The 54338-nt window shown below is 38.7% G+C and overlaps 2 protein-coding genes across 2 annotated transcripts; both read left to right on the forward strand.

Moving 5' to 3' along the window:
• The first annotated feature begins 19125 nt into the window (after window positions 1-19125).
• Window positions 19126-20079, forward strand: LOC116911704 (olfactory receptor 6P1). The gene has a single exon (XM_032915668.1). The coding sequence runs from the start codon at window positions 19126-19128 to the stop codon at window positions 20077-20079; it is 954 nt and encodes a 317-aa protein (XP_032771559.1).
• Window positions 20080-38964: 18885 nt separating this feature from the next.
• LOC116911715 (olfactory receptor 6Y1) lies at window positions 38965-39942 on the forward strand. Its single transcript, XM_032915686.1, has one exon. It carries the CDS (start codon window positions 38965-38967, stop codon window positions 39940-39942), a length of 978 nt encoding a protein of 325 aa, XP_032771577.1.
• Window positions 39943-54338: the final 14396 nt, after the last annotated feature.

Raw genomic sequence — 54338 nt, forward strand, 5'->3', positions numbered from 1 at the left:
AGAATTATAGGAAAACACAACCAAAATGGTGAAAGTATTAACAAATCCATCCAGGATCTAAAAATGCAAACAGAAACAATAAAGAAATCACGAAGGGAGACAACCCTGAAGATAGAAAACCTAGGAAAGTGAACAGGAGTTATAGACACAAACATCACCAACATAATACAAAAGATAGAAGAGAGAATATCAGGGGCAGAAGATTCTATAGAAAACATTGACACAAGAGGCAAAGAAAGTGCAAAATGCAAAAATATCCTAACCTAAAACATCCAGGAAATCCAAGACACAATAAGAAGATCAAACTGAAGGATAATAGGATAGAAAGATAAAAGACACTTAACTTAAAGGAGCAGTAAATATCTTCAACAAAAATATAGAAGAAAAACTCCCTAACATAAAGAAAGAGATGCCCATAAGCATACAAGAAGCCTAAAGAACTTCAAATAGATTGAACAAGAAAGTAAATTTCTCTCATCATATAATTGTCAAAACACCAAATGCACAAAACAAAGAAAAATATTAAAAGCAGTAAGAGAAAAAGGTCAAGTAATGTATAAAGACATACCTATCAGAATTACACCAGATTCTCAACAGAGACTAGGAAAATTAGAAGATCCTGGGTAGATATCATACAGACCCTAAGAGAACAAAAATGTCAGCCCAGTTTACTATATCCAGCAAAACTCTCAACTACCGTAGATGGAGAAACCAAGATATTCCCTAACAAAACCAAATCTATACAATATCTTTCTACAAAGACAGCCCTACAAAGGATGATAGATAGAATTCTAACTCCAACACAAGGAGGGAACTACACCCTAGAAAAAGCAAGAAAGTAATCTTCTTGCAAGAAACCAAAAGAAGATAGTCTCACACACACCTAATTCCCTCTCTAACAATAAATAACAGGAAACAATCACTATTCCTTAATATCTCTTAACATCAATGGACACAATTCCCCCCAAAAAATACATAGACTAATAGAGTGGATACATAAACAGGACCCAACATTTTGCTGTATACAGGAAATGCACCTCAGTGAAAAAGACAGAAACTTCCTCAGACTAAAAGGCTGGGAAAAATTCCAAGCAAATGGTCCCAAGAAACAAGCTTTAGTTGTCATTCTAATGTCAAATACAATTGACTTTGAAACAAAAGTTGTCAAAAAAGATAAGGCAGGACACTTCATACTCATCAAGGAAAAAAAAATCAACAAAAATGAACTCTAAATTCTGATTATCTATGCTCAAATGCACCTACATTCATAAAAGAAACTTTACTAAAGCTCAAAACTTACATTGTACCTCACACAATAATAATGGGAGACTTCAAAACCTCACTCTCATCGATGGACAGATCATGGAAACAGAAACTAAACAGAGACATAGAGAAACTAACAGAAGTTATGAACAAAATGGATTTAATAGATATCTACAGAACATTTGATCCTAAAACAAAAGAATATACTTTCTTCTCAGCACTTCATGGTACCTTTTCCAAAATGGACCATATAATCAGGCACAAAACAGGCCTCAACAGATAGAAGATTGAAATAATCCCATACATTTTATCAGATCACCATTGACTAAGGCTGATCTTCAATAACAACAAAAACAACAGGAAGCCTACAATAACAAATAAATAACACTGAGAACCAATATAATTATTAACAATCTGCAGCCACCAAGTTGGACAGGTTCTGAGCTACCGTAACCTGACAAAGCTGCCTGTTTCCCAGGCTTGTGGTTCTTTACCTGTATTTGAGTTTTTCTCTGGCTCATTCTATGCCACGTGTGTCCTCATGGTGACTCCCCTGATGATCTGGTCGTGGCTGAAACTCCTGATCCCTTCCTCTTTCTTCTCTCTTTTGGCTCAGAATCCCCTGACTGGGATAGGAAGTCCCATCCAATTCTTTTCTGCCCAGCTATAGACTGAATTAACTTTTAATTAACCAAACAGAAGTGATGGAAATGAATTCTAACACATCACAGGGATAGGGGATGCTCCAAATTTCATGACAATGACAATGCCTGGACTTCAACCAGTTCTCTGGGCACAGTAATTAGCATCTGAATTTGTAGTGGACAAAATATACTGATGAGAATGTACAGCAAGGCGAACACTCCTTCATTGCCGCTGGGAGTGCAAACTTATACAGCCAGTTTGAAAATCAATATGGCAATTTCTCAGAAAATTGGGACTCTAACTCAAGACCCAGCTATACCACTCCTGAGCATATACCCAAAAGATGCTACATCCTACCACAAAAACACTTGCTCAATCATAGCAGCTTTATTCCTAATATCCAGAAACTGAAAACCACCTAAATGTCTCTCAACTGAAAAATGAATAAAAAGATGAGGCACATTTTCACTATGGAGTATTACTCAGCTATTAAAGTCAATAACATCATGAAATTTGCTGACAAATGGATGGAAGTAGATAAAAATTATCCTGAGTGAGACAAACCAGACCCAGAAAGACAAACACAGTATGTGCTTACTTATAAGTGAGTATTGGCGGTAAAGTATAAGATAACCATGCTACAATCCACAGACTTTGAGATGCTAAGTAACAAGCATGGCTCAAGGGAACCATATAAATCTCACTGAAAAGAGGAAACAGAATAGGCATCATAGATGGATGGGGAGAGGTCTGGATGGGATGGAGATAGAAGGATCAAGTGTAGGAGAACTGAGGGAGAGAGTACTGGAGAGACAACTGGAATGGGGTGGGTCTTCTCTGGGACAAGCTGAAAACCTAAGGCAATGGAAACTTCCAGGAATCTATGAGGATGACCCTAGTTAAGACTCCTAGCAATAGGGAATACAAAGCCTGAACCAGCCATCTCCAGTAGCCAAGCAAGTCTTCACATGGAGGGATGGGTATACCATCCCAGCCACAAAATCTTCAACCTACAATTTTTCCTGCCTATGAAGATGTGCTGGGATAAAGGTGACACAGAAATTATGAATGGCTAACCAATGACTGAGCAAGCTGAGGATCATGTGAGGAGGAGGAGCCCATCCATAACCCCACAGGGCCAGGAACCAGAAGCTGGATAGCCCAGAGACCCATGTTAGAACCAAACATGAAAGGCAAAAGAAAAAATTCAATGAAGGATTCCTAGTGATATTCTGTCATATAAATTGATGTCTAGTCCAAATGTCATCAGAGAAGCTTCCCAGTGTTGCTGTTAAAGGTCATCAACTGTTGCTGTAAAATTTAAAAAAAAAAAAAAAAAAAAAGATCTTGTCTTATCCCATACTAGGTCTGGCACCGCAGTGCCCCAAGAAATCTGGTAGATACCTTCACCTCAGTCAGCAAAGCCTCTCACCCACGTTGCTCTATCCCATATCACACTGCTGATAGCTTCTCTCTGGGCCTGGCAACAACCTCTGTACCCATCTAGTTCCCAAGGCAGGCTGCCACCATGCCAGAAATATACATTCCCAATTCCATGGCGGCCTAGTGTCTCCAATTGCCACATATTCTCTTAAACTTAAATTGCCACATGAAAGAACACACAACACAATAATCTCTGATTCCACTGATAATGTATAATTTGCTCATCTAGGCATACAAAGCCCTACACATCCATCCCTTAATACTCATAACAACCTGTAAATCTGCAGAATGGAATCTTAACATCCACCTCCCTGTTCTCTCAGCTGCTTCTCTTTTTCGCTCACTCCAGTCTCCTCCTCCCTCTAAAACTTTTCTCCTGCCCATCCTGCCTTCTTGTCCATTGACAGGCCTTGTTCTATCTTGTACCTGCCTTCACCTGCGTGATGACAGCATCCTACAATCCAGCAACTGAGGAAAATAGATGCAGAGACCTACAGCCAAACATTAAACAGAGCTAGAGAAATCCTGCAGAAGAGGGGGGGAAAGGACTGTAGAAGCCAAAGGAGTCAAGGACATCACAAGAAAACCCACATAATCAACTTACCTCACCCCTTAGGGTCTCCCAGAGACTGATCTGTCAATCAAGGATCCTGCATGCGTTTGAATAGGCCCTCTACAATGTGCTATAGCTATGTATCATTGCTTTCTTGTGAGACTCCTAACAGTGGGAGCAGGAGCTATTTCTGACTCTGATGCCTGTTTTGGGAAACTTTTCACCATACTGAGATGTTTTGTCTAGTCTTAACTGAAGAAGTGGTACCTAGTCTTACTGCAACTTGATATGCCATGACTGGCTGGAGCCTAGCACTTTTCTAAAGAGAAACTGAGGAGGGGTGGAGAGATGGAGAGAAGAGGTGGGGAGGAGGATTGAGAAGAGAGGAAGGAGGGAAAACTGTGGTCAAGATACAAAATAAATATTTTTTAAAAGGAAAAATAGTCCCACATAACAGTTCCTTGAAGTTACCACTAGCTTTCGTAACTCTTGCATGGACTCATGTTTAGAACACATTTGCTGTACTAAGCCTGTTAAAATATTAAGCTTTAATGAAGCTATTTTAAGTTGCTTCTATTACTGAAATTGTGTTGAAATAAATAAATGGTATTTACTCACTCATGATGTGGGTAGATGATATTATATTTAAATCTAGAATTGAAACTGGAGGATTAAAATAAAATGTAGAAAAGCAAAAGCCATGTATTTACTCGCATGTGTAGGAAGTGAAAAAGACTATTTTAACATGGGTTAGTAATTAGTAGAGCCTGCAAAATTTTAGTAAATGAAATGTGTTGACACATTACTTATAATACTGAAGTAAGAGTCAAGATGTGCCTACTGGTGCTCATCATGTTACATGATGGCTAAGGGGCAACCAACCACTCTCTAATTGGGTTCAAGAACTGTTTCAAAGGACGTGTCTTAGTCAGGGTTTGTATTCCTGCACAAAACATCATGACCAAGAAGCAAGCTGGGGAGGAAAAGGATTATTCAGCTTATACTTCCACATTGCTGTTCATCACTAAGTCAGGACAGGAACTTACATGAGGCAGGAACTTGGAGGCAGGAGCTGATGCAGAAACCAAGGAGGGGTGCTCCTTACTGGATTGCTTCCCCTGGCTTTCTCGGCTTGATTTCTTATAGAACCCAGGTCTATCAGTTCAGGGATGGCACCACCCACAAGGGCTGGGCCCTTCCCCCTTGATCACTAATTGAGAAAATGCCTTACAGCTGGATCTCATGGAGGCATTTCCTCAAGGGAGACTCCTTTCTCTGTGATAACTCCAGCTTGTGTCAAGTTGACACACAAAACCAGCCAGTACAGGAGATATTTCACTTCTATTATTCTTAATCTGGTTGAAACATTTTTTAAACAAGGAGGTCCTATGCTTTCGAGGGTGAATGTATGTACTTTTTTTTGGATAAATGCTTATGCTCTGAAACTGTCTTCTAAATATTTATGTTTATACCCATAAATTGAGATGGTCTCAAACTTAATCAAAGAATTTGCTTTTCACGGGGAATAGTGGTTAGTGTAGAGGTCAATAATTGATCAAACTACTGAAACTTGGACTCCAACCAGAGAAGCAGGTAGGCTAACTGCAGGTCTTTACCTCTCCCTCAGCTCCTCCAGAACCAATTCTCCAGTCTTATCTCCGACTCTGTAGCCGACCATCTGTTGCAGCCTCTCTTCCCCTCCTCAACTCCCTTCTCCAATGCATCATACAGATGTCCTCCAAACTTCATTTGCCCAACTCATTGCTTTATTCTAACCATTGACTCTAACTGGCATTCTCTAGCCAGCAAAGCAGTTAAAGTAATTGCAGGCATCCTTACTTTCCTCCACTTTCAATTTCTTGGTCTCTTCACCAGCTCTAAGTAGACCATTTGCCTTGGCATCTCCTTATTCTCTGCCCCCATTTCCAGAGAACTAAGCATATCCTGGTGTAACACCTTGTTTCCTTCCATCCTGCTGACTCCCTCAGCCCACCCTCAGACCATCCCCTAGTTGTCGCCTTCTAATGTCTGGATCCCATAATATCAGGATCCCAGAAGAATTTTATAATAGGCAATGAAGCTGTCATCATACTCTCCTATAAAACAAAGATTGCAACAGAAGCCAAGGAACAAAATACCTACCCAACAAAGACAAGACCAGATATTAGCACCCATAATTCCAATCTTCCAAAACCTACATGCCGGACTCCAATGTAAAACCACAGGAAGAATAAGATATATCTACTAGAGTCTAGCAACACTCCCACAACAAGCACTGAGCATTTCAATATAGATGAAGCACAAGACAAAGATCTTAAAACAGCCTTTATGAGTATGATAGAGGTCCTTAAAGGGAAATAAATTCCTTTAAGTAGCGAGAGCAAAGGGGTCCCATGTGAATTTTCAAGCAATGCAGGCTGTTGTCAATACTATAGATTGCTCTTGGCAGACTGCTGGCAAGACCCCATTGCTGAAGGCAATACCTACAGAACTCAATGAACATGAGAAGGTCAAGCAAGTACGTACATAGATGCTTTACTCATATGTGCTGGATTCTTTGCTAAAGTAGCCTGCTTGCTGCCAAAGGAGAAACAGAAACACCAACTGAGTCACAAACCCTTTGACCTACAATAGAGTAGTGCCTGCAATATATGCTAGTGTGATGACAGGTCTATATTTGTGGGAGTAACCAACCAATATCTGGTTTGTTTGAAAGCCCACTCCAAAAGATGAAACCCATACTTAATGCTGCTTGAATGACCAGGAATTTGAAACTACATAACCCAAGGACCTAGGGAAAATCCAAATACTATGCTTCTTTTTATTTTAAAAAAAGTAGCAATAAAATGCCTCCTAATGACATTCTAGTATACTCATAGATCTGTGCCCTGCTCAGGCATCATCAGAGAAGTTTCCATCTGAAGCAGAAAGTGACAAATACAGAGACCCACATTATTCAGACAATTATGCAGAAACTGAGATATCTTGACGTATCTTGAAAGTAATGTTTCCATTGAATCTCTCTCCTCACCCAGCTCTAGCACTCCCTGGGCATACACTCAAAAGATGCTCCGACATATAACAAGGATACATACTCCACTATGTTCACAGCAGCCTTATTTATAATAGTCAGAAGCTAGAAGCAACCCAGATGTTCTTCAATGGATCAGTGGATGGAGAAAATGTGGAACACATTTACACAATGGAGCATTGCTCAGCCCTTAAAAACAATGACTTCATAAAATTCTTAGGCAAATGGATGGAACTAGAAAATATCAACCTGAGTGAGATAATCCTGAGTGAGAAAAGAACACACATAGTATGCACTCACTGAAAAGTGGATATTAGTCCAAAAGCTTAGAATACCTAAGGAAAAAATTCATAGATCATATGAAGCCCAAGAAGAAGGAAGACGAAAATGTGGATGCTTCACTCCTTCTGAGAAAGGAGAACAAAGTACTCACAGGAGAAAATACAGAGAAAAATGGTGGTACTGAAGAAAAGGTCATCCAGACACTGCCGCACCTGGGGATCCATCTCATAGGAAGCCACCAAACGCAGTCACTATTGCTAATGCCAAAAAGTGCTAGCTAAGAGGAGCCAGATATGGGTGTCTCCTGAGAGGCTCTGTCAGAGCCTTAGTGATACAGATGACAATGGTTGCAACTAACCATTGAACTGAACAAAAAGAGAAAAGACTTAAGGAGCTGAAGGGGTTTGCAATACCATAGGAAGAACAAAAATATCAACTAAACAGACCCCATTAGACTCCCAGAGACTAAACCAGAAACCAATGAGTACACATGGAAAGGACCCATGGCTCCAGTCACATATAGAACAGAGAATGGCATTGTCTGACATCAATAGGAGGAAAAGCCCTTGTTCCTGTGAAGGTTCATTTCCCCAGGGTGTTGAGGTTGGAGTGGGTGGGTAGGAGTAGAGCATCCTCAAAGAAAAAGGGGAATGTGGGTAGGGAAAAGGGGGGGAGGGGAAAGGGGGGAAGGGGATAACATTTGAAATGTAAATACATAAAATAGCCAAGGAAAATAAAATTTTAAAAAGTCTCCCCTCAGGACTCAGAGAACCTTGATGAAGAGGAAGCAGAAAGAATGTAAAAGCCAGAGAGAGTGGAGGACACCATGTAAACAAAAGCCCTCTAAATCAACATGATCAAAATTCATATGCACTAACAGAGATTGTGGAAGAACTCACAGTTATTTATGTACATGGATCTGGAACAGGTCCTTGGCACGTATATGAAAAGTGTCACTTAGTTTCTTTATGTGATTCCTGAATGTAAATGAGTAGGTCTCTGTTTTATTTGGAGGAGGGTTTTTTTTTTAATATTTTTTGTTCCTTCTCTTGGGTTCTTTTGTTTGTTAAATTTTGTGTTAATTTTATCTTATTATATTTTTATGTATTATCACTTAGAAATCTTTTTATTTTATAACTAGAAACAGAAAGAACATTGATCTGAATGGTAATAAAAGTGGGAGAACTAGAAGGAGTCGAGGGAGGGGAAAACAATCAGAATATTTTATATGAGAAAAACATTTATTTTAATAAAGAAAAAGAAACTACTGAAACTATATATTACACTATTTGCTCAAATTTAGGTGGTCATCTCTATCAACTTACCTCATCCAAAGCTCAGAATACATTACAGAAGAGGAAATTGAACTCATACATGAGCTAGGATTAGGAGAAATGTGTTGAAATGCTGTCTTCTAGACATGCCATGAATCTATCACACATGAACTTATGACAGCTTCATTGGCCTACACAAGATCAGAATATCTGCATAAGACCAAGCCAATCAACACAGCAACAAAGATAGGGCAGGGGCTTCCAGTTTCTCACCTCTAACTAAGAAGTCATTGCCAGTTGATGGCTGCTGAGAAAAGAGTCAGATACATTTGAGAGTGTCATCACTATAGCATGCTCAAGTCCCAGTAGATTGCCCTACACTTATGCACATGTAGACATAATTAATTGGACTTAGTGGGTTATTAATTTGAAAAGAAAGAAGGCATGATGTTCATAGAGGAAACATGTTGGGAGATCCCAGGGGGCTCTAGAGGTAATGATGTGATCGACATACATTGTATACATGTATGAGATTATCAATAATAAATAAAATATTATTCAAAACCTTACATAAGGGGTTGGGGATTTAGCTCAGTGGTAGAGCGCTTGCCTAGCAAGCACAAGGCCCTGGGATCGGTCCCCAGCTCTGGAAAAAATAAAAAGAAAAAAAGAAAAAGAGAAAAAAAAACCTTACATAAAAGGTATTATGGATAAAGACAACCATGAATATTCAAAACACAAATATATGTGTCCATTTTTGTCACTTCTTCTATTAGCTTGATTTTAAAGAGAGGCTATTTAAAAATGTAAGTTCAAAATAAGCAGAAATGTAAATGTCACTATTATAGTCTCCTTCTGTGTGTACATGACTTAGTCCTACAGGTTTAAGTTTGGATAGTGTATCCCCCTTTTTCAGTATGTCAAAGTTGAGATGGAAAAGGAAGTTCTCTACGAGGTGGAACCTGATGAAATGGTTTAGTCACGGAGATTTTACTCCACAAGTAGATGAATGTTTCATCATCAGAGTCATGCCCTATTGGACTGTGTTAGTTCCATGAGCTGCTTGCTATATGAATAGCAGCTTTGGCCACTCTAGTTTTCTACTTCCTGTCTCCCTATGTGGCATCTCACTCTCCTGTCTTTTTTCAAATGTGTCTTCTATAGTGCTTTCCACCCTGTAGTAATTCCCTCACTAGAGGCAAAATAGATGGAATGTTTTAATGCTGTTGTAGCCTCCAAACTGTGATGCAAACACCCTCTCTGCTTTATATAGTGCACATCACCTTCTTGAAGACCAGATAGAATGACTACAGAGAGCAACCGATGACTGCAGACACATAAATAGTCCATCTTGATTAAACTATCACTTACTGTCTTGTCAATACAGATTGTAGACAGGTTGTGTTACAAAGATTATTTTTCTGTCCTGCCCTGGTACCAGGAACATGTGAAAAATGCAAACACACACACAGACAAAATGCCCATAGCTATCAAACCAAATTTTAAAAAATAAATTAAAAAAGTAATTTAAATATAAAAGAAATTATGTGGAAAACAGTAAAATAATACATATAGCAATAAATACCTTAAAATCTAAATAAAAGATAATCTAAACTAATGGTTGCATATTGTTTACACTGTGTAAAGAATTATAAATAAACTTAGATGATTTTCATCATACAAGAAGGTGAGGAGAGGTCTATGGCCAACCACTATACCAAGCACTCTATGTCTGGGATGTAAATGTGTATAGATAGGTTTCCATGGAGATCCTAGACCAAATCCCACAGTGCAGATCATGGGACAGATCACAAATGTCCAATAAAAGGGATTTGTATATGACTTACACCAACAGGAAGAAGCTTAAAGTAGGTCTACCTGTTCAATTACTGAAAACATTTCCTCCCATTTGTACACATCCTCACTTCTTGAAACATCTAGTTCTTTAACCTCCAGAACACTACACTAGACTCTTGTCTCTTTCCGAGTCCTGTGATTTCCTCTTCTGGATAAATTCTGAACTCTTATATTTCTGTCAGTCAAAGTCCCTCTTTCAAATATTTCTTGTTCATCCTTTACTGGTTCACTTTTTCCTTTTCATCCCCTCCACCCTTCTCTGCCATGGCCCCTCTTCCTCTAGGTAAGCATAACAAATACGATCCTTTACAGTTATTAAATCTTAGGCCCAAGTTAACATTTCTAAGCAATGGCAGCATGAGTCTACCTCTTATTTACACTCCATGTGTTAGACAAGACCTACTGATTTTTCTCTTGTGCTTTATCTATGTCTCTCTGAGAGTTGTTGTCATCTTTCCATATTAGGCTAAGCAGAGGTTCTGAACCTCTGACTCAAGACCCCTTTGGAATCTGAACAACCCTTTTTATAGGGGTTGTATATCAGATATCCTGCATATCAGATGTTTACATTACTATTCAGAATGGTAGCTAAATTATAGTTATGAAGTAGTATTTGATGATTGGGTAGTCGTCAATGAGGAGCTGAAATGTTAACTATTAAAGAAAATCATAGCATTAGGAAGGTTGAGAAAGACTGGACTAAAGCCTCAGACATAACTCTAAAGTTTCAGTTCCATACAGTCTCACCTAATCTGTCAATAAGAACTGTAGCTGTGTATCACTTAACAAGGGTTGCATATTTTTGATAAACACTCCATTAGGTGACTTTAAGTAATTGTACAAGCCTAGGTGGCATAAATAAATCAAGAGATGTAGAAAACAGAAGCTATCTGAGGCTGCTATAGGTACAACATGTATGCTATTTGTATAAAACTTTCATTATGCACATGTACCAGAAAATTCTAAAATAATAATGGCTGGGGGGATCTTAGTGGTATAATATAAGCTGAGTGTGTCTCGGGCTCTGAGTTCAATCTCTAGCACTGAAAATAAAAATGACAAAAAGTGTAATAGGAAAACCACACAAACTCTACTGGCATAGTGTTTATTATCAATATTGGCTTCAAAATATATATAAAAGAAATACACTCTGGGGTTATGATGAAGTAAATAAGCCAGCTAGTCATTTGCTGTCATTATGAAGTATGCAATACACACAATTTATGTACTAACCTTTCATGAAACTAGCAATGTATTATGATCATTTACACCAGCATCATAATAGGCTCCTGAATAGCACTGCTTTACTTTACTTAATGATAAGAATTTTTCAGCTTCCTTATCATCAACAAAACCACTAGTGGGTGTGGGTAAATTCCATTGCATGCAGTGATGTCCTTATACCACTTGACTGTGTTAGCATATCGACTGTTTTGAAGTCACAGGAAGCGTTCGTTTGTTACTTCAGAGAAGATCAAGAATGTGTTTATTACAACTCACTCTTCCCTTAACATGGCGTGATAGATAAATGATTCGTACTCTTAGCCTGGATCTCAAGAGGTAAGCTACTTCATCTGTGATAGTTTTAGTATGCCACAAAGCCAAAAAGCCATGTACCCATAGCACCAGTCAAGAAATACTGAGTTATGGGAGAAGGAATCCATCACATTCATAAATTTCCTCAGGTCAGAGCTCGGAATCAACAGTCTGCAGATACCTCTGCCATTCTCACCCACTTATTCTGAGGTCTACACTATCTGTCTTCCTAGGCCAGTTTTATCTAGAAACAGGTCTTGGGGGAATAGAAATGTAAGCAGGAAAGGACATTTCCCTTATTCAGCTGGTGACTATGTTAGGAAAACAAAGCACACATCTCCAACCCATAGGTGGACAGATGGTAAGATCCAAAGACGAACAAGTTTGACAAATGATCATGTCCTCAAAACCCAAATAGAGTCTGTGAGAATCCATCCATCCACAACTCTCTTACTTCATCATCTCCTTTTAAAGAGAAATTTAGACTTGAGGTTCCCTAAACATTTGCTTCTCCAGTCCGTCTGACATCAGAATTTGAGAAGCGACATGAAGATCCAATACCTGGCTGCAGGCCTAAGTTCTGTTAGGACTCACACTATCACGTGTGCACTAGGAAAAAAATTTCCCTGAGGTATGTGACTTGGACAGACTTCTTGGAGAAACATAGGTCACCATGACAATATGTCTTCAGGGGCCATATCCCGGAGGAGGGACAGCCCTATTGATAAGAACTGGCTACTGACACTCCGGTTGGCTTGGGAGCCCAATCTGCTCAACCTCTTTCCTGTCATGTCCTGTCCTGTCCTGCCACAAATGACCCTAATTCCATGATGAAGTGTCATGTCTACTGAAGGGGACTAGTAATAGACTTTGCCTGCTCAGAAGGAGCAAGGAACCAGACATAACAAATATCAGAAGACACAAAGAAAATAAATGAGGAAGACAGAAACCTAAAGGACAGGAGAGAGGAGAGGTGAGTATCTCAAGAAAATACATCATTATGCAGGCCCTTCATCATTCCTTACACTTTTCATGAGGTCAAAAAGCCATTGATTTTCCCTGACAATCCAGGCTGCTTAAATTCTGATGAATCTTAGTCATTCAACCTCTCATAGTGAGTGCCCTACTGAGATACCTTAGACCTATATGTTTACAATTATGAAAATGGCAAAGAATAAATGTTTTTAAAGTGTTCACTAGTGTAAGTATATTCCTGGGTATAGACATGTTTACATTTTTATAATGGAATGCAATGATGATATTTCATGAAATATGAGATGATATTTTAACACATGTATACAATGTGTAAAAATTGATTAAGAAGGATAATTATCATTTACTTATCATGTCATTGTGTTTGGAGACTTGGAACTCTTTTCTATAGTTTTTCATTAAATTGGTAATAGGTTCTTGTCAACAATAGTCAGCCCACTGTTCTGTAGAACATTAGATCCTATTGATTCTATCAAATCATGTTAGGTATTCACTATCAAAACTTCCTTCTGCTCTCTTTCTCACTGTACTTTTTCATTCTCTTCTACTTTGAGGTCAGCATTTTTAGCTTCCATATATATAGGAACACATGCAGCATTTGTCTTCCTGTGCCAGCTAATTTTTCCATTTTGCTGAAATGATAGCTTTCCTCTTTTATGTAGTTGGATAATTTCCTACTTTGTTTATATATAATCGTGTGTGTGTGTGCATGTGTGCGTGCGTGTGTGTGTGTGCACGCGTGCATGCATGCGCATGATGTCTGTGCATGTTCTGTTTCAATAATATTATCCATTCTAACTGTGGTCACATGACACCTTACTGTGGTTGTATGTGCATTTCATAAAGGACATATTTAAGTAAGAAAGTATCAAAACTCCGAAGGTCTCTAAGAATATTGGACAGGATAGAAAATTGAAGGGGAAATTTTAAAAGATAAAAACAGTGATGAAAGGCAAGAACTGATATTTTATGCTTAAAGGAAAGTATCCCCAGGCCTAAAGCTATACCTAATTATGTCTGTATATGAACAGAATACTTTTAATTACACGTTGATAAAGTCTACCATTCATCAGTTGTCAAAACTTAACTTTTATTTTTTGTTTCATTTTCCTGGAGAATAATAGATACAAGATAGAAGTGAGGTTTGCTCCCCTATATACACGACAGGGTCATCCAAGTTACTATCAGACTCACAATGTCCCAGGTGTATGATTTTTAAAATTAAATACCATCCTTCTATGTTAGTCATAAGTAGAGATAAAGGTCCTTCGGCTCATTGCATTGTTGAATTGCTAGCACATAAAAAGTTCTCAGAGCCTAACTCAGGCTCGTACATTCCATTGGTACTTCTCCTTTATGTTAATGACTTCAATGTTCCTCAGTTACAGATCCACTATATCATTTGCTAGAGCATCGCTATTCACTTTGTATTTATCAACAGAAGAATTGAAGGAAAACTGAAAAACCAATAATTTTAGATTTCTCTGGAAACAGTGTTTCTGTGTGGAGGGCTCTGTTTTCTGTGTGTCTGGATGAAGACTTACTCCCTGTGCAGAGGCATCAGAGGCAGAGAAATAGGCTGTTAAAATTTCAATCTTGTAGCATGCAGGAAGTTGGGGGGCTGGATGAAAATACAGCCAGGTTTGCTGTTATAAATAGCCAATTTGGATCAAGTGACTTCTTGTATTTTCAGGTCCAAACATCTATGGAATCACCAAGCTTCTTGTTCTATCATTATTATTATTTTATTATTATTATTATTATTATTATTATTACTATTACTATAAAATAATGAATTGATTCACTTTGTGGGCAAATTATTCTCAACAAGGAAGTGTATTGGGATGGATACTCAAGATGCCCCCATCACTATTCACACCATTATTAATTTCTACTTAAAATGCAAGTCCTCTGATGAGTAGAGTGTATTTCAAGATATTGACAACATGACAGTTGAAACTTCAGGCTCATCTGTCCTGTCATGTCCAGATAGCAGGGTGCAGACCTGTTATTGTGACATGTTTGGAGTGCAAGTGGGAAGATGTAAGGAAGAAGTAAGGGGTTCCCAGAAGTGAGAGCAAACATTTAAAAAACAGAAACAGAACACTCATGCACACACACACACACACACACACACACACACACACAGAGAGAGAGAGAGAGAGAGAGAGAGAGAGAGAGAGAGAGAGAGAGAGAGAGAGAAAGAGAACTAATCATGAGGTTAACATCCACAGACAGATTCAGAGGAAGTAACCTGAATCCTGTCCTTAAGAGTCTGCGTAGGACAGCCTCTTCACAGAGCATACTGTAGAGAAGAGAGGGAAATATATCCAGTTTGTAACATAGGTCAAACTTGCCTTGCCTGGATAGGAAGTCCTTGGCCTGCCTGAATAGCAAACAGGATCCTGATGCCAGCCTCAGAAGAGGATATTAAGTGTCACTGAGGAAGAGGTGAGAGTTAGAACCATAGGCACCTTTTAGCACAATGCAGCCTATGTGCTGGGGCTGGCTTGCCTTGAATTCAACAGATAACTTAAGTCATGGTGGACTTCAGGAGGAAGGTGAACTTGTGAACGGGAGAACAGAAGGATGTCCTGAGCTCTTTCCTGCTCTCACTGCACTTCCAACTACTTTTTACTCTGTATTTCAGATGACCCTAGCCAAGTTGAACTTTCAACTAAATTTTATACAGTGCTGAGACCAACAATTACATTTTGTGTTTGTCTCATTTTTTTAAGTTTATAAAACATGTATATGAATGAAGCTACATGAGATAATGTAATGTATATGTGTGTGTCATGTTCCACTGACATTTGGTAGGGATTTATTGCTTCTCATATACTGCCGTGTATGCTGGGTACAGGGCAATGAAAAACACTGTTCCTCAGCAAACCTCCCTCTGCTCTGGCTTCTTTGGCATCTGAACTTTGCCACCTTGTTCTGGACAGGCTCTAAGGCTTTCCGCACTCACGAAAGCATCTAGCCCATCATTTCACTGTTTTCCAGGTTGAGGCTAATAGGCACTCTGAGCTACAGATAATTTCCCAAGATCAAGGTAAGGAACAGTACCAAAGGAATTGTCCCCTGGTCCTCATCCAACTGTCTTTTGCACACTTCCAAAAATCAATCTACTTGAGAGAGAGCTGTTTCTCTTTCCAACTTCCCTGTTCAAAAACAATTTCTTCTTCTTGATGAGAAATGGCATAATTGTGCGTTATGGTCTGAAAGTGCCCCAGAGTGTACGTTAGTGTCAGGGCCAATCAGCAGAGAAACAGTGAAGGACAGATAATGAAGTAGCAAATTCTTCCTGTGAGCCAAACCAGTTGTCAGCTAAAAGATCAATACAAACAGTTTGGATGACGGATTACTGTGTGATTTCTGCATATAACTAATAAAACGTTGAAATTACTTTGTGTCATTGCTACAGAAAAGTCACTTTCACTCTCAGGGCCATTAGTGTCACCTGGGGGAGTGGGTTTACCAGCATTTAGCATTCTACCGTGAGATGCAAGAGTAGAATTAATGCTGGAATTTTCCTCATTTGGGATAATATGCAGTCATAGTTGCATATAAAAATATAAAAACGACAATTCACATTAGTAGAAGATGGGTTTTCAATAAAATGTTAACATTTTGCCTAATATAATTTTTCAAACATTGACAAATATTTATACTGTTTGGGCTAAAAGGATGCTAATTATATAACAACTAGAGGAAAGTCTTTTATAAAGTATTTGTCATCTCAACAGTACAAAAACAACAACAAAAACAGCAAAAAAACAAAAAGAGAGACCCACATAGATAAATCCATAAAAGAACTACAATTACAAAATATCATAAAATGTCCTATATTGTGATGCCTATAATACAAAGGTTGTTACTATTACTATTTATGTTCATTTACATAATGTAAAAAGTATTAAAGGAAATCACAGCCTCAATATTTAGATGATTTGAATAGGGGAAGAGGTGACATAGTTGTTTCATTTAGATTGGTATTCCCATTGTGGTAAGATTAGGGTTACAGTTGCTTAGAGGTAGGATCAGTTGCTTACATCCAACTGATAATGAAATGTTCCTGTCAACTGTAAAACGCTACCTTAAGTCAGAGTTGCAACTTTCCCAAGAGTCCACTAAGGAAGTCAGGTCTCTGGCAGTGTTGACAGGAGACTAGGGAAGCATAGCAGAATGGACAGCTAGAGCAAGATGACCAACTTTGTAGGCTTGTCAGTTTCCTGTGGTCACTTACCATATCATTACCATGGAAGCCGGGGTGCAAAACTATATTTACTTCTCAGAGTCTGGTGTTTGACGTCTGAAATCCGTACCACTTTTCTAATGTCAAGGTACTAGAAGAGCCATGATTCTTCTAGAAATTTGGGGAAAGAACTATTCTTTAGCTCTGCTAGTTTCTGGCACCTTTTGGCATCTTTGAGTTTGTAGCCAAATCATTATAATCCTTGAGAGCAGCCACATCTTCAAATCTCTCAGTGTTCCATCCTTACGTTGTCTTCTCATCTGTAGGTCGGTCTCGTATTTCTTTCTAGCCTTCCTTTAAAGTCTCCTGTGATAGGATGTAAGGGCACCTTGTTAATTCAGGACAATTTTTCCATCTGGCACCTAGTAATTTAAATTATTCATTCAATCACATTTTCAAAGCTCCTTTTAATAGTCACAGGTTCCAGGGATTAGAACATGCAAAGTTTTTGTTTTGACTCCCCAATAAGCTTGGCTTTAGCTGTGTGTGTGTGTGTGTGTGTGTGTGTGTGTGTGTGCGTGTGTGTGTGTGTATGCATATGTTTACAGGTGTACATGAGTGTGTGTTTGTGTGCATGTGCGTGTGCTTACATGTGTATGTGTACATGAGTGTGTATGTTTGTATGAGTGTGTGTGTGTGTGTGTGTGTGTATGAATGTGTGATCATGTGGATATGTGAATATAACACACGACTTTTACATTTCTTTTATAGAAAATCTGACTTTGTTCTCCAAGCTAGTCCTGCACTCTTGGCTTCAATCTTCCTGCCTCATTCTCCTGATTAGATAGGAGGACAAGAACCACTGCTCTGTCTGATATGGACAGCCCACCAAACTAGTTCTAAGAATGAAACATTGTGACTCTGGAACAAGGAATGACCTCAAAAAAGATTAAATGAAGCTCTTTTCAGAGTATTTCCTTATCTCTGTTCTGGATTGTTTCTCTAAGTGTAATGAACACATTTCAAAACACTTCTTCCTGCTGTGCTCTCTTATGCTGTAACTCCAGAAATCACTGGGTTTTCACAACCTCCTAGTCAATTTCTCTTCAGTGACAAGTTCCAAGGATCTGCCTTGATGTCCTTTTATTATTTCATCTGATAAACATTGAGTAAAAGTGCTCTGGGGCTTGGAGGGTGGTAGTTGTTCCTGAGGAAAGTGAGAGATGAGCATATCAAAGATTTTTAAAATTATTGAAAATTTAGACTCAAAATAATAAAGCAATTCTGAAGTCTCTAAGCTGGCACTCACTGAATACTTAATGTAGTTGAGGTCATTAGTTACTGAGTATCATCTTCAAGAGCAAGAATGCTTCCCTTGAAATTGAACAGTGAAGGGGGAAACATAAAGTAAGAATTGGTAATATCTTGAATAGTTGAACATCTACAGGCTTGTAACCTGTTCAAAGTTGTTACTGCTTTGATGCACCTGCCTTTTAGCCTTTATTTTTTTTAATTTATTGAATATTTTATGGATTTAGATTTTAAATGTTATCTCCTGTTCCAGTCCCCCCTCAGATATCCCTTTCCCCTTCTTCTTTGAGGATTCTCCCACTCCCACCCACCTATTCCCACCTCACTGCCTTGGCAGTCCCCTACACTGGGGAAACAAGTCTTCACAGGATCAAGGGCTTCTCTTCCTATTGATGCCAAACAATGTCATCCTCTGCTACATATGTGGCTGGAGCCATGGGTCCCTCCATGTGTACTCGTTGGTTCGTAGTTTAGTATCTGGGAGCTCTGGGGTGTCTGGTTAGTTAATATTGTTGTTCTTCCTATGGGGTTGCAAATTCCCTCAGCTCCTTCAGTCCTTTCTCTAAGTCATCCATTGGGATCTCCATGCTCAGTCCAATGGTTAGCTGCAAGCATCCTCATCTGTATTGGTAAGGCTCTGGTAGAGCCTCTCAGGAGACATCCATCTCAGGTTCCTGTCAGCAAGCACTTCTTGGCATCATTCCTATTACTTTTGCAGGCATTCAAGTGGACTGGGGCCATGAGTAATCTGAGCAGAAGCCATGTGGAGGAGTTCGTCTTGGTGGGGTTTCCTACTGCTCCACCCTTCCAGTCACTCCTCTTTGTTTTCTTTTTTGCGATTTATCTGTTGACATTACTGGAAAATATGCTCATTGTTTCTACGATCTGGCTCACCCCAAGCCTCCATCGCCCCATGTACTTTTTCCTCAGTCACCTCTCCTTCCTGGAACTATGGTACATCAATGTTACTATTCCCAGACTCTTGGGAGCCTTCCTTACCGAGGACGGTAGAGTCTCTTATGGAGGCTGCATGACCCAGCTCTACTTCTTTATTGCCTTAGCCTGCACTGAGTGTGTCCTTTTGGCAGTTATGGCCTATGATCGCTATCTGGCTATCTGTGAACCCCTCCGTTACCCTAGTCTGATGCCTCCTAGGCTGGCTACTCGCCTAGCAGCTGCTTCTTGGGGCAGTGGGTTCTTCAGTTCCATGATGAAGCTACTTTTCATTTCTCGGTTATCCTATTGTGGGCCCAATATCATCAACCACTTTTTCTGTGATATCTCCCCACTGCTCAACCTCACTTGTTCAGACAAGGAGCAAGCAGAGCTGGTAGACTTCCTGCTGGCACTGGTAATGATTCTGTTGCCTTTAGTGGGCGTGGTTTCCTCATATGCTGCCATCATTGTAGCCATCCTGAGGATCCCTACAGCACAGGGACGCCACAAAGCCTTCTCCACCTGCACCTCCCACCTGGCAGTGGTTGTCATCTATTACTCCTCTACTCTCTTCACCTATGCACGGCCCCGAGCCATGTACACCTTCAACTACAACAAGATCATCTCTGTGCTCTACACTGTCATTGTCCCGTTCCTCAACCCAGCCATCTACTGCTTAAGAAATAAAGAGGTGAAGGAAGCCTTCAGGAAGACCATGCTGGGAAGATGCCACCATCAAAGAGAAGATCCAGACTGATGTGTGACAGATCTCAGCAGAGAGGAAAAGAAGTCATACTAAGGATTTGGCTATCAGTCACAGAATGGCACTATAAGGAATATCAGTGTCAATTAGTCAATACTTCAAATACTCTCTGGGATCCTCCTAATACATACAAAAACTAATAAACCATTGATTGTGTGCAAACATTTCCAAACTAAGGTTGGATTAGAAACACAAGAATTAGCTATGGTGCAAGACTTCCAGCGAAGAGTCCTAATACCATGCCTTTTCACTTCAGGGTTTGGGTTTGCTTGCATTTTGTGTTACTTGTTTTCCATTTGCTTTGATTTTGCTTTGGAAGGTTCAGGGAGAAAGACATTGAAAGGAGCATGATGTAGGGTGCATAAGGAGGAAGTAAGGATCTAGGCGAAGTTGGGGAGGGAAAAACTATGATGGAAAATATGGTGTAAAAACTTTAATAAAATCTTTATTTAAAAACTGGATTCCCTAAAATATGTGAAGAGTCTGTTCAGGTATGTCTATCATAACCCTACTCATTTCAAGACTGCCTAGGAATAACTGTTTCATGACCAGTTTGAGATTCTCTGCTTTATGTCAAGCTTATTATTCTATGTCTAAATATCTGGAAAAAAAACAGTCTTCAAGGATCCATATTTTCAAACTCTATTTCTATTAAAATTGTAAAAGTATATAACATATATAATCTAAGAATAAATTTTATGAACTCTTATAGGCTTAATTTCTACAGATCTCAAAGCTACTGACAGTCAAGATGTTAGTATTCAGTCACATGTACATCAAGATGGCTAAATGCCTTTGTGATCGCTCTTTTTGAACCTCAGGAGGATATGAAGTGGGTTGGTTTAGTGGATATTGATGAAGTAGTCAGCAAAATGTGTGAGAATGCTTTTATTCTAGGCCACCTAGTACTGCCCAGACCACAGTATTTATCAAATACTTGTAATTTCACCCCTAGTCAAAGGATGAAAAGAGAAAACAATGTAACACAAGAAAATATCTGAGATCCAGAAACTAGCTAAAGACTTTTCTGTTCTGAATAGGATGCCTTACCTTTATACCCTAAAGTGTAGATATTCTACAAAATTCTTTTGAGTTTTGGAAAGCTGTTTGAACATTTTAGACATGAAGTCACCTCCATCTGATGTACAAATTTATTTACTCAAACTTCTGTGCATTGAACCAAATCAGTGGAACTAAGAATAAAATAAATATCAAATTGAACACATCCCATTACCACACAGATTGTCTGTATACATGTGCCTATACCAAGCTAGGCTGTATGTGTTGAGGTAGGAGTGGGGGTAGTCACTGAGGAAAAAAAAAGAAAGAAAATACTCAATACTTATGGAAAATCAATAAAATCAGCAACAAGTATTCTGACCTACCTAAGACAGCAGAATTGAAAGAAGCCTTAAACTCTTCTCTATATGTGACTCAGTTTCTGAGGCAGTCCCTGTTATAGAGTTCTTGAAAGCATGGAGTTTACGATGAAAAGTCCAAACTCTAGAAACAACAAATACCAGGTTGATCCTAGAGTTGCTACTCAGGAATCATAAGCAAGAAAATTTAAATCTTTATTCAAAAATCTCCTTCATCAGGAAAATAATGCCAACTACCTCATACTTGTGAATACTAAATAAATGTGGTATGCAAAGGATTATTGGAAAAATTTTCTTCTCTGTGGATAGACTTCTTTATGGATACTGGAGACTAATTTCCTATCCTCAATGGCTTGGAAACCTGATAAATGTTGCTAGACAATATTACAAATGACACAGATCTGTAACTGACCAACTGGGGAAGTGTAAAAAAAAAAAAAAAAAGAAATCCTATCTTCAACTACTTTTGTCTCTTTGTCATTTCACTGAGGTCTAGAATCTCTGTAGAGAAATGCTTTGGTTCCTTAGCAATATTGGCTCTTATGGAGTTGAAGTCAAATTGGATTCTACACTCCTTTGTACAGACCTTATATTATTAGTTAAGATCTTGAGTAGCAATTTTGCCTGTTGCCAGCTGTTATTGGCCTTTCCGTGTAAGACAAACTAATATGTTGAGTTGTTTGGTTTCCTATTCTATGTTTCTCCAAGTCCCTTTGATGCCAACCACAGAGTTCAGTAGTGTTTTGGATTGTGTTGCAGATACTAAGAGAAGCTGGACTATAACAGAATTAACTAACAGTAAGCATTCATTAGATGTTAAAGGTTCATTATTATCATCCTTTCATCAATGTTAATATCAATCTACGCTTTTTTTATTTCCCTCTTGTCAACTGTGTACTAAACACACTCAAATATTAAAGAGTTGTATTTTTTAAGACATTTATGGAAAGCAGAGATCCAGGAATCCTTGTAACTATTTGTAAAGGTAGTAACCTGATTAATAAGTTTAGCATTTCTAATTATAGAATACAAAATGATGCAAAGGTGTCATTGGGTTGAGCAAATGAAGTTTCTTCTCTCTGTTTTATTAAAAGTAGATTTTGTTTTATCCAACATATGTTGGTTACTTTTTCACTTCCCTCTACTCCCCCCAGTTCCTCCCTACTTCCCTTCCCATCTGAATCTACCCAGTATCTCTCTCTCATTAGAAAATAAACAAGCATTTAAGGATAATAATTAATAAGATATAACAAAATGCATCAAAATAGGACAAAGTCTGAATCCATTCGTCTGGTGCATTCAAAGAAAATATACCTTAATATCAAGAATAAACATCACCTTTGTGTAAAAGAGTAGAAAACTACATTCCAAGCTACTGGACTTAAGCAAGCCAATGTAACCATTTTAATATCTGACAAAACAGACTTCAAATCAAAACTAATCATGGAAGGACAGTCCATACTCAGCAAAGAAAAAAAAATTCACCAAGAAGACATTGCAATTCTTAACATCTGTGTACTGGACACAATGACACCAAAGTTCATATAAGAAGTTTCTCCTCTTAAAAGGGATACAAATATATCACAAGTTTTTGTTAGAATATCAAGCATAATACAAGATTCTTTCCTTAGCCATTTTAGCCTAGTTTCCATACTTGATACTCTTGTATAGATAAGCTTTCACTATATAAGAGGATGATCTGGAAAAGGAAATCTGCGATGAAAACTGCTCTTCTCTTGTGACAATCATTCCCATTATCCAGTAAGAATTTTCTTGCATTGTTTTCTGTAAAATTGTAAGGGTTTTTTTTTTTTACCATATATTAATTGATGTTGATGGATTGGGTTTCTTACTATTTCTTTCAGGATTGTCTCTAAATATCCTATTTTTGTTCAATGTTCATTTAACTCACATGTACTATCCAAATGGCTTGCTATTAGTTCACTGGAAAAATGGTTTGTTAGTTAAGAATACTTGTTCCCAGGAAGGACCCAAGTTCAATTCCAAAACCCCACAGAGATGGCTCACATTAGTCTATAACCCCAGCTCCATAACATCTAAAAGACTTCTTCTGGATCCATTTTGTTTGAGGAAAGGTCTCATGTATCTGTTTGGTCTCAAATTCACTGTGTAGTGAATGACAACATTGAACACCTAATTCAACCATCTCTGCCTCCTGAGTGTTGAGATTGCAGGTACGCACAACCATAGCTGTTCTATGGAAGAATAGGGACTGAATCCAGAGGATTCACACAATGCTAAGCCAACACCACAGCAACTGAGCTCCATCCCATCCTGATCTATCTTCTTGAGAAGACGAGGCCAGCACAGAGCAGTGGGGTTGTTTGTTTCTTTGTTTGATTTTCACTTTCTGAGATTAGATTTGGAGCCACAGCAGTTATCATTAAAGAAATAATCATGAGGGTTAAATTAAGACATGGGAGTTGACAATGTGACTAAAATTCTTGAGCCATATATTAAATTGAAATAATCTTATAATTTATAATTTAATGATGATAAATTAGAATGTGTAATTATTAAATTATAGTTAACCCATTTGTCAACACATTCTAAACACAAATTCTAAATTGCGTGATCCATTAATATTTTAGCATTTTGTCATTTTCAATATCATTATGTACTTTTTGACCAATATACCTATCTTATTGATCATTTGTCAAAACAACTCTTAAACTATGGTTAGAGAATCGGCTTAATCATTTTAGCTTTAATTTCTCTATTAAAGTGCTTTATAATTGTTTTGTATTATAGACTGATATGATAATTTTTAATTTTAATGTTTAATAACATTTGTGTTGATTTGAGATTTTTGTATAATATATTTCTGTAGTGGTAAATAATAAATAAAAAAATCTATCCTCCCATGCTAGTGCTGGCACCATAGGGTCCCATGGCATCTGCAGGGTATTTTCATCTCTATCAGCAAAGCGTCTCAACTGCTAAGCTCCCAGTCTCCATCCCATGCTGTGACCAGCTACGCTCTGAGCCCTACAGCAGCCACCCTCTTGCAACTCTCTTGCTGCAGACTCTGTTCACGTTCCCAGCATCTGCCGTCTGTGGTTATAGTCAAACTCCAGGTAACCCGTTAAAATCAAAACTCAGTAAGCTTGGAATTTATCAATCAGAGTTATATTTTAAGTTCTAACTCCACAAAACATCACACAATAAACTCTAAACCAATTAATAATGATATAAACTGCCCACCTAGATACAACCCATTGTCCTATAAAAATTCATCCCTTATGAAATATTCATAACTACCTGTGGCCCTTTAAGACCACATAGATCTGCATTGTCCTTCTCCTCCATCTTGGTTCTTCTCTTTTCTCCTCTCTCTCTCTCCTCCCTCAAAACACTGTGCCCGCCTTACTTTTTCACTGCCCAATCACAGGACTTGGCTTATCTTGTGCCTACCTTTACCTGTATGAAGACAACAGTCTACACTTCACCCCTTCTGTCTAATTACAAAAGGATTTTTCTGTCAAATGTAAGCTGAGCACAACTATTACTATTTTGTGATTATAAAGTATAAAATACCTAACACCCAGCCCATCATTTTTGTCAATTAAATAGTACATTTGGCTATCTATCTTAGCTTAAGAAAGGCTTAAAATCTATATGTTGTGTCTTGGCTAGCTTGTATACTATCTGAAAACTAATTAAATATACATTCTCAATGTTAAATAGCCTGAGTGGGCTATGAGACTATAATTAGTCTTCAACCCCGTCAGAAATCCGAGTACGACCAATACTATCTGAAAATATAGGAAGCCTAACATGGCTTGCTAAACTGAGACAAGTTGAAGAGACAACCTGTTCAGTCCCCTGTTAGCAACACATAAGAGCATCAGTCTTCAGCCTTCTGGCCCCGGATCATCTGAGAGACCTTTGTAACACAGAATTTTGAAAGACTAATTATTCTGACTTGACAGAGATTAACAGTTGACCATTCTGTAAGTGTGTCCTTTTTTGGACAGTATTTTGTCTGTAGATGAAATAGGCCATTTCTGCCCAGTGGTTACCTAGCCACAATATCTTATTACCTTACCTGGAGGTAGCAATGCTCAATTTCTTCTTTGAATTCCACAAAAGAGGAGCTGTAAGGAGCAGATATGGTTCAACAACAAAAGAATAAATAACATTAAATGTCACATTTTGTGGATTTCTGACTTTTTTGAAAACCATCTATTTATGTAAGTAATCTGGATTGTTGTCTGTTAACTACTCTTAGCTATTTCTAATAAATTATAGTGAAAACATCCTAACAGTAAACTCAGAAACATGAATTTGCTATCTGGTCCTTAACTCATATGTTTAGTTATCTCAGCTTAGTATATAATAGCAGTTATAGGGATGGGTCTAAGCTTTCTGTTCTTAAATGTGTTGTATAAGCTCAATGTCTATATGAGAATAACAATATTAATTTCAATTTTATATCGATAAGAAATTTGTACTAATGAAAACTTTAAATTTGTATCAAATAAATTCTGTGCCAATGTAAAAGGTTATAATTTCAATTTAGTAACAAATATAAGGATTTCTACCAAATGAGATTATGGTGGCACAATCAATTCTAGCTAATTTTCCCTGTTAAATTATGACCATTTTTAATTTCCCCAGAAATACAACCTCAGTATAACCAACCTCAGCCCCCCCAAGTCCAGGACATTGGGTCAACGACTCTTCATAACTTCTTCAGACTGAATATGAGCATTGTGATATCTTGAAGGCGGGATAGGGGAAAGGTGGGAGATGTTTGGCTGTAAGAAGACCATCCAATGATTGCCATAGTCTCTGATGTCTGTCCTGACTAGATCCAGCTGAAAGTTCCTGAGATCAGGAAATCAAGCAGGTCAGTTCAGGAAATCTCACGATGAGACTCGCTAAAGCTGTACATTCTGTAATATATTTGGACCATATTACTCACTTTACTCCATCCCCTCCCAGGTCTTCCCACAACCTCTTTATTCACCCATCTCCATGTTCTTTCCTCATTAAAATGAACAAATAAAAAATATTATCTCACTGAAAATATATACATACAAGTAGCAGCATACATATTAAGGAGGCTGGATTTACGTATTTAGGAATACATACTTGTATGCATGTGCGTGTGTGTGTGTGTGTGTGTGTGTGTGTGTGTGTGTGTGTACATGTGAAACAATTAAAGAAAAAGAGGCTGGAGAGATGGCTCAGTGGTTAAGAGCACTGACTGCTCTTCCAGAGGTCCTGAGTTCAATTCCCAGCAACCACATGGTGGCTCACAACCATCTGTAATGGGATCTAGGGCCCTCTTCTGGTGTGTCTGAAGACAGTTACAGTGTGTTCATATACATAAAATAAATTAATCTTTTTAAAACATAGAATAAAGAAAAAGAGGCCAGGAGTCTGAAAGAGCGTAAGTTGGGAGGTAAAGATGCTTGAAGAGGCATGTGTGGCTCCCATCGGGAAAGTGCAGAAAGGAAAGGGAAGGGGAAAGTGAGATAATTGCATTGAAGTGATTTTTTAAAATACTTAAATACACACACTCCTACATGGAGTCCAGTTCGTTTGGGCTGACTACTCCTGAGCATAGAGCCTGCTATGGAATATGATTGATACACCCAGTGTCATTTGATTGAAGAAAATTGATTTTCCCATTCTTAGCAGCTGTCAATCATAAATACTGTCTTAGCGAGGGGTGAGACTTTACATCCACTTCCCCTTCTCTCAAATGCTTTTCCCCCTTCTGGGTTCAGCTTGTCCAGACCTTCTGCATGCTATCATAGTCTCTGTGCATCCACATGTTCATTTTTGTCTGTCTATACCTGGAAAGTGCTGTTTCCTTGAAGGTATTTACCATCTCTGGTGCCTACAAAATTTCTACCTATTTATGCATAGATCCTTAGTCTTGGTGAGAAGAGTGTGATATAGAGCTGATTTTTCAAATAACCTACTGCTGGTGCTGAGGGTTCTATTTGGCGGTATATGATGTATAGTAGGGATAACACACACACACGCACACACACGTGTGCACACACACACATGCACATACACATACACATACTATATACATATAGTTTAAGAAGTTTCTATAGCAATAGGTTTCCTTGTGGCTTTTTGGTTTTCCAAATGAAATTTAGCCCCGTTATCCTGGCAGTTGTGATGATCACTGTATGTGCCTATAATTCACTAGGCAGACAGAGGCGCGAGTGACTTTCATCAGACACTATGTTTTCTGTTCCAGTGGCTACTGCTGGAATTATTTTATTTCACTTTATGTCACTTTGACACTTTATGACACTTTGCTTTACTTTTACTGTGTTTGATGTTATTTTGTTTTGTTCTGAGTGTAGACTGAGGGAAGTTCTCTGGAAGCAAAATAGAAGTAATGAAGTAGAGAAGAGAGAAATAGCACATAGTCCAGGAAGTCTCTCTTTTAAAGCAGTAATAACTTTCATCACAATTGATTATGAAAGAACTCTGCTGAGGAAAAATGAAGGAGTGGATGTGGGGAGGGAGAAGAAACTGCATTGGGATACAATCTATGAAAGAATAATAAGTGTTTGAAAATTAAAAGAAATAAGAAAAATATTTTTATTAATGCAGTTCATTTCAACTGAAAAACGAAGAAAAACTTACATTAAAAAGAAAGCATAAATTGTATTTTTTAATTTATATAGAAAACAAGGTGTGCTTGTCTGCTTCAAGAGTATAACTTAGAGACAAAATAGATAATGTGCAGTTCGAAGAGTTATCAAATACTAATACAATGAAAGTGATGAGTCTCATCTTTAAGCATTAACCCAGTCTCTTAAAAGTTACTCTGCTTTTTCTTACCAAATTGGAGGAAACACTTGTCCAGAATATTTAGCCTCCTCCAGACTTGTTACAAATACTGTAAAGTTTCTCAGTAAACTCAAATGTAGGATATACATATTAGTGGGTTTTAGTGTAATATTTAATTTTTTTTTGCCAGAAAATAAAGAAAGACAAAGTTCTCTCTCTTTTTTCACTATAAGTACCTAGTTCTAGAAACTTCTTTCACAAGAAATTATTCTAAGTTTTCTCACAGGAAAAGAATGACCATGCTTTGTTGGGATCCTTTGTCAGTAGCTAAAGCTTAATATTCTGAAAGGGCAACTGCAGCTTTTCCACACACACCCTCCATGTTATAGTGACTCAACCCTGTCTTATCTTCCTCTGCATTTAAGCTATGTATTAGTCAATTCAAAGAAAACGAAGTTCTCATTTCCTGCTTAACCATTTTAGGTCTCCACTGAACACTGTACTGAAAAGAAATGAATGACATAGTTTCTGCCCTCAGCAACTCCTAAGAACAAGGGTTGTGTTGAACGGATTTAAGGTTTTGCCTTCCTCTGGAGTATCTTGAGTACTGAAATGGAACAGTGGGGATCCTTCTACTGGGTAACTTTTGTAAACAGGCTTCTGCATTGAGGTGTTTTCACTCAGGCAACTTCATTTAAACTGGAAGCAGAGCCTGCAGCACCCTGGTTCTTAAGCAAATGCTTGACAGCAGTGAAACCATTTCCACAGAAACCTGAGTGAAAAGACCAGTTACAAAAGGAGTGAATTCCCACGTGTAGAGGACACTTGACAAGTATGTACTGACTAACTCATCCAGCCCCCTATGGATCAGTAAGAGAGAACACTGCCAACAAATCAACGGTGAGCTTGAAGACCACTGAAAGATGAAGCATATTGCATCCTGTCTCTGGTCGGCCAAGCTTCCTTTTGGGAGTTTTTATGGCATTAGTAACTAAACGTGTATAACTAGTTGTTCCTAGACACATTACACCTTTGTAATCTGGGACTGTTACTAATTTTTAAATGAATTCCTATTCTTTTAAAATAGAGTTTATGGTGAATGATCATTCTGATGTGTTCTTGGATTCAGTTTGCAAGAATTTTATTGATTATTTTTGCATCAATATTCATGAGGGAAATTGGTCTGAAGTTCTCTTTCCTTATTGGGTCTTTGTGTGGTTTAGCTATATCACAGAGCAGTAGGGATAAAAACTGCATGGTATGGGTACAGAAACAGGGAGGTAGATCAATGGAATAGAATTGCAGCCCAGAAATGAACCCATATACCTATGGTCACTTGATCTTTCACAAAAGAGACAAAACCATCCAGTAAGAAAAAAACACAACATTTTCAACAAATGGTGCTGTTTCAACTGGTGGTCAGCAGGTAGAAGAATGCAAATTGACCCATTCTTATGTCCTTGTACAAAGCTCAAGTCCAAGTGGATCATGAACCTCCACATAAAACCAGATATGATGAATCTAACAGAAAATAAAGTGGGAAAGAACCTTGAACACATTGGCACAAGGGAAATTTTCCTGGGCAGAACACCAATGGCTTGTGCTCTAAGATCAAAAATTGACAAATGGTACCTCATAAAATTGAAAAGCTTCTGTGAGGCAAAGGACACTATCAATAGGACAAAACAGCAATCCACATATTAGAAAAAGGTCATTATCAATCCTATATCAAATAGAGGCCTAATATCCAAAATATACAAAGAATTCAAGAAGTTAGACTCCAGTGAACCAAATAACCCTATTAAAAAATAGGGTACAGAGCTAAACAGAGAATTCTCAACTGAGGAATCTCAAATGGCCGAGAAGCACTTAAAGAAATGTTCGACATCCTTAGTCATCAGGGAAATGCAAATCAAAACAACCCTGAGATCCCACCTTATACCAGTCAGAATGGCTAAGATCAAAAACTCAGGTGAAAGCAGATGCTGGTTGGGATGTGGAGGAAGGGGAACACTCCTTTATCGCTGGTGTGATTTGAAGCTGATACAACCATGGTGAAAATCAATCTGGTGTTTCCTCAGAAAATTGAACATAGTACTACCTGAGGACCCAGCTATACCACTCCTGTGCATATACCCAAAAGATGCTCCAACATATAACAAGGACACATGCTCCACTGTGTTCATAGCAGCCTTATTTATAATAGATGGAAGCTGCAAAGAACCCACATGTCCCTCAATAGAGGAATGGATACAGAACATGGAGTACTAGTCACATATGGAGTACTAGTCAGCTATTAAAAACAGTGATTTTATAAACTTCTTAGGCAAATGGATGCAATTTAAAAATACCATCCTGAGCGAGGTAACTCAGTCTCAAAAGAGCACACATGGTATGCACTCACTGAGAAGTGCATATTATCCAAAAAGAAGCTTGGAATACCCATGATACAACTCACAGATCATATGAAACCCAAGAAGAAGGAGATCACACCAAAATGGGGATGCTACAGTCCTACTCAGTAGGGGGAAGAGAATAATCTCTGGGAAGTAGAGAGAGAGGGATTCGGACTAGAGAAAGGAGGGGAAGGGGAAAAGATGGGATAGTTCAGATGTGGGAGGAAATGGAGGAGAAGTACAGAGGGTCAAGAATTTGAAACTAGATGTGTAGCAGTTGGATAGGAAGAACAGGAGGAAGCCACTAGAAAGTCCCAAATGCCAGGGACCCAAGAGGTTCTCAGGACCTAAGAGGGAGGACATTAGCTGAAATATCCAATAAGGGGATATAGAACCTGTAGAGACCATATCCAGTGGATAGGCACAGCCCCCAGTTGAGGGATGGGGCCACCCACTCACCTCAAAATATTAGTTCATAGTTCCTCCTGTCAAAAGGAAATGAAGGGACAAAGAGTGGAGCAGAAACTGAAGGAAAGGCCATCCAGAAGCCCTGAGGATCCATCCCATCTGCTGACACTAAACCCAGACACTATTGCTGATGCCAACAAGTACTTACTGACAGGAATCTGGTATAGCTTTCCCCTGAGAAACTGTGCCAGAGCCTGACCAATACAGATGTGGATGTACACAGCCAAACATTGAACTGAGCATGGGGAATCCAATGGAGAAGTTAGAGCAAGGACTGTAGGAGCTGAACAGTTTAGCAAGCTCATAGGAAGAACAACAGTATCAACCAAGCAGGTCCCCCAAACTCTAAGGGACTGAACTGCCAACCAACGAGTAAACAGGCGGTACCCATGGCTCTAGCTGGTAATGTAGCAGAGGATTGCCTTATCTGGCATCACTGGGAGGGGAGCCCCTTGGATCTGTGGAGGCTTGATGACCCAGGATAGAGGAATGCTGGGGCACTGAGACAGGAGTGGGTGAGCAGGTAGGGAATCACCCTCATAGAGGCAGGAGGAGGGAGGACGGTATAGAGGGTTTGTGTGTGTGTGGGGGGGAACAACATTTGAAATGTAAATAAATAACAGAACCAATAAAAATGAAAAAATGAAGAAAATAAAATAATTTAGCTTAATACTTGAAAGGGTTATCCTCTCCTGGCTGCCCCCTCTTCTTTCTCAGCTCTAGAGAAATACAGCCTCCTCCAGTGGTGGAGATCCCTCATTGTGCATGCCATGTTCCTGCTCATATTCTACCATGACTATGGCTTTTAGGCTAGGTACTCTTGAATCTATAGGTTCTACAGGTGTGTGAACCTATAAAACACCACATGTATCTGAACATACTTTTAAAGCCATACCCGAAAGTTCCTGAAAGACAAAATACAAACTACAAATATGTTCTCACTCACAATTTCTTTTGAAAACACAGATTTCATTGTTTATATATATATATATATATATATATATATATATATATAATTTATATACAAGACTAATGCATAAGAGCCAGGTATAGAGGTAACAATTGTAACTATCTGAGTGTCTGATGTTTGACAAATCAGTGTTTATTCATACATCTAAATCGCCAAATAAGGATGAATACATGTCACACTTTTCTAAATGGCTTGCATTATAATCATCTAATGGCGCATGCGCGCGCGCGCGCGCACACACATACACACACACACACACACACACACACACACACACACACACACGCACGCACGCACGCACACACACACACCACTATTTTATTTATCCACCTTCTTTATCCCTGGAGTCCGACCGGAAAGACAAAGCTATGAACTTCCACTCTAAGGTCCCTCCTGTGGCCTGAGGTCTCACTTAGGTTTTTCTCTACTATTCCCCCAGGATGTCCTTGAGCTCTGGAAGAGCCAAATCCTTTTCTTAAGGCTGTGTCTCTTGAGAAGTCCCCTGTGGGTACTTTGTGCTCATCCAGTAGCTCGGAGAAAGAAAGGTACACAAATAACTCCATTCGGTGCCTACTTCTAGCTCATAAATAAACAGCCTTCCTGTCTAGGCTGGGAACAGTGTCTTTCTTCCTGTCTACATGATTTCTTCTCATTTTTCAGCACAGTCTGGAGATCCTTTGAGAGGGTAGGAAAAAAATTACATACCCAGAAAAACGGTCAGTTGAAAAAAAAAAACCACTCGTTTCTTCAAAAGGAGGGAGAATTTGGTCAGATTTTAATTGTTTTCTTTAAGAGACACAGGTAATAATTGGAGATCACATTTCATAAATTAAGAATTGATCAGATTTTTATTTTACTTATTTTAAAGATTGGTTTGTCTTGTTTGAACCTTTGATGAGCAGTGTTACAACATGGTAAGGAGGAAACTTTGCACATGTACCCAGCAATTTAACAGAGATCTCTTCAGGCAGCTGTGTCGAGCCTTTTGAAAAATGTGAGTGAGTCGGAGCTGTTGGGTGGCATTAAATCTTCTGTTGCTTCAAAGCTTTCCTGTGAGAAATGGGCACAAGGCTCTGCCAACTACCATGTCATCTGCTCTACTAAAGATCTACACGTTATATCATTGAATCCCACTGGCTTGCGAAGAATCCAAGTCTGTAGATGTTTGAGCCTCCCTCCTTCAAAGGGAGTAGGGGGAGAATGATGTGTGACAGCACCAGGATGAATACATGTATGAGGAGTACTAGAAATGTGAGTGTATGTGCATGTTTTTTATGTTAAATAAGGATATCAGCATAAGAAGCCAGCTACTGCACTTCTTGGAAGATAATTATTTGACTGTTATTTATGGTACTGAAGCAGAAGGAAAGTTTGTCTTTCACTGCATTGATTATTCAAAATGTATCATATGGTAGCATTTATATTCAACTAGAAACCCTAGGATATGCTACAGATTAATGGGGCTCAAAATGAGATCAATAGACTAGCCACCTTCCCCTCTAGGTAAAATAATTATTGCAAACGTATGCTATAGTGTTGAAAAGCTACAAAGACTACAGGGGATCAGGGGTGTTGGATAAGCACATATCCCCCTATAGTTCTGAAACTTAATTCAGTAAAAACCGAGTTAATTAGAGGAGATCATTATGTAACAGGTAATTATTCTGCCTTGAATCAAACTTAGGAACTATTCTACTAAGCCCCTGAATCACAGTTGTTGCCAACAATCCTGTGAAAGGGGAACTGGCTTAGAATTGTATCCCCTAAAACTGATTTGGAGAAACACAAATGTTCCACTTCCATTTAAAAGTATCTGGCCATAAAATACTCAAGACAGATAGGTCTACCTCTGACTGACATACATTACTCTTACTTTCTTATGGGAACTGATGAAAGACTGAACTGGGCATAGGAGATTATCTCTCACATCTATCACTAGTTGTCACCACTCTAGAGACTTTCTGATCTACAGTTTCACTAATCCATCCTCACAGAGCTCATGTAGAGATTTTTAATATAATTGCTACCTCAAGAAATTTGCCCAAATAAAATTTCTTATCTGGCCTTCTTTTGTTCACAAACAATACAGCAAATCTCTTTCCAAGCCCACTATGGTCCTGGTCTCCTCATTAATTACCTGCGGAGGCAGACCACTGCCACTCCTCTTCAGGGAAATCAGAGGCAGAGCCTCTCCTCTTCCCTGAGGGAAGGCTCAAGGGCAGATGTTATTCCTTACCGTGTCCTCAGGATAAAAAATCAAGCCTTAATCCCTACACATGCTTTTAGAAGTAATCTGGTCTTACTCCCATGAAATTTCCTGGAGAACATGCAAGAATGACTACAAGCAAAAGGACCAAAGGCACTAACTGTATTTGGACATTGGAAGGTGTTTGTATGCTGACAAGGTGTGGTGAGGCATTGGAATATTAGATAGGCATGATTCTGATTTCAGAACAAAGCAAAGTGATGCTTTGATGAAGGAATGATGTGTCCTGTGCAGCCCCAGGACACGAATCATAGACTCATAAATCTCTGTGTTCCAAAGAGAAAGGCTATGACCTCCAACCACAGACTCTTTCTTAAGTAGTGCTATTGTTTTAAGTACTGAACTTTCCATCCCTTTTAGGATGGGTAGAAACATTGGTCTGTGCATTGAGATTCATAAATTTGGAAGAGGCTTAAATCATTTAACCTATCTGGTTCCTTGCAGTTCCCAACCACCATGTTGCAAATATTTATCATCCCCTTCTACTTCTTTAACTATGTGTGTGTATGTGTGTGTGTGTGCACGTGCACACATGTGTGCATACATACACACACACACACATTTATAAGTATGCAATAGACTTAAAACTGTAAAAGCTTGAGGAACACATTTTTTTAAATGATCCTTTGAAGATTCACATTTAGCTTTTATAATTCTGTTGAAATAAAGCAAAAGGGTAAAGTAATGTGTCCATAGGACCTGCATTGTATTGTACAATTAATTTAATTTAATTAAGATACCCAAGATTGAAGATTACTAGGGACTGGCATGTAATCCTCAATAAATGACTATTCTGGCCATTTAATTTTAGGGAAGACACTGTAATATCCTAAATCATCTTATCTGTTGAAAAGAAAGAATCCTAAAACTGAAATACTAATGATTTTATGATATTATTATTCAGGAATTTTCTCTAGCTCTTGACTCTCATTTCAGCTCCTTAATTAATTACTTCTTAAATTTGAAATTTTTATTTCATATAGAGAGATACTAAAACTAAAGATAAAACAACACAGAAAGACAGTGAGATGATCATAAACACCCAAGACAACAGCACTCCTGAGGCTAAGGCAGGAGCCTGAGAAAGGAAATGCTCTCTCTCTCTCTCTCTCTCTCTCTCTCTCTCTCTCTCTCTCTCTCTCTCTCTCTTCTCTTCCTTCTTCCCTCTCTCTCACACACACATCACATATGTTTGTATGTGTCTCACATATAATATCTTCTATATTCACACACACACACACACACACACACACACACAGCAATTGGCAATAAATTTGAATCTGATTATTTAATCTCAATTCTGTCACTGAGAGTCACCACTACAGATTTACAGACTGAGGCAGTTCTCCACAGTAATGATGTTGTCATGCATTGGACACAACCTCCACAGGACTTGGTTGCTGGAGGAGAGGCTATTCAGTAAGAAAGCCGGTCTCTCTCCTGCCTGCCAGAAAGGCTTTCTAGTCTTAGGTAGGATATAATTCAAACAAGCCAGCCCTGGATATTAGGAACCTCAACTCCTTAGTATATTTACACTGTACGTATTTTTGATAAGACATTCTCTCAGTTCATGTATTCATTTTCTTGCTTATCAAAATACAGCAATTACATATTACAGTATTATAGATTAATTCCATAGTTTATACTGCTATTTATTTATAGGTTAGAGTTTTGATGTGACCATATTGAACTTCTAATTATTTTACTCAACTGCTAAAGATCTGAAAGCTAAGACTCATGGCATAAGGATGAAATGGTTCAGACAGATGCCTGACATATTGTTTGATACTCTCCTTTGTTTATTTTTCCATGTGTTTTACATTAATTTCTCTCTGGTTCTGAACACTTGTCTATAAGTTTGTATTTCTGTTGGGAGTCAAAGGAAGGGCTGATGACTACGAAAACATGTCCTTTGTGCTTGCTGACTTATTCTTCAAATCAAATGAAATTCTTTTGTTTTCATTCTCTTCTATCTTCATACAGCTTTTGAGTTACACATCCTAAGAATGACTGTGTTCATTGTGAAGCTCCTGAAAGATTGGATGATATCCTAGGGCCAGCTTAGCACTGTATTGTCTGTTATGATTCTTTAGAGGCAATGGGAGATGCCTACAGAATAAGACATCAGGGTATGATTCCTTGCCTGTCATTTTCTTTTGTTTTTCTTCTCTCCTAATTTTAATTATTATTCTTCAATTTTTTTTTACAGTCAAGTTGTTATCCCCCTCCAGGCTGCCCTCCACTGTTCCTCATCCCATACCTCCTCCGGTGTTTCCAAGAGAATGTCCCCACTCCCCCTCCCCCCCACACACACCACCAAACCTCCCTCCTCCCTGGGGCCTGAAGTATCCCAAGGGTTAGGTGCGCCTTCTCTCAGTGAGATCGGACCAGGCAGTCCTCTGCTCTATATGTTTTAGGGGCCTCATATCAGCTAGTATATGCTGCGTGGTTGTTTGCCTGTCATTTTCTAAAATGTAAAAATGTGTGCAGGAATTGCCATGGATCATTGTATGCACATGGATCTGGAAGTTGAGACATGCTAGCAGAGACAAAAAATAAGCCCTAAACAGCAATGCAACCCCTTGTTAGCAGAAAAGGAATGATTTGAATGGAGATATAGAGAAAGAAAGGCAAATAGAAATGATCCTAAATGATTTCGAATTTGACTCTTGAATTCAGAGATTAAAGGAAAAACTTAAGATGATTAAGAAAAATCTAAGGAGGACTCCTAAATCTCACGTTTATAGTCTTTACTGCCTCCACAGTTCTACTAGTAAATATTAGACTGTGATCATCAATGATCACATCATTTGTGTTTGTATGTTTATATGAAACTATATTCTGGACCAATGAGATGGCTCAGCTGGTAAAGATTATTGCCAACTAATCTCTGACTACCAGAGTTCCATCTGCAGAATCCACATAATAAAAGACAGAACAAACTCATATAGATTTTCCTGTGATTTCAATACACGCATGCACACACACACACACACACACACACACACACACATACACACACACACGAGTAAATGAAAACATAATTAAAGAAAAATGCATTTCAGCATAAAACAACTATTAAAATTGCTCAGCTAATTTCCTTTTACTTTTTATCATGATGTGTGTTTTCCTTCCTAAGCATCTTCATAGGATATAGTCTTCTGTTTTTAACATCCTAAATCTGCAGTATAAATGAAAAGAAGTAAATAGATATGACAGACAGCATCCCTTCTCTGTGTCTGTGTCTGTGTCTGTGTCTGTGTCTGTGTCTGTGTCTGTGTCTGTGTCTGTGTCTGTGTCTGTGTCTGTGTCTGTGTCTGTGTCTGTGTCTGTGTCTGTGTCTGTGTCTCTCTGTCTCTCTCTCTCACTCACACCATTTCTTCAGGAAATGGCCCTCTCTGATTTATTTTATATGCTTATGCCTTAAAAGCACTGACGTTAAGAAATAAGGAACAGGAATGGCTCTAGGGAAAACAAAGAAACGAAAGGACAGATTTTAAAAGAACTGGAAACCAGGAACTACTTCTGTCCTGAGAGGTTCTGGAGGAAGTCTCAGCTCATCCTAGACAGGGACCATGCTTCAGTTAAGTACCAGAAAAGAAGCCCTACTAACAGGAAAGATTTTTGTAATATCACTCCCAAATCAATGAGTTTTTTAACAATCAGAAAACTGTCCAATTTCTTCCCTCTTTTCCATTAACAGATAACTGACATTTTCACCATGTCCTTTTTCAGTTTTCTTATTGGTAGGGTCAGGGGAAAGGGAATTATAGAGAAGAGAATGTGTTCTGATTTAGGCCTAAGAACAGTAGCATTGAAAAATAGCAGTAAATATCTACGGGAACATAATTGCTAAATCCCATGTGATGTTTACAAAGTGTGGACACCTTCCTATGACGTTTAACTAAAAGGTAAAATAATGACTATTTTGAAAGCCCATATAATATGTTCACTTAGCGAGGGTGGGGGTTAAACATATATTTACCATATTGCCCATCAAGATACAATGGATTGGATTGAAAGAAATGTCCATCAAATTACTCATCCAACTTTTTCCTGAGAAGGTGGTAAATGTTCACATAGCACTTTTATTTGATATTAACCTGTGGGTAAGCACAATTATTGCTTTGTAATATTTTTAGGTTAACTAAATATGATTGTCTCTATTTTACAGGTAAGTAGGGTTCTGAAACTAACCCCCATCACACAAATTACACCTAGTAAATAATTGAATGTCTTACGTTCTCTTGCACGGGATACATGGGATGCTTTGCCCATAGTGAGAGGGTGGTATAAAGGGACTTCCCTATGCCCAGCAGTAACATAATGAAAAAACACAGTGCTCAGACTTGGGAGCTCTGACTTTACTGCTCTGTGTGACCAGGGCAAGTCACACTTCTTAAGCTAATATTTTAAAACTCAAAATATAGACTCCCTATAACTAATTGCCACTCAAGAGTTTTAGTTCATAATTCAAAAGGACACAAATACATAAAAGCAAGAAAGCTCTCATTAGGATGAATTGCTAGAGGCAGGTTGTCAGTATAATCAATCGCATAATGGTACTTGGAGCACAGAAAGATCTGACTTTGCCTATGCCCACAGCCAGCCATGGTCATCAAGGTTCTGCAAGTAGACAATTGGACCGCGACAACACATTTTATTCTTCTTGGATTTCCAACACGGCCAGCCTTCCAGTTTCTGCTCTTCTCTGTCTTCTTGGTAACCTATCTGCTGACGCTGGTAGAGAACCTTCTCATCATCCTGGCCATTCGCAGTGACGGGCAACTGCACAAGCCCATGTACTTCTTTCTAAGCCACCTCTCTTTCCTGGAGATGTGGTATGTCACCGTCGTCAGTCCCAAGATGCTGGTAGACTTCCTCAGCAAGGACAAGAGCATCTCGTTCAATGGCTGCATGACACAACTTTACTTCTTTGTGACCTTTGTCTGCACTGAGTACATACTCCTTGCTGTCATGGCGTTTGATCGCTATGTAGCCATTTGCAATCCACTACGCTACCCTGTCATTATGACCAATCAGCTCTGTGGAATCCTGGCTGGGGGATGCTGGTCCTGTGGGCTCATGACCGCCATGATCAAGATGGTTTTCATAGCCCGATTGCGCTACTGTGGCACACCACCTATCAATCACTACTTCTGTGATATCTCTCCACTCCTCAATGTCTCCTGTGAGGACTCCTCTCAGGCTGAGCTAGTAGACTTCTTCTTGGCCCTCATGGTCATTGCTGTCCCACTTTGTGTGGTAGTGACATCTTATGCCATCATCCTTGTCACCATTCTCAAGATCCCGTCAGCTCAGGGTCGTCAAAAGGCCTTCTCCACTTGTGCCTCTCATCTGACAGTTGTGACTCTTTTTTACTCTACCACCCTTTTTACATATGCCCGCCCTAAGCTCATGTATGCCTACAACTCAAACAAAGTGGTGTCTGTTCTGTACACTGTCATTGTTCCTCTTCTAAACCCCATCATATACTGTTTGAGGAATCGTGATGTAAAAATGGCCCTCAAAAAGACTATACTTTGCAATAGAAGTGGACCTGGAGGAGATGGGGACTTCAGTAGCTAAAACGTGTACAGAATCACACTGGAAAGATGTCTCAGTAGTAAAGTGCTAGATCCTCTTCGAGAGGACCTGAGTTCCATTTCCAGCACCCACACAGCAGCTCACAACCACCTATCTGCTAGTCTAGTTCCCAGGGATCTAATGCCCTCTTCTGGCCTCCACTGGCAACACGCATGGTGCACAGACGTACACAAACCACCCATATGCACAAAATAAAAATAAAGTTAAATTAAGATTTTTAAAAAATGTAAAGCTTACAGAATTCCTTCTGGTATAATTAGGTAGATGACCACTACGTATTTCCTCAGTCTGACTTATTTATTCTACTACACAGTACTGGTAAGACTTTTGAAAACTTATACATAAAATTCAATGTAACAAAGCAAAACATATTTAAATGTATATTATAACTTTATCCAAAATCCTTTTAAATAAATTTGTATGTGAAGATGGTGTGATCACGTGTGCTCATGTAGGGTGGTAGGTGAGTAAAAGCACTTATTTGTAGAGATCAGAAGTCAGCATCAATTATCTTCTGCTACCTCTGAATTTTTTTTTTTTTGAGATGCTGTCTGTCACTGAACCTGGAGGTCAATGACTGGCTAGACCAGAATCTCTGGGTCCTCCTAGTTCTGCCTCCCAGAGTTAGGATTGTAAATACCTGGCACCAGACCTGGCTTTTTACATGAACACTGGAGATCTAAACTTGGATCTTCACGCTTGTGCACCAAGGATTCTACCCACTGAGCCAATCTGCACAGACCTCTCAAATCAATTTTACAGGCTGAGTCCTTGGTGGAAAATACATGAAGAATATAAATATAATAAATAAAAATTACTTCACAGTTACAGGATGAAGTGTGCTCTACAAGAGCATATACTGAATTTCTAATCTTTGATACCTCAAAATGTCATGGGTTTTGGAAACTGGATTTGTATAATTAACAAATGTAAACCTGATTTACACTGTATGTAAGTCACTATATTAACTAGAGCATATATATAATTTGGACGGATGAAATCCTAAAGACTTTGGTGGCTCTTTCCCCTGAAAGTATTTTATAAATAGTTGGTTTTCTAACATGTTCTTTACTAGTAAAAACTATTAATAAACGATCAAGCTAGACTTCTACATATAGAAATATCACAATTCTAAAACGATGCACACACATAAGCAACACAACAACCGTAGGTAACAACATAAACAAGCCGTAGAATTCTTCCTGAATCCTATAACTGTACAAAATGCTTTTCTGTCAACTAGCTATTTTTGTTCTGAAGGTAGATAATGTCCCAAAGAGGCTTGATCTCAAATTACTAGTGTTTATTCAGATAAAATTCATGGATATCTTTTTAGGAAAGCCTGAGGTTTGCTGTCAAAGTAACTTTTATGTCTTCATAAATATTTGAAACAAATAAATTGAAAGATGGAAATACCCAGGTGTATTAGTAAAAACAAAATACTTATCAGTAAATTGTCACTAAGTTCATATTATAGAATATTGTTATTCTCAAAAGCTGCCTTACTGAAGTTGGTGCAAATTATTGCCCTTCTCAAGCAAGAGACAATGTTCATAGTACAATGTCTGCAGGCTCAACCTTTCTTCACTTTACACAACTGTGAACCAGTAAACAGCACCACTATTAAGTAGTACGCGTGCGTGTGTGTGTGTGTGTGTGTGCGCGCGCGTGTATGCGCATGCGTGCGCGTGTGTGTTCAAATGAGTTGTTGCAAGTAATGTTAGTAATATGTTAGCTGAAAATTTAATCCTCTATATTAATATTTTGACTATATGAAATCATTGCCCCAAGCTAGCACATATTTATTACTACAGACTTTGAGATCACAGCAAAACTGATTACTCAGAAAACATTAGAAACCTTTAATTAAAAAATACTTTTGTGTTTGTAATGGGTGTACATTTGAAGATGTGTTATATGCAGTGTGCACATGTAGTGTGTTTGTGTTTGTGTATGTGTAGTGTGTAAATGTATGGTGTGTGTGTTCATGTGTATATGTGTGTAGTGGGGTGAGAAGAGTGTGTGTATACACATGTGTGTGTGGTATATGTGTGTATGTGTGTGTGTATTATGTGTGCATGTGTGTGGTGTGGGTGTTCATGGTATGTGTATATGTGGTGTGTGCATATACACATGGGTGTGTGTGTGCATGTGTGGTGTGTGCATATGCATGGATGAGAGGATGTATGTTGCATTCTCTTTCTCTCTCTCTCTCTCTCTCTCTCTCTCTCCTGTATGTGTGTGTGTGTGTGTGTGTGTGTGTGTGTGTGTGTGTGCGCGCGCGCGTGTGTGCGCGCGTGTGGAGGCCTGAGGTGGACAGCAGGTGTCTTCCTCAATTGCTCTTCACCTTGTGTTCTGAAGCAGGGTTTCTTATTGAACTCAGCTACCTCCCACATGCTCTTAGAACAAGTGGGCTGCCACACCCACAGGGCTTCTGTGGGCTCTGGGTCTGAACCGCAGCAAACACTTCACTCCCTAAGTAATTGCCCCAGCACTGAAAGCCCTGTTTTAATAAATCCTTTGTGAATGTTACTGTTTTCTGTAGAAAATTTCAAATACTGGAATTAAGAACATACCTTATAGATTTAGAGAGAGATGACTCAACAGTTAGGAGCACTAGTTATACTATCAGAGGACCTAGATTTGATACAGAGAATCTAGAGAGTGACTCAGAACTATCTGTAACTTCATTCTCAGGAGATCTGACACACGTTTCTGGCCTCTGTGGATACCAGGAATATGCATGATAGGCGAACATATATGCAAGCAAAATATCAACACACATAACAAAATTTCAATTGATTTTTATAAAGAACATTAGTTTGTTGCATAAATGCCACCTCCACTCCCAAAATAATATATGCACATATATAGTTTAGAAATTACAATACTTAATTGGTTTCTAAAGTATGTTTCACACATTTAAAATTTTGCTGTCAATACCTAAGAACTCATTTTCTGTTGTGCTTTTTTTCTATTCCCATTTGTGTGGAAAGGTGATTTTCTATGACCCCATCTTGTAATATTCTGGCATTTAATTCCAAAGGGAGTTTGTTCCAGGTGTTGTTTCATTCCTATGAAACATAGAGATACATTTCATTAAGTTTTTGGACCTATGCCATTGGGTAAAATAGTCTAAAAGCTTAATTAAGAATAGAGCTTTCAAAGGGGCTCTTACAAGAATGAAGTCTATTAATACACAAGGCTTTTCTCCATGAATTTCTCAACTTTTAATTGAATGAATAGCAGCTAAATTTATCAGAGAACAAAACAGTTCTTCTATATATAGTATTTCAAAAGAAAAAAAAATTATTCTCTTTTGCATTCGTTTTAGACGTCAATTCCCTATGTAATGGGTTCCTTCTCAGGGCTGAGGTGACATTAAAATAGATCCATATTTGTCACCTTTCACAAAGCTCCACCTTATATAAAAGCTCAAGTCCAGGTGGGTCAGGACCTCAACATAAAACCAGATACACAGAATCTAATAGAGGAGAAAGTGGGAAGGAGCCTTGAACTCATTGGCATAGAGGAAAATTTCCTAAACAGATCACCACTGGCTCAGCTCAACAATTGATAAGTGGGACCTCATGAAACTGAAAAGCTTCTGTAGGGCAAAAACATCAATAGGACAAATCAGGAACCTATAGATGAGGGGAAAAAAATCTTCATTAACCCTATATTTGACAGAGGGCTCATATTCAAAATGAATAAAGAATTCAAGAAGTTAACCTCCAAAAAACAAATAACCCAATTTAAAAATAAGGTACAGACTTAAACAGAGAATCCACAACAGGAGAATCTCCAATGGCTGAAAAGCGCCTAAAGAAATGTTCAAAGTCCTTAGTCATTGTGAGAGAGAGAAAAATGGTGTGAATTTAGGTGGGTGGAGATACCTGAAGGATGTTTGGTGAGTTAGAGAAAAGCAAACCATGATTAGAATATATTGCATGGAAAATTGATTTTCAATAAAAGCAATAATTATAACCCCAATTATTATTATTATATTTTTTTGGTTTTTATTGTTTTGAGACAGTTTAAAATATCCATCGTACCATGGAATAATTTCAATTAGGAAAAGAATATTAATTTTTTTCTACAGTACTGAATTTCAAACCCAAAGTCTGGTAAAGGGTAGGCAGAGTCTAGCATTGACCTGCATATACCTCTAACTCCTGTAAACAAAGTTTCACTGGAATGCAGCCATACCCGTTTATTATCAATAAAAGGCATCAGACTACAGGAGAGATCTTATAGCATGCATAAAATATTTACCACCTCTCTCTTTTTAGGAAAAGTTTGCTGAAATATTGATGGAATGAGAATGTTCATATCTAATCCATTAGCAAGATTCAAATAGATTTGAGGACCCAATGTTTTAGCCCCCAGGCACTGGGAATAAAAGCATAATATCGTAGCTAGTCATTCTTTGTTGGCAAGCACACAGCACCTCAATGCCAGGAAGCTCTGCAGCCCAGCAGTACTGCAGGACATAGCAGAAATCTAAGGAGAAGCTAAGCCCTATGGCTATCCAGTAATTTGGATATCGACCATTGGAAAGTGATTTTATACTATATATTATGGTTCTACTTATTTACTTCCTGAGAATTTAAACTATCTCTACTTCATACAATCATGCAGGAACAAATGTGTTTTCATAATATTTTATTGGATTTTTTTAAATTAACATTTCCAGTGTTATCCCCTTTCCCCCATCCAACCACCTACCCTTTCCAGCCTCCATGCCCTGACATTCTCCAACACTAGGGGGTCAAGGCTAGGCAAAACCAAGTGATTCTCCTCCCTTTGGTGCCCAACAAGGTCATTCTCTGTTATGTATGCAGCTGGAACCATGAGTATGCCCATGTGTACACTTTGGATGATGGTTTAGGACCTGGGAGATCTGGTTGGTTGGTATGGTTATTCTTATGGAGTTACAAACACCTTCAGCTCCTTCAGTCCTTCTATAACTCCTCCAATGGGTACCCCATTCTCAGTTCAATGATTTGCTGCTAGAATTTGTCTCTATATTTGTAATGCTCTGGCAGAGCCTCTCAGGAGACAGCTGTATCAGGCTCCTGTCAGCACGTACTTCTTGGCTTCATCAATATTGTCTAGTTTTGGTGTCTGTATATGTATAGGCTAGATCCCCAGGTGGGGCATGCTCTGAATGGCTACTCCTTCAGTCTCTACTCCAAACTTTGTCTACATATCCCCTCCCATGAATATGTTTGATCCCCCATTTAAGAAGGACTGAAGCATCAGCACTTTGGTCGAGATTGTTTGAGCTTCATGTGGTCTGTGGATTTTATCTTGAGTAATTCGAGCTTTTGGGTTAATATCCACTTATAAGTGAGTGCATACCATGTGTGTTTTTGTGATTGGGTTACCTTGCTCAGGATGATATTTTCTAGTTCCATCCATTTGCCTATGAATTTCATAAAGTCATTGTTTTTGATAGCTGAGTAGTATTCCATTGTGTAGATGTACCACATTTTCTGTATCCATTCCTCTGTTGAAGGACATCTGGCTATTATAAATAAGGCTGTTATGAATAGAGTGGAGCATGTGTCCTTGTTATATGTGGGAGCATCGTTTGGGTATATGCCCAGGAGTGGTATAGCTGGGTCCTCAGGTAGTGTAATGTGCAATTTTCTGAGGAACCTCCAGACTGATTTCCGGAGTGGTTGTACCAGGTTACAATTCCACCAAAAATGGGGAGGAGTGTTCCTCATTTTTCACATCCTCGCCAGCATCTGCTGTCACCTGAGCTTTATATTTTAGCCATTCTGACTGCTGTGAGGTAGAATCTCAGGGTTATTTTGATTTGCCTTTCACTGATAACTAAGGATGTTGAACATTTCTTTAGGTACTTCTCAGCCATTCAATATTCCTCAGCTGACTTTGTTTAGCTCTGTTCCCCATTTTAATAGGGTTATTTGGCTCTCAGGAGTCTAATTTCTTGAATTCTTTGTATATATTGGATAGTATCCCTCTATCAGATGTAGGGTTGATAAAGATCTTTTCCCAATCTGTTGGTTGCCGTTTTGTCCTAATAACAATGTCCTTTGCCTTATAGAGGCTTTGTAGTTTTATGAAGTCCTGTTTGTCAATTGTTGGTCTTAGCACATAAGCCTTTGGTGTTGTGTTCAGGAAATTTTCTCCAGTGCCCAAGTGTTCGAGACTCTTTCCCACTTTTTCTCCTTTTAGTTTGAATGTATCTGGTTTTATGTGAAGGTCCTTGATCCACTTGAACTCGAGCTTTGTACAGGGCTATAGAAATGGGTCAATTTGCATTCTTCCACACGTTGACCTCCAGTGGAACCAGCACCCTTTATTGAAAATGCTATCTTTTTTTCACTGAATGGTTTTAACTTCTTTGTCAAAGATCAAGTGACCATAGGTGTGTGGGTTCATTTCTGGATCTTCAATCCTATTCCATTGATCTGACTGTCTGTCTCTGTACCAATTCCGTACAGTTTTTACCACTATTGCTCTGTAATACAGCTTGAGGTCAGGGATGGTGATTCCTCTAGAAGTTCTTTTATTGTTGAGGATATTCACTATCCTGGGTTTTTTGTTATTCCAAATGAATTTTCAAATTGCTCTTCTAACTCGATGAAGAATTGAGTTGGTATTTTGATGGGGATTGCATTGAATCTGTAGATTGCTTTTGGCAAAATGACCATTTTTGCAATATTAATCCTGACAATCCATGAGTATGGAAGGGCTTTCCATCTTCTGAGATCTTCTTCAACTTATTTCTTCAGAGATTTGAAAATCTTGTCTTACATATCTTTCACTTGCTTGGTTAGAGTCATACCAAGGTATGTTATGTTATTTGTGACTATTGTGAAGGATGTCATTTCCCTAAATTCTTCCTCAGCCTGTTTATCCCTCAAGTAGAGGAAAGCTACTGATATGTTTGAGTTAATTCTATATCCGGCCAATTTGCTGAAGTTGTTTATCAGGCTTAGTAGATCTATGGTGGAACTTTTGGGTCACTTAAGTATACTATCACATCATCTGCAAATAGTGATATTTTGACTTATTCCTTTGTAATTTGTATCCCTTTGACCTCCTTTTGTTGTCTCATTGCTCTCGCTAGGACTTCAAGTACTATATTGAATAAGTAGGAAGAGAGTGGGTAGCCTTGTCTAGTCCCTGATTTTAGTGGGATTGCTTCAAGTTTGTCTCCAGTTAATTTGATGTTGGCTACAGGTTTACTTTATATTGCTTTTATTATGTTTAGGTATGGGCCTTGAATTCCTGATTTTTCCAAGACTTTTACCATGAAGGGGTGTTGAATTTTTGTCAAATGCTTTCTCAGTATCTAATGAAATGATCATGTGTTTTTTTTTCTTTGAGTTTGTTTATGTAGTGGATTACATTGCTGGATTTCCATACATTGAACCATCCCTGCATCCCTGGGATGAAGCCTAGTTGATCATGATGGATGATTGTTTCGATGTGTTCTTGGATTGGGACTGCAAGAATTTTATTGAGTATTTTTGCATAGATATCCATAAGTGAAATTGGTCTGAAGTTTCCTTTCTTTGTTGTGTCTTTGTGTGGTTTAGGTATAAGCATAATTGTGGCTTCATAGAAGGAATTGGGTAGTTCTCCTTCTATTTTGTGGAGTACTTCGGACAGTATTGGTATGAGGTGTTCCATGAAGGTCTGATAGAATTCTGCACTAAACCCATCTGTTCCTGTTTTTTTCCCCATTGGGAGACTTTTAATAATGGCTTATATTTCTTTAGGAGTTACGGGGTTGTTTAGATGGTTTATTTGTTCCTGTTTTAACTTTAGTACCTGGTATCTGTCTAGAAAATTGTCCATTTCATCCAGATTTTCAAGTTTTGTTGAATATAGGTTTTTGTAGTAGGATCTGATTTCTTTTAAATTTCCTCAGATTCTGTTATGTCTCCATTTTCATTTCTGATTTTGGTAATTTGGATACTCTCTCTGTACCCTCTGGTTAGTCTAGCTAAGGATTTAATCTATCTTGTTGATTTTTCTCAAAGAACCAGCTCCTGGTTTTGTTGATTCTTTGTATAGTTCTTTTTGTTTCTACTTGGTTGATTTTAGCACTGAGTTTGATTATTTCCTGCTGTCTACTCCTCTTGAGTGTATTTGCTTTTTATTCCAGAGCTTTTAGGTGTGCTTTGAAGCTGTTAGTGTATGCTTTCTCCGGTTTCTTTTTGGAAGCACTCAGAGCTATGAGTTTTCTTCTTAGCATTGCTTTCATTGTGTCCCATAAGTTTGGGTATGTTCTGTCTTCATTTTCATTAAATTCTAAAAAGTCTTTAATTTCTTTCGTTATTTCTTCTTTGACTAAGTTATCATTGAACAGAGAGTTGTTCAATTTCCATGCTCATGTGAGTTTTCTATTCTTTCTGTTGTTATTGAAGACCAGCTTTAGTCTTTGGTGATCTGATAGGATGCATGGCATTATTTCAATCTTCTTGTATCTGTTGAGGCCTGTTTTGTGACCAATTATATGGACAATTTTGCAGAAGGTACCATGAGGTGCTGAGAAGAGTGTATGTTCTTTTGTTTTAGGATGAAATGTTCCATAGATATTTGTTATGTCCATTTGGGTACATAACTTCTCTTAGTTTCCCCATTTCTCTGTTTAGTTTCTAATTCCATGATGTGTCCATTGGTGATAGTGGGTTGTTGAAGTCTCCCACTGTTGTGTGAGGTGCAATGTGTGCTTTGAAGCTTTAATAAGGTTTCTTTTATGAATGTAGGTGCCCTTGCATTTGGAGCATAGATATTCAGGATTGAGAGATCTTGTGGATTTTTTTTCTTTGATGAATATGAGGTATCCTTCCTTATCTTTTTTGATAGCCTTTGGGTGAACATCGATTTTATTTTATATTAGAATGTCTACTCCAGCTTGTTTCTTGGGACTATTTGCTTGGAATATTGTTTTCCATCTTTTTGCTCTGAGGCAGTGTCTGTCTTTGTCACTGAGGTGTGTTTCCTATATGCAGCAAAATTCTGAGTCCTCTTTATGTACCCAGTCTGTTAGTCTTCGTCATTTTATTGAGGAACTGAGTTCATTGATGTTAAGAGATATTAATAATAGTGACTGTTGTTTCCTATTATTTTTGTTGTTAGAGGTGGAATTATGTTTGTATGGCTCTGTTCTTTTGTGTGGTTTTTTTTTTTTTTGCAAGAAGATTACTTTCTTGCTTTTTCTAGGGTATAGTTTCCCTCTTTGTGTTGGAGTTTTCCATCTTTTATCCTTTGTAGGGCTGGATTTGTGGAAAGATATTGGTTTTGTCATGGAATATCTTTGATTCTCCATCTATGTTAATTGAGTGTTTTGCTGGATATAATAACCTAGGCTGACACTTGTGTTCTCTTAGGGTCTGAATGGCATGTACACAGGATCTTCTGGTATCACAGTCTCTGGTGAAAAGTCTAGTATAATTCTGATAGGTCTGCTTTTATATGTTACTTCATCTTCTTCCCTTATTGCTTTTAATATTCTTTCTTGTTTTATGCATTTGCTGTTTTGACTATTATGTGATGGAAGGAATTTCTTTTCTGGTCCAATCTATTTGGATTCTGTAGGCTTCTTATATGTTTATGGGCATCCCTTTCTCTAAGTTAGGAAAGTTTTCTTCTATAATTTTGTTGAAGATATTTACTGGCCCTTTAAGTTGGGAGTCTTCACTCTCTTCTATACCTATTATTCTTAGGTTTGATCTTCTCATTGTGTCCTGGATTTCCTGGATGTTTTGGGTTAGGAGCTTTTTGTGTTTTACATTATCTTTAACAGTTGTGTCAATGTTTTCTATGGTATCTTCTGCCCCTGAGATTCTCTCTTCTGTCTCTTTTATTATGTTGGTGATGCCTGCATCTATGACTCCCGATTTCTTTCCTAGGTTTCCTATCTCCAGGGTTGTCTACCTTTGTGATTTCTTTATAAATTCTGTTTCCATTTTTATAACCTGGATGTTTTTTGTTCAGTTCCTTCTCCTGTTTGATTGTGTTTTCCTGTAATTCTTTAAGGTATTTTTGTGTTTCCTCTTTAAGGGCTTCTTCTTGTTTACCTGTGTTGTCCTACATTTCTTTAAGGGAGTTATTTGTTTCCTTCTTAAAGTCCTCTATCATCATGAGATGTGATTTTAAATCCAAATCTTGCTTTCTTCAGTATGTTAGGATATCCATTATTTGTTTAGGTGGGAGAACTGGGCTCCGATGGCGCCAAGTAGTCTTGGTTTCTAGGTTCCTGCGCATGTCTCTTGCCATCAGGTTGTCTCTGGTGTTAGCTGGTCTTGCTGTCTCTGACAGTGGCTTGACCCTCCTGTAAGCCTGTGTGTCAGCACTCCAGGGACCAGCTTTCTTCCATCAGGATCTAGGTACAGAGATCTGTATCAAAGGGTCAGCTCTGGGCTCAGGTGGAAACTAGAAGGATCCTGTCCCAGACTCCTCCTTGGCTCCTGTATCCAGAGGGCTCCAGGCAGGTTCCTCTTGGGCCAGGAATGTGAGCAGATGTGATGGTCTCCTCTGTGCTCTCAGGATCATTGGTACTTCTGAGATTCCCACTCTCTCCCCAGGGGATTTGGGTAAAGAGAACTGTGGGACCAGGTCAGTTCTGGGCACAGGCAGAAACTAGAAGCTGCGATATATTTTACTATTAATTTCTGTGATCATAATATAATTACATTTTTCCCTTCCATCTCCTCACTCTAAGCCCTCAATATAGCCCTCTCTTCTCCCCTTCAAATCCATGGCCTCTTTTTTCACTAGTTGTTAATGTAGGTATCTGTGTATGAGTGCATACATATATGTTCTTAAATATAACCTGCTCTGTCTGTATCATGCTATTAGCATGTATGTTTTTGGAACTCACCATTTGACCTTGTACAACTGATGGGTTTGCTCTTCTCTAGAGAGGGCCACCTCTCCTCCTCCCATCTTTCCTCTCTTGCCTGTTATTCTTTGTGAAGGACTGAAGGTTTGTGGACCTTTTCCATTCACTTTGCCATGTCCATTAGTGCTATCTTTGTTCAGCTTAGGTTTGAGTGATCACGTTGCATAAATACCTATAAAATAGTGCGTGCATGTGTGTGTGTGTGTGTGTGTGTGTGTGTTGTGTGATGCTTAATATCCATTGACAACTTGAATAGATTTAAAAACTATGGCTTGCCTGTGTAGATATTCCCTGACCTGATTATCTGATAGGGAAAACCCACTGTAAATGAATCCTTCACTAAATTTGAAGAAGAAAAGAAGGGAAGTATCAGTATTCGTCTCCTGTGACCACACCTACTACACCAAGATTAACTATGCACACAGTGTCCCCAAATTGAGTCTTCCATACTTAAATATTTGAATATGTTGTTACAGCAATAAGAAAACTTATAGGAATGTAATGTTTATATAAATGCCTTTAACATAGATATTACATATATTCAATGTACATATTATATCCATATATAAATTCTATTATTTTATGTTTCATATAGTATATAGTAAAATGTCTTTAACATATGTTTACATAACCAATGAGGAAACATTCAACATCTGTTTCAACAGCAGCCTCCACAACTGTGCTAAGATCTTCCCCAGGGACAATAACACTGTGTCAGTGGATATTTATCAAGGAGTTGTGATCCTAGGCTGTCTTTTTGGCCCTGTGGCCCTCTATGTCTAGGCAGTAGGTCTCCTGGCAGCTGGGCAGACTTCTACTATGACTGCCACCTATTCAGGACAGTTTGTGATGGAGGGTTTCCTTAAGCTGCCATGGTCCCGCTCTTGCACTATCCTGCCCACTGTGCTGGTGGCTGTCTTCTGCGACCTGAGGGACCGTACCGGTCCGGCCTCAACGATCAACTCAGTGTTCTGCAGAGTCTACCGCCCATTTTGATTTTCACCAGCATGCCAGCTGTCATGCAGGAGTTTGCCAACGGCTGGTTGAGCAAAGCCATTACGTCGTGGCAGTGGTCTGCAACATCAACCTGGACTTTGCGATCAGCTACCTGCCCAGCCTTCCACACCCTGCCTACTTTCGCCTTGTGGCTCTGCTTGCTATAGGTTACTTGGGCCTTACTGCTTATCTACCCTAAACCTGTCGCATGGCCCATGGAGCCACGTTTCTGACCCACAGCTCCCACCAGCACTTCCTGTATAGACTCCCTATCGAGGAGCAGGAAGGCAGGGAGAGTTCTGGGTGATGAGCACAGAGACCGCAGCATCCAGCAACAGGACAGACACAGCAGGGCAATCAGAGGTCTCCTACCAGCTTTCTGGATAGCCCGTTTCCAGTTTGGACAAGTGCTGTACCTCAGAGTAAAGTGTGCTAGGGACTACACCCATCTTATCACAACCTAAGAGATTTAAAAACACAGTGCCTGGGGCTAGAGAGATGGCTCAGCTGTTAAGAACACTAGCCATGGGCTGGAGAGATGGCTCAACAGTTAGGAGCACAGACTGCTCTTCTAGAGGTCCTGAGTTCAATTCCCAGAAAACACATGGTGGCTCACAGCCATCTGTAGTGGGATCTGATGCCTTCTTCTGGTATGTCTGAAGACAGCAACAGTATACTTGCATACATAAAATAAATTTAAAAAAAAATAGGTTTGCATGTCTGTGTTTAAAGGTTGTGTTTTCTTGTCTCAGAAAAAGTATAGATGTCAGATAAAAATAATTATATATTTGCAATTATGTTACATACTACCACTCAGTGCTAATGATATCATGGCCATTTGAGGAAAATCTACAACCACTAATTTATTAAACCAGCATAATCCCTAAGAGCAGTCATAAACATTTGCCTTTATGTCCACAGGTAAATGTAATCTTTACCCACTCATTGAGGAAATTTCTCTTTGCAACAAAGACTACTACCCAAAACCCATCAAAATGCAGAGTTGTGGAGCCCAATTCCAGTGGATACCTAAGTCTCAGGGAACACTGCAGAAGAGGGAGAGGAAAGTTTGTAATGGCTGGATTGCTGTCCTTCCGGGTTCTCACTGTCCTCTATTATTTTTTATCCCTCTAACTGTGTGCTTTCCCTCTTGTTCCTATTTTGCTCCTTTTTTTTCTCTTTATTCATAAGTCCCTCTTCTTGTCTCTTAATTAAATACTATATAAATACTACATATACTTTGTGGTTATAATTATTATAATATTTAAATTTTATATTTAAATATTAATAGTATTCTAAATATATCACAAAGCTATAAAAAGCATACTTTGAGAAACAGTATCTTCAGGAACTAGTACTAAGAAAAGCTAGTTGTCTGCATGTTGAATGAGTCATTTTGCAGAAAAATGTAAAACAATAACAGACCTTAATATAACATTGAAAATATTAGGGGAAATATATGTAAAACACTTCATGATAGAGGCTTATGTGAGGACTTTTGGAAACAATCTCCAGTGGCACAGAAAATAACTCCAGCTAGAAGAACATATCTCACATACAGGCAACAGCTTTTGGGATAGCCCCATTCTAGTCGTTCAGGACCCACATGAAGACCAAGCCTCACATTTGCCACAGATGTGTGGAAAGGCTTAGGTCTAGCTCCTGTACATTCTTTGGTTGGTGGTTCAGTCTCTGAGAGCCCCAAGGGTCCAGGTTATTTATTCTATAGGTCTTTCTGTGGAGTTCCTATCCTCTTCAGGGCCCAGAATCCTTCCTCCTATTCCTCCATAAGTGTCCCCAAGCTCCATCCACTGTTTGGCCTCTCAGGGTATCATTAACAGTGTCAGGGATTGGTGCTTGCCCATGGGAAGGGTCTCAAATTGGGCCAGTTATTGGCTGGCTATTCCCTATGTCTCTGCTCCATAGCTCACATCTGCACTTCTTGTATTCAGGATAAATTTTAGGTTGAAATCTTCTTCTTGCTGGGCTGCCTTTTCTGGCCTCGGTGAGAAGGGAAGCACCTAGCCTCACAGAGACTCAAAGTACCAGGGTCTGGAATTACCCAAGGGGAGTTCCCATCCACTCAGAGAAGAAGGGGAGGGTGTATGAGGGAAAGATTGTGCTAGGGGGTGACCAAGAGCAGGGTAGTGAGCTAGATGCAAAGCATATAAGTAAAATTATTAAAATAAAATTTAAAAAGAAACAAACAGAAAAAGAAAGAAAATAATTCCAAAATTAACAAATAGGATTGCATCTGTGCAATGCAAGAAATAAGTGAAGAACAGTGGGAAATCTTTCTAAACGGTACCTTGGGTAGGGATTATGGCCTAGCATCTACAACACGTTAAATAGCTAGAGAGATGGCTCTGCGGATAAGAGCACTGGTTGCTCTTGCAGAAGACCAGGGCTTTAATTTCCAACACCTACATGGCAGCTCACAGCTGTCTGTAATTCCAGCTCCAGATGATCCGACACTCTCTGGCTTCAG

Source organism: Rattus rattus, chromosome 10, assembly GCF_011064425.1.
Source record: "Rattus rattus isolate New Zealand chromosome 10, Rrattus_CSIRO_v1, whole genome shotgun sequence".
Classification (NCBI taxonomy): domain Eukaryota; kingdom Metazoa; phylum Chordata; class Mammalia; order Rodentia; family Muridae; genus Rattus; species Rattus rattus.

Bases quoted from the DNA above. Each gene is read 5' to 3' on its own strand.
- LOC116911704 (XM_032915668.1), top strand. From the start codon at position 19,126: ATGAGTAATCTGAGCAGAAGCCATGTGGAGGAGTTCGTCTTGGTGGGG.
- LOC116911715 (XM_032915686.1), top strand. From the start codon at position 38,965: ATGGTCATCAAGGTTCTGCAAGTAGACAATTGGACCGCGACAACACAT.